The sequence below is a fragment of the Rattus norvegicus genome, chromosome 7 (assembly GCF_036323735.1).
Source record: "Rattus norvegicus strain BN/NHsdMcwi chromosome 7, GRCr8, whole genome shotgun sequence".
NCBI classification, from domain to species: Eukaryota; Metazoa; Chordata; class Mammalia; order Rodentia; family Muridae; genus Rattus; species Rattus norvegicus.
Window position 1 is genome coordinate 134,993,549 of NC_086025.1, and position 70,425 is coordinate 135,063,973.

Consider the following 70,425-nt stretch of genomic DNA (forward strand, 5'->3'; position numbering starts at 1 on the left):
CTCGCCCTCTCCCTCCTCTTCCTCTCTGACTTACATCCCACCCACCCCAGTCCCACGGCCTGATCTATTCTGCTGGCCGCGTTCAAGCCACTACTTTCTCTTCCTGCTGGACTCTTCCAGATGTCTCTGGCTGTTCTCTCTCTCTCTCTCTCTCTCTCTCTCTCTCTCTCTCTCTTTCATAGATACAATAAAAACCTTCCCCTCAGCCACACCCAGGTATGGTTGGGGTGTGTGTGTGTGTGTGTGTGTGTGTGTGTGTGTGTGTGTGTCAGGGTCCCACAAAGTAGATCGGGCTAAACTCAGACTTAAACTCAGACTCAAAGGCTGCTTTTGTCTCCCACGTGTTGGGATTAACTGAATACACCACCATGTCCCACTTCTTCTGACGACCCTTGCTTAATATGTATATTAAATGTGTATATTAAATGTGGCAAATTATTCTATTCCCATTGTCCCTGTCTGTCCTGCTAAAATCATTTCTAATTGTGAGTGAGCCATCTTATCTAGAGACCAAAAAGCAGGCCGTCCTGGGCCTCCACTCCCTTTTGCACTGGAAGAATAAAAGTCCCACATCGTCGGCAGAACTTTGTGACCCTGAAGACCCGTCTGATGTTGTTCAAGTGCAAATCAGGGGTATCCGTCCAGTTTCTTACCCCCAGACCCACTCCACACTTACCTCAGCCGCCTGGTTCCTGTTTGTATTTGGAAACTTGATCTTTTAAACCAAAATCTCCCTTCAAGGTATCCATGTTATTGCTAGTCAGGTTAACCCCAAAGGTAACCAATTGGACGTTAGAAATGAGAAAAGGGAGCTGCTCCCTACAGTGCAAGACAGTTCTCACAGTGTCCACCAGGAGGCGCCTGAAACCTGCATAAAGAGACCCATACAGCATACTCAAAGGTGTGAGTCTTACTCCACCGCTGCCTAAGGCAGATCCTGTGTTCAGTGGTCTCCACTAGGTGACAAAGGGCAGCTTTCTGGCAAAAGCTTTGGGCCTAGATCCAAGTCTGTTGTTCTGATCTAAACCCTAACACCAAATGCCTTGGCTTCACAAGTCACCTGTCTGCTTCTGGGACCCTAAACGGAAAACTGAGTTTGCCTCCCAGGGAACATATTCAGAGGATCAGATGAGGCCAAGCCCACCTGACCACTCTGGACTGGAAGCTAGTTCAGAAGGGATGAAGAAGGGTCTGAAGAGATTGCTCAGCGGTTAAGAGCACCCGCTATTATTCCAGGTTGGATTCCCAGCACCAACACGGCAGCTTCCTGCCGGCCATAACTCCATAACGCCCCCTTCTGGTCTCTTCGGGCACTACATTATTGGGGTGAGCAAACATGCACGCAGGCAAAACACCCACATACATAACGTTAATCGTTTTTAAAAAAGAGAGTCAAGAGAGTCAGTCTCTCTCTCTCTCTCTCTCTCTCTCTCTCTCTCTCTCTCTCTCCCTCCCTCCTCCCTCCCTCCTTCCCTTTCTCTCTCAAGTTCATTTTCAACAAAACGGGGAAATGATGAAGCCTCACCGAGAAGGATGCACGGACCAGAGAGGCGCCTTCTCTGCCCCTCTGTGTACTGGCTGCTCCTGTGGGAAGTGACATGTATCTCGGGTGTCAGTGACAGGGAAGAGAAGGCACGGAGACAGATTATCTTCTAAAGAGTGGTGTACTGACTGGTTTTGTGTCAACTTGACACAAACTAGAGTCATCGGAGAGGAAGGGCCCACTGAGGAAATGCCTCCATGTGATCCAGCTCTAAGTCATTTTCTCAATTAGTGATCAGTGGGGGAGGGTTCCACTCATGGTGGGTGGTGCCGTCCCTGGGCTGGTGGTCCTATGTTCTATAAGAAAGCAGTCTGAAGAAGTCGTGGGAAAAAGGCAGGAGGCAGCACCCCTCCATGGCTTCTACATCAGCTCCTGCCTCCAGGTTCCATCACAGCAGTAGAAACCCTAAGACAAGCAGAAATGTCATTTCCACTTCGTTTTCAAATCCCTCATGTCTTCAGGGTGCTGCAGCTCACCACTTCCGAGCCATGGCTCAGTTGTTGAAATGAAGACATGGGACGTAACATGGTCATATCACAGATCCCATAGGTGACAGAGCCCTGATGTCCACCCAGGTCTTTGATTCATTCCCAGGGTTCATTTCTCTGGTCTGACTTGAGCCATATGTCCCTATCTGGTAATGCCAAGATTGCTCTTCCTAAAACTGTGCCTGCTTCCCACCACGACGACAACAAACAAACAAAAACTGGAAAACCCTCCAGTGGAATCCTGTGTTCCCAAGATCAAGTTCGGCTTTCTCTGCTCCCAATTCTGAACCTCCATAAATCACCTACCAAAACATCTACAAAATAAGAAGACAAAGATGCCAGGTGTGGTGGCCCACACCTTTGGTCCCAGGGTTCAAGAGGCAGAGAGAATCTCTATGAGTTCCAGGCCCAGCCTGGTTTACATAGTGAGTTCTTAACAGCCAGCACTACAAAGAGAGACCTTGAACATCCCATCTTTCTGCCTCTGTCTCCCAAGCGCTGGGATCATGGTCATAAGCAGCAGCCTAGTCTCTGTGCTGCTGGGGGTTGAATCCGGGGTGTTGTGCATGGTGGGAAAACACTATCAACTGAGCCACATCCCCAACCCTACCATTTCTTAGGAGAAGGTATCGTGAGTAACCTTGCAGAAGCCTCCCAAGGTGACAGGATTACATACTCCATGTTTAGCAGCCTTATTGACAGCCTCCTAGGTGGGGCCTCCTCACCTTGAGACCCCAGTCACTCACTCAGAGAGGAAGAACCAAGGCAGCAGTGAGGACCAAGCAGAGGGAGCAGCCTTGCCCAGTGGAGCTTGAGTGTGCAAGCTAAGGCTAACACCAATTAGCCATCCGCAGAGGAGTGAATGAGCTACTGGAATGAACCACTGGCTAACCAGAGAGCTTCATGTGGAGGTTTGGCCTGCTGCTACGTATATGTAATACTAAACTCTGTATTCTCACATTTACCAGCTTTTGTTGAACAAACTCTGGTCCTTAATTTAAAATGATTGGTGGCCTGGGGAGACAGCTCAGTGGTTAAGAGCACTGACTGCTCTTCCAGAGGTCCTGAGTTCAAGTCCCAGCAACCACATGGTGGCTCACAACCATCTGTAATGGGATCTGATGCCCTCTTCTGGTGTGTCTGAAGACAGCTACGTTGTACTCGAATACATGAAATAAATAATTCTAAAATGAAAAGTAGATTAGGGGTTGCCCCCCCCCTGTAATTTCCAAAGCCAAACAAAATAACCATATCCTGAGTCTCATACATTCTTAAGCTAGAAAGGGGTAAGTTTGAATTGGCCCAGCTACAGCTTCATACAGAAATAACACCCTGTGGGTGGGCAGAGGCACACAAGGACTGGGACTTCATCTTGGGAATAGACACCAGTAATGGAGTAACTAAACCCCGATTTGGGTCTTGTGAAAGTCCGCTCTGACTTTTAGGACCATGACTCCCCAACGCTGACTGGATCCTAATGTCAGCCACAGCCTCCATAACAGTATGTACGTAGGTTGGCTCTCATCGGCAGCAGTAAATGATGCGGGGCAGGGGCAGCTGTCTGTGCCTTCTGGGAGAGGGAAATGTGTCCTGGTTGGACTCTGCTTCTGTAGTAATCACCATGACCAAAAGCAGCTTCGAGAAGGGGGGCAGGATTTAGGCTCTAGGTCGTCACCAAGCGAAGCCAAGACAGGGACTCAAGGCAGGAACTTGAAGCAGAAAAGCCAGAGGGGCACTGGTTGGCTCCCAAGGTCCCACTCAGGCTCTGTCATATAGCTCGGGCCTGCCAGCCCAGGGATAGCACTTGGCCACAGGCCAGTCTGATGGAGGAAGTTCCCCGGTTGATAGTCCCTCTCTCCAGGTGATGGTAAACTTGGGCAGGTTGACAACTGAAGTTAATATAACAGGGCGTGGGGGCTCTAAAACTTCTGCTCAATTTCACTGTCATCTCCAAACGCTCTATAAAGGAGGCCTATCTAGGGTTGAAGCATATGGAGGAAGTTCAGAGGGTGATCCCTGGCACCACAGAACAGGTGGCTCACACGCATCATCCCAACACTCAGGAGGTTGAGACGAGAGGATCAAGGGTTCAAGGCCATCCTTAACTACATATAGAGTTTGAGGCCAGTCTGGGCTACGTGAACCCTGACTCAGAAAGAAGAGGTAACGTGTATTAGTTTGCTTCTCTGTTGCCGTGATAAAAACTCTGACCAGGAGCCACTCAGGGAGGAAAAGCTTTATCTGGCTTACAGGTTACTTGTGGTTCATTATCGAGGGAAGCCGAGACAGGAACCTGGAGGCAGGAACTGAAGCAGAGATCGGGAAGGAGCAATGCTTACGGCTTGCTCAGCTGCCTTCCTAATACAAACCAGACCCGCTTGCTCAGGGGTGGCACTGCCCACAGTGGGTTGGGCCCTCCTCCTTCAGTTAACCATTGAGAAAAATATCCCCCAGACACGTGTCTGTGGCCAACAGAGGCAGTTCGTCAATTGAGGCTTTCTCTTCCCAGATGCCCTCCTACCAACCAAGAATAGCCACGCCCACTATGGCAAGTCTGATCTGGGCAGCAGAAAAACCTGGAGAGCTGGGTATTTCTCAGGAAACATCTGGATCTGGGGGCGTGGCTAACAGGCCGGACGCTCACTCAACACAAAGTACCTCAGTAAAAGAGCAGAGGCCAGGCACCGTGGTACGTGTCTAACCCCAGCAGAGCTCTGAGTTAGTGGTTAGCCTGGTCTACAGAGCGAGTGTCAGGACAGCAGGGACCACACAGAGAAAGAAAAAGAAGAGAGTGAAGGGCCCTGTGGTTAGCCAAGGCTGGCCCATCCCGGCCATGTCGTGTCAGAGGCCTTCTGCCCTGTGGCTGGCATTAGAGTCTCAAGAATGGAGCTGAAGAAGAACGAGTTTGGAAAATCGGGGTGATGGTAGGGGTGGGGACAAGGTCCTGGACTATGAGAAGTAAGGATGCAAGAGAAGCGAGCCGCTGTGCCGGCTCTGAGAGTCCGAAGAGAGCGCACCATGACTCTCAGGACCACCACTCTTGACCCTTCCCTCTTCCCTTCCACCCAACGCTACATGGAGTAGATGTCAAAGCAGGAGATCGACGACACGCTGTGCCCTGCCCTTTGCCACAAGTCAACATTGCTGAAGTGTGTATACGCGTGTAAACCCCAGGAACTGTTCACTCACAGAGATCACCCGGGACAACTCGCAAGAAACACAACCCCACTGCCCTTTGCAAGAGAAGCCAGGCACGGGGCAGGCCAGGACCTTCTTGGGCTCTTGAATTGTATTATATTGAATTATAATGAATTATATTGAATTGGGCTCATGGCCATCTGGCCCACTCAAACGCAGAAAGTAATTTAAATTTTCGAAATTTAAAATTAGCTTGTGTGTGATTAAAAATACAGTGTGGCCAAAAGGAAACTGGTGGCTCTGGGTCCTTCCTTGCCCTTCAGGATCATCGGTGGGCTGTAAGGGGGTGTTAGCTTTCAAACCCAGAACAAATGGATCGAGTGTCTATTTAACACAGCAAAGCATACCTAGGCTTCAGGTTCTCCTAGCGCCCCTGCATCCACTACAGGGCCCTCTGGCTGGTGTGCCCTCCCCTCTACCCTAAACTTCTCATGGACTGGGCTGTCCTTCCCTATTTCCCTATACAATCCAGCCATTTTGGTTACCTGTCTTTTTGCCTACTCTCTTGGCCAGTCTCTTGGCCCAGGCTACTCTTGGGTGGTAGCTGTTCCCCCCTTCTCCTTTCCCCCTCTGTCTCTTCGCACGGCTCAGGGTCATGCTCACTCTGAACTCTCTCATAGATGCTGCATAGATGCTGTGCTCTCCTTCTTACATAAACTCTCCTCCCCCGCCATACCTAGGAGCGGCCATGTTTGTTTCTTTCATCCATTCAGCATGAGCTGTGCAGGGGCAAAGCCACAGCTGCCCTTAGCCCTTGTAGAAACTGACTTCAGGCCCTACTGGGTACCAAATACTGAGAATCTGTCTCCCAAATCCAAATTTCAGGATCTGCACTGAACCTAACATGCCCTCCTGGAACTTGGTCTCCATTTTGCTTTGATTGTATTTAGTTTGTTTGGGTTTTTTTTCTTTTTGGTTTGGTTTGGAGTGGGGGTTTTTTGGGGGGGTGTTTGTGAGGGTTGTTTTTTGTTTTGTTTTGCTTTGCTTTTTGGTAGGTTTTGGGTTCGGTTTTTGATTTTTGTCTTGGGTTTGATTGTTTTGGGTGTTGATCTGAGACCAAGTCTAGCTATTCAGCCCAGACTGGCACTGAACTCACTTCCTCTTGCTCTCAAGAGCTGTAATTAGGAGCACAGGCCACACCAACTCCTTATACTGTGAGTCGTCGCTAGTCTATGTTTAATATCATGAAAATGCTATATAATGTTAGATGTTTTATTTAGGCCATAAGGACAAGGGAGGAAATCTGGATGTTTGAGATATGGGTGCAGTCCCTTCTCCCGGAATGTCTGCTACCGTGGTTGGCCGAATCTCCAGGTGGAGGGCCTCCAAGTATTCAAGGGCTAGGTATGTTTTGAAACTTTTATCTTCTATTCTTCCAAGTTTCCTCATGTAAATAAAATGTATGTTTCATTCATTTATTCATTCATCGAGACAGGGTCTCCTGTAGCCCAGGCTGGCCTCAAACTTGAACTTCTGATCCTCCTGCCTCTACCTCCTGAGTGCTGGGATAACAGGTCTGTCCCACCGTGCCTGGTGCATGTGGTATTGGGTGCAAAAGAAGGATCTGGAGAGATGGCTTAGCACTAAGCTGCTTTTCCAGAAGGCTCTGGTCCAATTCCCAGCACCTGCAAGGCAGCTTACAACTGTCTGTAACTTCTATCCCAACACCGTCTTCTGATCTTTATGGGCAACAGGGACCCAAATGTGTAGGCGTTTGCAGGCAGAACACCTGTGCCCGTAGAAGTAAATATTTTAAAAAGACTAAAAGTAAACACATAAATTCTGACGGGTACAGAAGGGTCCTCCTGAGCAATGGATGGCCTTACCCCATGGTGAATGTGCGTGAGATCAGACAGGGTTCTATCATGGAGGAGCCGTATTGCCTTCCCTTCAGCAAACATCCAGAGTGCGGAGATCATCTGGGAACTTTGATCGGAGGCTGCTCCCAACCCACCTATTGCCTGGCAACAGAACCTGATAAGACAGGTGGCTGGCTTCAAGGACTGGGTGTGGCAAAACTGAAAATATTGACTTGGGGCACTAGTGGGCAACAGGTCTCTCAGCTTGTTCTAATCACCCAGGGCAATCCTGATAACCATCCTCCTGTTTCCTGGGACTCACTCGGATGTGTTTGTAAATGGTAATAATACTGCATTTACCTCCAAGGGTGTTTAGCGTACACCTGTCATCCCATCTGAGGCACGTGAGTCTAGGCTACAGTAAGACCCTGCATTAAAAATAAGATAATAGTAATGATAATAATGATGATGATGATGATGATGATGATGATGATGATGATGATGATAATAATAATAATAATAATAATAATAATAATAATAAAGATGGTGGGAAGAACTCAGATGATAAGGACACCTGACGGCAAGCCTGCAGACCTGAATTCCACCCTCAGGACCCAAGGGGTGAAAGTGAGGACCACGCCTACAGGTTGTTCTCTAACCTCCACATTGACATTCATGCCTGTGCACAATGAATGAATGAATAATAAAGTGTAAATGTTTGAAAGCACAAAGGGTGTGCCTTTGCGTTCAGATTGACCAGTTATCAGACCGCTTTGCTGGAGCCAAGAAAATGATGGTTCACTGGTGGGTGGGGCCATTCCCCTGGCCAGGACCGACCAGCTATGCGTAGCTCTCGTGCTTACTGAACCCCAAATCTCAAGCCAGGATCCTAAAAATGGACTTGAGGTGTAACTGCGTCTCTTTGTGACCAATGTGGCCATGTTGAAAAGTTCTTTTCCTGTTTCTCACTATTATTGATTTGTTTGTTTTTTTAATTGGCTTATAAGTAAGGATAGGCAGTCAAACCCAACTAACTGGGGCTGATGCACAAGCTCTGATTAACACGATAATAACTGAAGTCTCTTATTTAAGATCCTTACTTAGGCTCCTTGGCCTTGACTGAGCATATTAGAAGGCTTGGAAGGACAATGACAGTCTAAAAGCCCAGATGCACGGATCCAGGTAGCTAGGAAGGTGGTAAGGCTGATGCCAGGGGACTGGGAGATTAGTGGGAGTTTCCTGTACCAGTTTGGCCCTACTTCCTGTCCAGTCTGGCCCTACTTCCTGTCCAGTCTGGCCCTACTTCCTGTCCAGTCTGGCCCTACTTCCTGTCCAGTCTGGCCCTACTTCCTGTCCAGTCTGGCCCTCCTTCCTGTCCAATCTGCCCTACTTCCTGTCCAATCTGGCCCTACTTCCTGTTCTCTCTGCACCAGTTTTCCATTGGTTTCAACAATTGGTTTCATCCCAAGGCCTGATACACACCTAGCCTGGGACATGGACCATGTAACTGTGAGAAACTCCACACTGATGGCAGTGGTGCCAGTAATGCCTCATCCAGTTGTCTCCTGCCCTTCTCTAAACCTTGGGACACTTGCTTGACAGATAGGCAAACCCATTCACATACTTCGGTGAACCTATACACACCCATAAGCACACAGTCCACCCTCCACATGCAAACACTGGCTCCACACACACCCTTTCTATCGAGATTACAAGGGGAAGGCAGGGGCACTAAGAGCAGTGTGGGTGGGTATGTTGGTGAAGAGCAGGGGCAAACCCACGTATCTGTGCCAAGTCCTATCGTGAACTATCGTGGCATCTAGAAATTGCAGGCCCAACACACACCATCACTAAAAATAGACTCTGTACATCTGGAGGGTTGGGAAACCAGACCTCCTAGGTCCCTGGTGAGGAAATAGAGAAGGCTGAAGGACACAAGGAATTCGTGTCTCTGGCCAAGGACAGGCGCAAGAACTGGGCGGTCCTTACTTCATGCCCCGCTCAGCCACTCTGATGCCTGAGCTCTGGGGAACAGCACAGCTGACTCTCTCAGATAGGACCACCCAAAACCTGATTCCTCAATGAATGTGCTGCAAACCTCGAGGGAACATGGATATCTGAGACCCTGCCGTAAACTGTAAGAGGCTATGCACTGGTAAAGAACCACACTCCGTGGACAGACCGGCTTCCAACAAGACATTCTCTTGGAACAGCCTGGAGGACAAGGACTTCCCTGCCCTGCACACCCAGCTTCTATATCCTCCTGCCCATCCCCTCCCACCTACATGAATACATACACAGAGCAAGGCTAGTTGATACAGCCAGCTGAGGCTTTATTTTGGAAAATACAATTGAGTTGGGCATTGGCATATCCCAGATAGGAAATTCCTCCCAAGGTTGGCCAGAGGTTTAGGGCTGGTACTCTGGCTGGTCCCTAGTTCCCTGCACTCTGCCATACAGCTGTCTCCCCTTGACCCCTAAGCAGCTGCAGGACCTCAGGCTGGCAATGACTTCAGTGGCCATTCACTTGGACATGATGTCAGAAGACTCAGACACCAGTTTCCCATCTCGGGTTTCAATCTTCTTCACGACCACAGCCTTGGTGCGGCTATAAGTGCTGGATCCCCCAACAGAACCGAAGCCGGGCTGGAAAGAGCTCATTCCATAGCTGAAGCCGGGGCTAGTGAGTCCCCCGTAGGATGAACTCAGTCCTCCTGGTCCGGGACAAAGGATACAGACAGCCGTGTGAGCACAGGCTTAGAGCCCCTTCTCCCTAGTCACCCACTGACAACCACAGATGGAGAGGTTGGGCTAGACCTGACCGATCCCTGCCTGGTCACTACTCGGCTATGTGGAGAAGCAGACCGAACATGGAAAAGGCTCCCCTTTAAGCCGCATGTCCCTGATTGGTACTCAAACGAGCCGGTCTCTCAAGCTAGATGGAGGGAGTTTTGAAGTTTGCAAAATGTGAAGACACAAAAAAGAATAACACACGTTAGGGACTTGGCACAGGTGCAGCACACAGCTAGCATGTGTGTGGGACTCCACTACTGGGCATTCTGTTTGGGTCCTTAGTCTGTCACCAATCATCCTGGAACTGTCACCTGCTCTTCAGCACAGCGTCTCTCAGAGCCCCGATCTCCTGGGCCCCCTACCCTCCATCCCCAAGGCCCAGGATACTCACCTGCGTAGCCACTGGTGGTCTTCGTGTGGATGCTCATGTTCTGCATCCCAGACTCCAGCCTGAAACCAGACACGTGGAGTGTCAGGGCCAGAGCAGAATCCAAGTCCCAGGAGGGCTCCCCTCCCCATTCCAGGTATTCTGAGACCTACAAACCCACCTGCTCTCCTCGCCCTCCAGCAGCTTGCGGTAGGTGGCGATCTCGATGTCAAGCGCCAGCTTCACGTTCATCAGCTCCTGGTACTCGCGCAGCTGCCGGGCCATGTCCTGCTTGGCCTTCTGCAGGGCATTCTTCAGATCCTCCAGCTTGGCATTGGCATCCTTCACGGCCAGTTCCCCACGCTGCTCTGCATCAGCAATGGCCGCCTCCAGGGTTGCCCTCTGTGGGGAAGGAGACATATGAGCACCCAGGTGGCATCTGGTGTATGTCCCTCCCTAAGACCCATCCACATTGAGCTTCTTTGTGTTGTCATTTGTTTTGAAGCCCAGGCTGGCCTTGAACTTACAGCAACCCTCCTTTTGCAGCCTACCAATCACCAGTGCCTAGCACCACACCCGGTTCTATGCTGTACTGAGCCCAGGACTTTGGGCTGCTAGGCAAGTCCTTGAGCAAACGGAGCTACATGCTCAGCCCCACCTTGAGCTTCTTTGAGGGTCTCTCCTCCCTTAGACCATCTCCATCCAGCCAAAAGGAAAGTTCTACAGGTGGCAGTGAGCTAGCACAGGAAGCAATGGGAGCCGCTGTCAACTATTTCCCCTCACACTTCCACCAGTGGCAGTGTAGGGGCTCTGCTTGAACCAGACCAGATCCCTGCCTCCTAGAGTTTCCACGAGGCAGCAAAACCCGCCATTGCCCTGCACGTGGTAGACTAAGGAGAGAAGGCCCGGGGGCCTGGACTCTAGCTAACACACAGAGCTCTTCTCCAGATGCTACCCACAAAGAATCTCAGCATCCTGTAGCTTCCCCACAGCAATGGAGACAGCTGACTAGGAAGCTGCCCCTGCCACTCTCAACCCTGATCACAGACTCCTTCCCCCTTTCCTCCCTGACCCCTCTTCCCAGACCCAGCCAAGCCCACCAGTACCTGGCCTTTGAGGGCGTCAATCTCCGCCTGCAGGCGGCTGATGTTACGGTTCATCTCAGAGATCTCCGTCTTCGAGCGACGTAGATCATCCCCGTGCTTCCCAGCCAGGGTCTGCAATTCCTCATACTGCAGGGGCAAGGGGGGAAGTGAGATTTTAGCTGAAATTTCACTCACCAAGCTCCTACATATGTGGGGAAACGTGTGCACACGCATGCTCACACACTCACACACACTCTCACACACATACACATGCACACACCAGTGAAGGCCCCTCTCCAGAACTCCAGGCTTCCATCGTGCCGAGCCAGTCCACAGCAGGCAGAGTGGAATTTGGTACTTTGTTCCCTCCTAACCATCCAGGGCACAGAACTGGCCAGGAAGGGAGGCTCAGGCTTGTGGCCCCGTTCTTTACCTTAATCTGGTACATGGTTTCGGCCTCAGCCCGGCTGCGGTTGGCGATCTCCTCATACTGGGCACGAACTTCAGCAATGATGCTGTCCATGTCCAGGGAGCGGCTGTTGTCCATGGACAGCACCACAGACGTGTCTGAGATCTGAGACTGCAGCTCACGGATCTCCTGTGGGGCAAGTGGGGAGGGGTGGTGGTAAGGCTCTGTCCCTGTTCACAGGACTCTTTGCAATGTGGCAAAGGAACAAGCGAGAGCCAGGGTGTGAAGACGTCAAATACACAGTGGAAGGGAGTCTCGGGGTTAGGGTCAAAACTCTGAGCCATGAAGGGAGGCATCAAGAGAAACCTGAGGTTAGTTAGGCAAACTGCCAAGGGGAAGGGGGTCTTCAAAACAGCTCAAAGAACAGGGGAGGGGCTTTGAGGACAGCATGAGCCTAAGTTAGGCTGTGAGAGGACCTGGGATAGGTCAGTTCACTCCTCAGCTCATTTGCCCATCTCAAGCAGGGGGCGGAGCCTCTACAACAATTTTAACAGCTGCAGCCTGTTGGCTGGGCGCCAGAGTGGGACGCTGGCGGGCTGGAGGGACGCTGGCAGCCCACTCCAGCCCCTGAGAATGAACATACCTCTTCATGGATCTGCCGGAGGAAGTTGATCTCGTCGGTCAGTCCTTCCAGGCGGGACTCAAGCTCCACCTTGTTCATGTAGGCTTCATCCACATCCTGAAGGTAGGGAGAGGAGCCCGAGTTCAGTGCTCAGGGGCTCCCAGCATCTACCCATGGTTGATACTTGGTGCTGATCCTACAACCCAGCCTCTTTCTCCCTGGATCCCAGCCACGCATTTTATTATTATTATTATTATTATTATTATTATTATTATTATTAATTGTCTTCATTGTTGTTATTTATTTACTTATTATTATTTATTTATTTCATGTACATTGGTATTCTGCCTGCATGTGTGTCTACGTGAGGGTCTCAGAGCCTCTGAACCTGGAGTTACAGACAGTTGTGAGCTGCCATGTGGCTGCTGGGAATCGAACCCGGATCCTCTGGAAGAGCATCCAGTGCTTTCAACTGCTGAGCCATCTCTCCAGCCAAGTACCGTTATCTCTGCTTCCTGCTCCCACCCACATCCCTCCCCCTTCAGAAAGCTAAGGCTAGACCGCTAACCTTGTCCAACTTGATATCTGGTATACTATCTAACTTCAGAAGTTAACTCTCTGTCCTGCCTACCTTTCTACTGTTATCTAGAAGGCATCGAATGGCAAAAGAATCTGTCTTGTTACTTAGAAAGCAATGAGCTCATCAGAAAATCCCAGAGAATTCCTAGTCTAAGCCCAAAGCCATGCCTCCTGCATCTACATATAGGTAAGATGACCTCGTCTTTCTTCTCTATTTTTTAAATTAATTTTCATCACGTTTAATTATGCGTGTGTGTATTTCTGCACGTGGCTATGCACACACAAGTTCAGGCGCCCTCCGAGGCCTGAAGCATCGGATTCCCTGGAGCTGCAGTTACAGGCAGTTATGAGCCATTTGATATGATACAGGCAATAGGAACTGAACTCCGTCCTCTGGAAGGAAGGCAAGTGCTCTTAAGCTCCGCCCCATCTCTGTAGCCCCGCCCCCCCCAGACCCTCACCTTCTTGATGAGGACAAACTCATTCTCCATCTCTGTACGCTTGTTGATCTCATCCTCATACCTGGTAAGGAAAGACCTGGAGTCAGTGGGCGAAGGTGAGGGCGAAGGCTGCCTTGGGTCTGCTGCCGCTGCCGGGGACAGAGCCCAAGGCTTTGCAAAAGCGCTAAATGTGTGCACCCCTATCCCACCTTGCTTTCTAAGGGGAGATGAATATCTTAGTTCAGAGATGTAGGGCGAGCAAGGCTGGTCCTTCTGCCCTCCATACCCACTCCCTAACCCCCACCCAACCTTACTTTCAGTCAATGGGGAGGCCTAGAGCAGGAAAGCACTCTCCAAATACACATCAGACTTGGGATGCTAAGAGAGGGGGCCTGGAGCTTGTCACCTCAGGGCACTCTCTGGGGAGCTTGCCAGATCACAGATGTTAGAGTAAATGTGAGGACTACTAGCGCTCGCTCGCTCGCTCTCTCTCTCTCTTCTCTCTCTCTCTGTCTCTCATCTAAGTGCAAAATAAATAATAAATAAATAAAATCTTACTATGTAGCTCTGGCTGGCCTAGAACTCACTGGGAAATTAGGCTGTGCTTGTGTAACCCCCCCCCCCCGTCCCCTGAGTGACTATTACAAATATGCACCACCAAACCCAGCTTAGGCACGCTATCTAACCCGGAAATGTGTTGCCCTGTGGTAGACCAGTCCTGAGACTGAAGCAAAACTGACCATAGGACCGCAGGACCAAACTGCCCATAAGCAGAGGGTCTCAAGAACATAAGGCCTCTGTCCCCAAAAAAGAGGGCTTTATTCAGGGAGGGGCTCACTTATTCTTGAAGTCCTCCACCAGGCCCTGCATGTTGCCAAGCTCCACCTCCAGCTTCAGCTTCTCCTGGCCCAGGGCTTCCAGCTGCCGACGGAGGTTGTTGATGTAACTCTCAAACATGTTGTCCATGTTGCTCCTGGATGTCTTCTGCTGTTGCAGCAAGCTCCATTTGGTCTCCAGCATCTTGTTCTGCTGCTCCAGGAAGCGTACCTGCGTGGGAAGAACACAGAAAAAAAAAAGAGTCCACGTCAGGTTAGGGTCAGGATCTGAAGGGAGACAATCACCATCTCTTCCCATGGTCACATATGACCTGGGGAAATAGCTCAGTGTCGAGCGGCATTGGGAGCCAGGTTCCTCCTGGGGACCGAACCCAGGGCCTTGCGCTCGCTAGGCAAGCGCTCTACCGCTGAGCTAAATCCCCAACCCCCCCGCTGAGCTAAATCCCCCAACCCCTCCAGCACTCGGGATGGGAGAGGCTAACGACAGCCGAGGGGCTTTCATTTGCATAGACAATACGTCACAGCCTCGTGTCCTAAAGGTCTGTTCGATTGAGAATGGTATCGACGATCGTTTGACGGGATCTTGAACAAAGGTCCTGGAAATTTAAGGGAACTTTCTCCTCCCTGCATCCAGGAATGCTTGCTAGGGCTCCTACAGCAACACTGCTGGTACCCTGAGCTGTGTAACTTGGTCTGGGTCTCCCAAACCCTTCAAATGCCTCCAGAAGCTCAGGCAGGGACTTTGAGGAGTCTCCACAGAGAGCCCACTTTTAGCAGACTGTGAGGCAAGAGAACAGGTACGTGTGTCTCCTAACATCCTTCCCACCCTGCTGGAGCAGCCTTGGAGACCCTCAGCCTTGGGTCTCCCGCCACCCTCTTGCCCACTATCCACAACCCTTCCCCCTTCACATCTTAGAGTATGCAATCCAAGACATGGCAAGGGGAACGTCTTTTGTAAGAATAATAGCCTGAATGCTATTTAAGCTGGAGAAACTAGAAAGAAGACATCCTGAGGGTACAATCAGATTACTTTCCCACAACCCACGATATAAAGCCTGTCTTCCCTGTAATTACTTAAAATAACCCAAGTAATTCTAGCATTTCATCCTAAAGGAATGCTGATTTCGGGCCAGGTGCTGCCAAAGCTCCTCCCACTTTGAGCTGAACAGGCCAGAGAAACCGATTTGAGGCCTGCCTTGTCCATTTTACAGATAAGGAAGTCAAACCTGACAAAGATGGGCCACCGGAAAAAACTGTGGGACCCTGTAACCACGAGGCACACGCCACATCTGTGCCAACTGCTCCCCATCGAGACTCAGTGTGACGCTAGAGGCCCCTGGAGCTAGCAAGCCCTAGTGAAGAAGAGGCAGACGCTCCCTGGACGTCCGATTCCACCGGCTCAGTCCCGTGTTTTCCCTCCTCCCGTTCCCACACCGCCTCTCAGGAGCTGGTCAGCAGAAAGGGCCAATCGTCCCGAGGCCACTGAGCCACAGGACTGCAAAACCTGGCCTAGCTTTCGACTTGCAAAGGAACCAGGCAGTTGGGGCGGAGCCAGGGTAGAAAGCTTGAAAGGGGTACAAGGGCCAAACTCGCAGAGGGGCGTGGGCAGGCCGACGCTATCTGGGGTCATAAACTCCGGTTTTAACAGGTCCTGAAACAGGAGCGGAGTGTCCAACGCCCGCAGACTTTGAATCCCGCACGGGCCTTCCCAAGGCGGAGCCCCGAGACTCCCCCTCCCCACCCCGCCCCCGCCGCTTCGCGGAGCTCCTCCTGGTGGAAGGGCAGACCCAAGACCTCCGCCCTGGCTCTGCAGCGGCCCCGCCCACACTGGAGCGGGCAGGGGCCGAGCAGTGACTCAGCCTGGAACCCCCACTCTCTGCTCTGGCCTTGGGCACCAAAGACTTCCATCTGAGCTCGTCGGGTTCAATCAAGACACCTGTAACCTTCTAAAACTCTCACACACCCTCCATTATTTAACAGGAAGATAGAAAAATGCACTGAGCCCCAAGAGGAAACCTTGGGGCAGTTCTGGGGGCCGGGGTTCGGGGTGGGAGCGTCCCTGCCACCAGAGAGCAAAGCGACAAGGAAGGGACCAGGCCTGCCAGTGGTTGGGGAGGTGTCCCAGGATTTAGTCACAAGCACTTCAGACCCTCTCGGCTCAAACTAAAGTGTGTGAGAGAAGTAGAAGAAAGTGTGGCCAGGGTGAGTGGGTCCCAACAGGAGCTTATGCGGGGCCAGAGATGTACCCATCTCTGTGACTGTAGAAGAAAGAGCGCGGGACGGCTAGTCGGGCAGAGAGGGCTCTCACCTTGTCAATGAAAGAGGCGAACTTGTTGTTCAGGGTCTTGATCTGCTCTTTCTCCTGAGTGCGCACAGCCTGGATGTTGGGGTCCACCTCCAGCTTCAAGGGGTTCAGCAGGCTCTGGTTCACCGTGACCGCCGTGATGCCCCCGACACCAGCCCCGCCAAAGCCGCCCAGGCTTCCGCGGAAGCTGCTGCTGCTGCTGCCCACCCGGGAAAAGCTGGAAGAGCTGATGCGGGCACCGGGTCCACTCGTGAACGAGCGGCTGCTGAAGGCCCGGGGACCGGAGGTGGACATCTTGTAGGATTTCTGAGTCACCCTGACGGACATGGTGAAGTCTGGAGTGAAGGCAGTGAGCTGAAGACGGAGGTTCGAGAGCGAGCGGAGCAGCTGCTTCTAGACGGTGGGACAGCGCCCAGCAAAGGCCCTTTATAAAAGAAGAGCCCAGCCCCAGGGGAGGGAAAAGGGCCTCTTACCTGAGTGGCTAGACACTAGAGGGCAGGGCCTAACCCAACATCTGCAACCTCCGGACAGGACTCAGGTGAGGGCAGCAGAGAGCTGCTCCCATCCGGGATCCCTCTCCAACCCCACCCTAAAAAATCAATCCGGGACAGAGCAGTTGAGCCCTGTGAAGGCAGGAAGAGAGCCTGGGATCTCTGAGCATAGAGACCTAAGCTGTTTTATCTCCTGTCCTCCTGTGAGAGCTACTCTGGGAGGTCTGGGCAGAAAGGGTCCCCAGGCATTTTAGTTTTAAACAAACAAACAAACAGATTCTCAAGTCAACCAGGTTACTTGAACTCGCTAGAAGTTAAAACTCACGGAAGGTTGGACGGACCCTTCCTCAGAGGTCACATAACAGATATGCTGTAGGTTCTCAACCAGTGGGTTGCAACACCTCCTTAGGGATAGAGCCACACCTTCCCAGAGGTGACATATCAAATACCCTATGGTTCCGAATCTGGGGTCACAACCCCTTTGTGGGATAAGTACCCTAGAGCCTAACCAAAGCCAGAACCCACCTTTACCACCCACCCCACCACATCTGGCTGGCCTCTCCTAATACCTCCAAGAGACCTCCTTTAGGTGGGGCTGGCCAGGCTGGCCAGCAGGGCCCTTCCATTCCCAAGCTCCTGTTTGCCTTGTCCATCCAGGTTACAGTTTACATCACCATCCCACGCCCCGCTATCTGTGAGGCACCCCGCACCCATAGCCTGGCAAAGTGGGGGGTAGATATTTGCAGAATGAATGAACACATGCTTCTAGCTCTGCTTGTCCAAGACAAATCAAACACAACTCTTTTTTTCTGGACACAACACAGTATTTTCCTCTCCTGCCAAGATCGGGAGAATCCTCCAGGCCAGACAGAGCACCAGAAGCATCGAGGAATAGTGAAAAATGAAAAACAGAGGCCAAGGCAGGAAAGGGAGACCCCAGAGAAGAGAGGCACAGGGGTTTCATTTCAATTGCTTCTTTGGAGACACCTTCCCAAGGCTCCCAGCGCAGTGAGTCATGGTGCCTTGGAACGGGATGGCCCTGCTGGTGATTCATTCTCCAGCCACCTGGACCCTCCTCCTCTGCCCCCGGCTCCCAACTGGCCCCATGTGTGATGGGGATGGCACCTTCTCCCTGCACCTGTCTCCCTGAACTCATTATTTCATTATCTGAGTGAGTCAGGAGAGCAAGCTGGGGCATGGCCTGCACCTGTGGGAGGCTGGAGACCAGGGAGCTGATCAAGGCCCTCCAGGCCTGGGCGGGGCAAGCTATGGCACGCTGTGGGTAGAAAGCAAGAGGTTTGGGTCCCCAAGGCAAAGATTCCACCTGCAATTAAATTACCCAATGGGCTGGGCTCTCTGGAAGGTACTGCGGGGTGTAATATGGGGACTGGGTGGATCTCAGTTAAGGAAACCAAAAGATGACAGATATCCAAATCCCCTGGGGGACAGGGAAGCTAGCAGACACCACCCCACAGCCAGGGAAAAGAGTATGCACCTACTAAGATCTATGGATCCCTCCCCATCTCCAGGAGAAACACCCAGGACTCAGAAGACCCAGAAGGGTCACTTACAGGCAAAGGGACAGCGATGACAGAGACTCAGGATGGGCACATATAGGTTCCTACCGAAAGGGACAGATATCCAGAAAAATCACCCCTAGAGAGACACACTAATTCCCTTCACAGAAGCACCTCTCTCTCTCTCTCTCTCTCTCTCTCTCTCTCTCTCTCTCTCTCTCTCTCTCTCTCTCCCTCTGAGGTCACTTCCAGAAAGATCAAGGCACACAGTGACCATATTCCTTCCTTGCCTGTCCTTTGCCAGGAGCCTAGACCTCAGTCCCAGTTCTTGGGCTTCCGGCATGTTAAGAAAAGGTAAATTCTATTTACACCAGGTCCTCTCACATCCCCTGAATCAACACTTCATTTTAAGGTGGAAATTGATTTGGGCGTGTGTTTACCACCCCCTGTCTAACACAGGCCCACACCCAGCAAGACTAGAGACCTTTTTTTCCAGCAAACCAAAGGGAGGGAACCATGGCTGGCACCAAGCCAGTGAGAAAAAGCGGAAGGAGAAAGGGAGGAGCTGGTCAGACAGGTATGGCAGCCCTGGGGAGGGACAGCCAACTCTCCCTTTCTCCCCTTCCCCCACACCATTTTTGTAGGGACCTGAAGGGAGAATTTCCAGCACCCTTCCTGAAGTCTTGGCTTCCTCCACCCTAGCCACCTGGTTCCTTGGTCCCAAGAATGTCTCTTAAGGTGTGGGTAAGGCGTCAGTAAAGGTGAGACCCCTGTGCTGTGTAGCCCAAAGCTCAACCCAGGGCCAGAGCATTTGCTCACCGTTTGTCAAACCTCTGTGACTGTCCAAAGACCCTCCAACCAACCCCTCCCAATATGGCCTCTGCTCAGCCAGAGAAGCCAGGGCTGCTCTGTCCAATGGCTTCTGCCTGGGACTTCCCCAGGGTAGAGGTAGAAGGGAAAGGCCCCAGGGACTAGGGACAAGTAGTCAGAAGAGAAGGAACCAAACTAGGGCAGCCACAGGTACAACTCCTTGTAAGGCTGTCTCTAGCCACTGCGGTCACAAAAGCCTGTTCAACAAAAGGGGCGTACACGCTTGTGACAAGGTGAGGGTGCCCTGCACAGACGACTCTGTGTTTCCTGGAGATCCAAGGGGGAAAGGAGGCCCCCCCATGTTAAGACCCAGCCCTCTCCTACCACTGCACACATAAACACAAGTAAATAAAAGTAATTTTTAAAATACGATCATTGGGAAAAAAAAGATTAGTGACTAAGAATGTAGTTCAATTGTTTGCCTAGCATGCCACAGAACCTGGGTTTGGTGCCAGTACCACATAAACTGGGTGTGGTGGTCCACGCCTATAATTCTGGCACTTTGGAGGTTGGGGCAGAAGGAGCAGGAGTTCAGGGTTCTCCTCAGCTACATTTTGAGTTTAAGGCCAACCTGAGAATAAGAGACCCTGTCCGGTGGGGGGTGTGGTACACCAGACCTTGGGCTAGGAACAGGAGGCAGAGTAAAGTCTGTCCCTGCAGGAGGGTGATGTCCTCAAAGTACCAAAAATCACTTTGAACAACGGAGCAATTTTAAATATTGAGAGCGGTGGCGGCGGAGTATAAACAGCTGAGGGTACCCGGCTGAACAGTTTAAATAAGAAGCCACAGGTGGTGTGGACAGCCATCTGGTAAGCCACAGAAAGAGTGATTAAGTTGATTGTTGGTTCTGTGCTGTGTGCCTCCAGGCGAAATTGTTCATCGTCTGTGTCTGACAAACATAGGCCACAAGTGATCCACCACAGAGCTCGTCCCCAGTCCTCTCTACATTCTCTTGTAACTTTTGCACGGTCTAGGTTGCCCATGCTGGCCGAGCTCGCTGTGTAGTCCATGTCACTTCAGCGTATCCCCTTCCTCAGCCTGCTTATTTCCTCAGACAGATTCGAGGGCCTGCAGGCGTGTACCACCAGGCTCCAGTGATTGATTTTTCTTCTTTCTTTTCTTCACCGTAAGTCATGGCTCTTGTCATTCAAACCTCAGGATGGGAATTGGACCGACAACCCCAAGGAGAAGCAAGTTTCCAAGTCAGGGAGCGTTCACTCTAGTACGTGGGGCACCAAAAGAGGCTTTATGAGTATTGCAAACGCCTTTACACTATTATAAATATCCCTCACTTCTCATAAGAGTGCTACAAAACTGGCAAGACGGCATAACTCGGCATTATATGCACACGCGCCCGAGCACGGACATGCTTCCCATAGGGTGATGAAGGACAATCTAAGTTATACAAGAGCTCAGCAGCCATGACACTGGCACCCAGCAGGGGTGACCAGCCATAGCTGACGGGAAGGACAAAGCGTCATTAGCCCCAAGAAAGCCGGATCAGTGGAATGAGGTGTCCAAACTCCTTCTTCACACTGCTGCCTGAAGCCCGCCTGGCCCACAGTGAAAACTTCCAAGTTTTCATTTAACCCTCCTCTCGGAACATTCTAGAACCCTCCTTTAAAGGGAATCTTTCTTCTTTTTAAGATTTATTTATTTATTTATTTATTTATTTATTTATTTATTTATTATATATAAGTACACTGTAGCTGTCTTCAGACACACCAGAAGAGGGCATCGGATCCCATGACAGATGGTTGTGAGCCACCATGTGGTTGCTGGGAATTGAACTCAGGACCTCTAGGAAGAACAGTCTGGACTCTTTTTTTTTTTTTTAAAGATTTATTTATTTTATGTATGTGAGTACACTGTTGCTGTCTTCAGACACACCAGAAGAGGGCATCGGATCCCATTACAGATGGTTGTGAGCCACCATGTGGTTGCTGGGAATTGAACTCAGGACCTCTGGAAGAGCAGTCGGTGCTCCCAACCACTGAGCCATCTCTCCAGCCCAAAGAAAGCATTTTTTATCTTTTTTTTTTTTTCGGGGCTGGGGACCGAACCCAGGACCTTGCGCTTCCTAGGCAAGCGCTCTACCACTGAGCCAAATCCCCAACCCCCCCAGTCTGGACTCTTAACCGCTGAGCCATCTCTCCAGCCTGGGAATCTTCGGAAGTTGAATATAACATCTTCCAGCCATCCCACCCCTCAAAGCCTTCGCTTCATGGGGGCTGGCTAAGAATCTCTGAATGCTTAGCTCTCCCACAACTTACCCAGGGTACCCCCAGCAGGACAAGGGAAGCTAACAAGTCAGGTGCAAATGCTTCTGTCTCTGGGTGTTTTAGGCTACCCGAGAAAGAGGCTCTTGGGCCCAGGGCTGTCCAGTTGATAGAGTGCCTGCCCAGCATGCACAGATATTTTATCCCCAGTACCACATAAACTAGCATAAAAACATGATGGTGCATACCTGTAACCCTGTGTCTCAGGAGGGAGCTACAAGAGGATCAGATGTTCATCTTCAGCAACATAGCAAGTTCTGGGTCAGCCTGGACTTTATTGGTCCAAGCCAGTGGCGTGTCCCCCCCAATGAAGAGAAGTGTCCTTTTCTGTTTTCCAGGTACACAGATCAGTGACATAGGAAGAAGCCTCAGAGACCAGCGCCCAGAAAAGATGACGGCAGGGTGGCCTCTGGGAGGTGTGTTAGCCTCCTTGTCTCAGCCCACCGTGGCCAGTCTTCCCCGACAGTCATGTTGAGCAAAATAGATGTTCGTGAATGGCAAGATAGAGAACAGAAGGGTTTAGGTAAGAAGGGCGAGAAGACAGGGGCTTTGGATGCACAGAGGGCTGGATGGCCTGGTCAGAGCCCTGGCCAGGAGGCTCCGGCTTAGGAAGCTCTCTCTGATTGAGGTAGTGAGGCATAGACAGCAAAGAAACAGCCACAGCCAGGGCTGCCTTGGAAATGGATCAGACCTGGAGGCCACAGACACCCCGATATCACAGGAGCTTTAGTAGCTCACCAGCCATAAAAGCAACCACAGCCTTGGAGAGAAAGGGCTGAGGGAGGTTCCTCAGAAGGGAGTGCCCCAAGGCCATCCCTGCCCATAATACCCATCTATTTGAGGGAGCAATGCCTCTGTTCTGGGGAAATCTTTTTGTGTTCCAACCGTCTACTTCCTCCTCTGCTACTCAGGGGTGTGTCTAAACCACCTCTGCTTCACCAACATCAACAAAAGTTTTATGAGTCTGGATAGCATTCGATTTTCTGAGGAATTTGGCTTTGGTCATTGGAGGCACTGAGGATTTTAGTTGGGTGGACCTAACAATAGGCTGCATTTTTAAAATTAGTAGTTTTCGTTGTGTGTGTGTGTGTGTGTGTGTGTGTGTGTGTGTGTGTGTGTAAGAGAGAGAGAATGTGTGTGTGAGGAGTGTGTGTAAATGTGTAAATGAGGGTATGTGCATGTGTATGTGTGTGAGTGTGTATGTTTTTGTGAGTGTGTGTGTCCCTGTGATTATGTGTGTGAGTGTGTATCCATGAGTGTGTGTGTATGAGTGTATGTGAGTGTGTGAGTATGTGTGAGTGTAAGAGTGTGTATGAGTGTATGTGAGTGTGTGTATTCGTGTGAGTGTGTATGTGTGAGTGCGTGTGTCAGTGTGTGTGTGCAAATGTGTGAATGTGTACATGAGTGTGTGTGAGTGTGTGTTGTGAGAGTGTGTGAATGTATATGTGTGTGTGAGAGAGTGAGTATATGAGTATGTGTGGGTGTGTGTCTGTGTGTGTCTGTGTGTGTGAGAGAGTGTGAGTGTGTGTGTGAGAGAGAGAGAGAGAGAGACAGACAGACAGACAGACAGACAGAGGACTGTGAGGTCAGACTGAGGATGCACGGCATGTGTGTGAACAGTTGGTCCTGTGTGTGATGGTCAGTCAGGGGAAACTATGGAGTCTCTTCTCTCTTTTCACTTTCTTGTGGATTCTGGAGATGAGACTGAGGTCACCAGGGTTGTGCAGCTCGTGGCTTTCCCAGTTGAGCCATCCAGCCGGCCAGTCAGGTGCTTTTGGAGGTTCCCATACATTTGAATGCAACGCTGGGCAGGACCTCAGGTTCTCTCCCAGAAGAGCACCTCACAGGTCCACTCTCATGTGACACAACCTCAACTTGTCCTCAGAGTCCCTCCTTTCCCCTCCCCATGCACACAGCACACACATACACACACACACACTCCCACACCTATACATGTGTTCTGTCTTCTCCCATTCGTGTGGCCCCGCAGACATTCCAAGGAGCACAGCCCCCTGGCATGCTCACATTCCCATGATGCATATGGGCATGAGTGTATGTGCCGTCCTTTCCTCCATCCCTGCCACAAAGCATCTCAGACTCATAAGCGCTGCCTTCGTACACCTGTCGCATGTGCATGCAGACACATGTGCGCAGCAGCACATTCCACACATGTCCAACACACAAACACAGACTATAGCTGTAGGCTCTTGACCACAAATGACTAATACCCGCTCAACCCAGCCTCAGCATAAAAAGTCATTTACTTGCTTTCCCAGTTGGGAAACTCGGATGTATTTGGCTTGTACTCCTCCTCCTCAGTAGGGCTCCGAACCAGGACAAGGATGGATATCACCAAGGGGCTGCTTATTTCCAGATGCGTCCAGCCGAAGTTCCAGGGGCCATGTCCCTTTGTCTGACAGATCCCATGCCTATCCTGAACCAAGCCTTTGGTCAGGAGTATAATAAAATGCTAGCATTTGAGCTAGAAAGATCCCAAGCCGATCCAGTGGGAAAGCAGGGAGGATCAGGCCCACCTAAACTAATACAAAATGAGAAAAGAGACCATTCACGGAAAAGAGAAGTGGGAGATGCTGTCTGGGCAAAAACAGCAGATGTTCATAAGAGGCACTAACCCAAATGTACACAAACACAGATGCGGAGCCCCAGGGAGCTACAGGCTCATGAAGAAAGATACACAGTGAGCCAGCCTCCGGTGCCTTGCCAACAAAATATTGGTGTCAGATAAATAAAGGATTAAGACATCCTTTATTAAGAAGTACGGCACAACTTCTGGGGAAAGGGGACCTTTGAGCAAGCTGAAGAAAGAAAGAGAGAGAGAGAGAAAGAAAGAAAGAAAGAAAGAAAGAAAGAAAGAAAGAAAGAAAGAGAAGGAGGAAGGAAAGGAAGGAGGAAGGAAGGAAGAGAAGGAGGAAGGAAAGGAAGGAGGAAGGAAGGGAAGACGGAAGGAAGGAGGGGGAAGGAAGGGAAGGAGGAAGGAAGGAAGGGAGGGAGGGAGGAAGGAAGGAAGGGAGTGAGGAAGGAAGGAAGGGAGGGAGGAAGGGAAGGAGGAAGGAAGAGAAGGAGGAAGAAAGGGAAGAAGGAAGGAGGAAGGAAGGAGGAAGGAAGGGAGGAAGGAAGGAGGGGAGGAAGGGAAGGAGGAAGGAAGGGAGGGAGGAAGGAAGGAAGGAAGGGAGTGAGGAAGGAAGGAAGGGAGGGAGGAAGGAAGGGAGGGAAGGAGGAAGGAAGGGAAGGAGGAAGGAAGAGAAGGAGGAAGGAAGGGGGGAAGGAAGGAGGAAGGAAAGAGGGAAGGAAGGGAAGGAGGAAGGAAAGGAGGAAGGAAGGAAAGAGGAAGGAAGAGAAGGAGGAAGGAAGGAGGAAGGAAAGAGGGAAGGAAGGGAAGGAGGAAGGAAAGGAGGAAGGAAGAAAGGAAGGAAGGAAAGAGGAAGGAGGGAGGGAGGGAGGGAAGGAGGGAGGGAGGGAGGCAGGCAGGCAGGCAGGCAGGCAGGCAGGCTAGGTAGGTTGGCTGAGTCAGACCCAGGCTGGGTTGGAACTTGCTATGTAGTCCAAACTGGCCTTCAACACATACATGGTGATGCTCCTGCCTTAGCTTCCTCTCCAAGAGCTGGGAATACAGGCGTGTACTACCACATGGAAACTGCAGAAAGAAGGCATAAAAGCTGGAGGGAAAGCTTGATGGTAGAGTACACTGTGAAGTCCTAGGTTCAATCCCAGCCCCATAAAAACGCAACAACCAAGGAACCAAACAACAACAGCAAACCAGAAGCATGTGGTGACATATGCCTTAAATCCCAGAACAGCAGCAGAGGCAGGCGGATCTCCGTGAGTTTGAAGCCACCTGTTATACACAGAGCACCCCAGGACAGCCAGGGCTATGTAGAGATGCTGTCTTCAAAAAATAAACGAACAAACAACAACAAAACAGAAACCCAAAAGTAGGGTGGATGGAATGATCTGGAAATGGAAAAGCCACTGGGCAAGCCCAAAATTCCTAGGGAAGTGTGGGGCAGCTGGGGTGGGACGGGGAGGAGAGTAGTGTCAAAGGCCAGAGTATACTCTGTAGTTAGCAAAGACCAATGATGGTGAGCTAGCTTCTCCCCTGATGATCATGCCACACTGAAAAACAGTGACGTTTTCTTCTGTGTTGTGGGGGGGGAAGGGGGGCAGGGAGGGGGCCAGGCATCAATCCCAGGACTTGAGGCTTGCTGAAGCTCTGCTCCACCGCTGAGCTCCCCTAGCTTTTCCGCCCTTACCAATGTTCACAACTGGCCTGAAGAAGTGGGACAGCACGTCTAGCATACACTGTGTGCCCAAGCTCGCACAGCTGAGACAGGGGAGTGACCGGTCAGACTCCTCACTTGGTGGTGGTGGGGGGGTCCCTGCTTTTTCTCAAAAGTTCTAGTGTCCCGCTGCAGCATAGGACAGGTGCATCAAGAAGTTTCCTGTGTGAGGCAAGCAGGTTATTTAACCTCTCGAGATCCCTTTTTGCCAACCAGAAATGTACGTGTGTCTGTCCACCCTTCAGAGAGAGGATAAGAACAACTGGGCTGGAGCTTCAATTCACATTAGCTTGACCATTACCGCCTCTGAATGAAACAGCCTCCTTAGGACGACAGCCTAGTATCATCTCTCTAGCACCTGCAGGGCAACAGGAGATGACTGAAGAGAGTTTGTTCAGGAGGAAGCTTGGGACCACCTAAAAGGAACTGGCAATGGGGGAGGGGGAGAGGGGGGCAGGGGCGATTCTACGGGGCTGTAACAAAGAGATAACAGGCAAAAGTCTGCCTCCATGCAAAGCAGATGCTTGCAAATCCAGTTCCTAGGGAGCAAGCCATGCAAATGGTTGCCCTGCCTGTGACCTAGTCGTTGCCATCGGTGAAGGCAGTTCTGAAGGTGGGCACGGAAGTGGCAATGGCGGCTCTCATTTGTTTGGCTCCTTTTAAGTGTCAAAGTGTCCTTTTTCTTGCATATGTCACTTATGACCCTAAAATAGCCGGTGGGAAAGGCAGCATTCCCACTTGCAAATATGGACAGTAAATTTCAAAATTCCTCCTGCCAGAGCAATACAGCCAGGGCTGGAGCCCAGGCCCAGGCCACTTCCAAAGCCTCTGTGTGCTCTCTATGTGGTTCCATTTAGGAAATTTGCCTAATTAAAAGAATCGATAGGATAGTCAAGCCGGGTAATGGTGGTGCACGCCTTTAATTCCAATACTCAGGAGGCAGAGACAGGCAAATCTCTGAGTCTGGGAGGAAGGAGCTACGGGACCAATAGTAGGGTTGGCAAGATGGCTCAGTGGGTAAAAATGCCTGCCAAGAGCCTGGTGACCTGAGGCAAATCCGCAGGCCCCGTGTGGTAGAAAAGGAGAACCCTGCAAGTCCCATAGTGCATGTGCCCCTCTCACATACGCACACAGCACACATAGAAATGAACGTAATTTAAAAAAATAGTAAAGCAATAGTAGAACAAAGCAGTGCTTGTCAGTAACACAAAGAAAATGCTCTCAAGGGGTTGGGGATGTAGCTCAATGGTAGAGTGCTTGCCTAGGAAGCGCAAGGCCCTGGGTTCGGTCCCCAGCTCCGGAAAAAAAAAAAAAACCAAAAAAAAAAAAAAAAGAAAAAAGAAAAAAGAAAATGCTCTCAAATCCAAAGTCACACAGTGTCACGCAGTCACTATTCTGCTCAGCCTCTAAACTCCTCCCACCGAGGGATTCCGGCAGGGGTAAGGGACCTCTGTCGAGTGCTGTGGAATGCTGCGTGGGACAGAAACCTTGACTACCTTGCAAACTGCATACACATCGCATTAGAAAACCGTCTCGCTGAACTTGATGGTTGAGTGGATGCAAAGGCTGACTTGGCCTCCTTTACCATGAGATAAAACCAGACAGACAGTCCTAGGAATGCAGCTCAGTGGTAGGGTTCTTTCTAGCATGAAGGTGGGTTTCATCCCTACCTGGGGAAGGGAGGGAAGAAGTAAGGAGAGTGGTAGGGAGACAGAGAGAGGGAGAGGGAGAGGGAGAGGGAGAGGGGGGGAGAGAGAGAGAGAGAGAGAGAGAGAGAGAGAGAGAGAGAGAGAGGCTTAGCTAAGACCTGACCTGCTCCTTACTCTCCTTTAACACCCCTGCCATCCATCCACATTCCCTGATCTCTATGGGCTGAGATGACTCCAAATCCTCACACAGCAACCCATTCATAGGTCTTGGAGAAAAATCTGTTGACTTGGACAGTGAGGTTGGACTGGCTTAGGGCCAGCCAGAGCCAGTTTAGCCTCTAGGACTTGTTAGGCACATTCCCACGGCAACACAAGTCACTATGCAGTTTCTGCATTCCTGACAGTACTTTGCCATCCAGTCCCCAAGGTATTACCCACCTAGCCTGCCCTGGTTTCCCAGGTGACAGCTAGGGGACACCAAGAGTTACTGGTGACAGAAAACCAGCTTCAAGAACCTAGAAAGCATAGGGACAGCCCCAGCAGGAGCGGGGAGGGGACTCTTCGCTTCCAGATCAGTGTTCCTCACTCCAAAGCCTCCAACTGCACCTCCCCTGATTTGCTAGACATCTCCTTAGACCCATAGGCCCATGGCACCCGTGCCCTCCATGTCCAGCCAGCCCTGACCCCACTATGGCCTGAGCCTGTCCCCTTTGACCAACAGCTTCTCATGAACAGTCTACCTCTATAGTTCTAAGACATTCCTCCCCACCCTCATCCACCCATTCCTCTAGCTTAGCCTCCAACATGTGCTCCCTCTGGTCCTCCAGCTTGGATCCTCTGCTGTGTAGCTTTGACTCCCACAGGACATCGCAGGGTTGGACCTGTGGTATGCGCAGATATGCCGTGGCCCAGGGTAGCAGTTCATACAGTACACGAGAAATAAGCCAAACCTGCACTTTGAGCAGAGGAACCCAAGCCTGCTGGTTAAAAATCTAGAAGCCAGTGAATGACAGAACGAGGCCCTGTCTCCTCTGAACCAGGTACTTCCCAGCACCATGCCTGCTTTATAACCTATTAAAACCTCTCAGCTAAAACCAGGAGTACTGTACAAACGCCCTGTTTTCACAGACGAGGATGTGGAAGAGCAGACACTGGGGACATTCCCTGAGGCCATAGAGCACACTGTACCTGGGCAGAACCACAGTGCTCTCGCTCTCTCTCTCTCTCTCTCTCTCTCTCTCTCTCTCTCTCTCTCTCTCTGACTCCAACATCACAGCCAGGTTCCCTCTTCTCTGGATCTGTCAGCACCCAGACTCTCGGACCAGTCAGCATCTCTGATAAGGGAGGTGGTCTCCAGAGACTGGGGTTGGGGGGACAGAAGAGCCCTAAACATAGACAAGCCATTCTTCCCACTCATCCCCAATTAGCTGCCCTCACTTCCTCTCATGGCTGCAATCCACCCACCCCACACTTCCAAAGAACACCAGGGTTTGTAGTTAAAATCCATTTCTTTTGGGGGGTTATGACTCAAATTAAACAAAATTCTGGTCAGGAAGATGACTCAGCAGGTAAAGGGATTGCTGCCAAGCCTGAGGACCTGATTTCAATCCCTGGAGCCCAAATAGTAGGGAAAAAAGTTGTCTCTTAAGTTGTCCTCATTCCTTCACCAGCACAGCATGGTGTCAGTGTGCACACATGCATTCATTAGTTAAACTACTTAATTAAAATATAATGCCAGGGTGGTGGGATATGCCTTTAATCCCAACATTACGGAGGCACAGGCCACCCTGGCATGGTATATATAGAATGTCAGGTTAGCCAGGGCTACAGAGTGAAACTCTAAAGAAAAAAGGACACACCTGGGGTTGTATTTTCTTTTAAACAAAATTCAGTAAATTTTTTTTTGTTTTGAGAATTGTCTTAATCTAGAACAATGTAAACTAATAAAAAATTCCATTTGGGAACGAAGTAAACTGTGTTCCTGTGCCAGTGAGTCTCTGAGCTGCTGAGTTATATTGAACGAGTTACTTCTTTCTGATCTACAGCAGACAGCGGGAGAAAGGCATCAGCTTTGGTCTGGGTCCGCTGCCTGTGCTCTCTCTTGCGTAAAAGAAAGTACACAATTGAAAGGTTTCCACAGCTGGGCAGTGGTGCTGCACACTTTAATCCCAGCATTCGGGAGGCAGAGGCAGGCAGAACTCTTAAGTTTGAGGCCAGCCTGGTCTACAGAGCGAGTTCTACACAAAGAAACCCTGTTTCAAGGAAGAATAAAAACAAAGAAACAAAGCGTTTTCTCTTTCTGGTCTCCCTCTCTCCCTCACCCAACAAGATCCAGGCTAGTCTGCTTCAAGAAACAAAGAAACAAACAAGGAGACAATGAATTCTCGTTCCATTTTCCTCACCCAACAAGATCCAGGCTAGTCTGCTTCAAGAAACAAAGAAACAAACAAGAAGACAATGAATTCTCGTTCCATTTCCTCACCTAACAAGATCCAGGCTAGTCTGCCTCAACTTACTTTCTCAGTACACTGACAGCCTGTGACCTCAAGAGAATCCTTTTTTCTACTAAGTGTCAAAAAGGAGCAAAAGGCTAGAATGAAGGAAGGCCTTTCTAACCAAGAATCAATCAATCAATCTCTCTCTCTCTCTCTCTCTCTCTCTCTCTCTCTCTCTCTCTTGTCTTGTCAGGATCAGGCCTGCTCAGCAGCCAAACACATAGTGAGCAAAACGAGCCTCCACAGGCTGGGGCCTAAAGATGCAGATATGACCTTCAGAAGCTGAGGTGCTTGATACACTTCTGAAAACAGCTGTCAGACAGTCTGGATTCCTGGGGAAGCCTGAGTGAGCCACCCTCCTATCTGGCCCGTGGAATGCAGCTGGGTGGCCTGTATGCAGGACCTTACCCAAGCCAGAGTCATAAACCTTATCTCCCAGGCTCTCCTGAGCTTCCAAGAGCTCAGGCTGAGTCAGGACCCAAGGCTGAGGCCTGAGGCACACCTGACTCACTCCCGGATGTGTGGTCATTCCGAAATGAAATGGGAGCAGAGGGGATCTGCCTCTCTGCACAGCTGAGGGAAGAGGTGGGCCAGGTGGTTGATTCTCATAAAGGCTAGGGGCCTAGGGTCTTACCAGTCAGCCCTAAGCCAAAATTCCTGTCCCGGGAAAGCAAAGCACAACACTGTCCCTCAATTCCCCCCTCTGTTCTGAGATCTCCGGTTGACAACCAGTTGTTAATGGGGCCCAACGTTTTCTCTTTCTGTGAGTTTTCAAAACCTAAGACTCAACCTAGGAGACCAGAGCAGGGTTGAGAAACAAAGGGACAGCCTGTTGCCAGGCCTGTGCCCCCTGTCACGCCTCCACCCTAAGCAGACCCGGGAAGGGACTGGAGAAAAAGAAGGCTCTGTTCTCTGGTTCCTGGTGTCCCTGAGAAATTCCCCAGCCCCCTGCCAAGCTCCCTCCCTCCTCGCAGGCAAGCGAGACCTGTCAGGGAGACGTGCAAATCGGCCCCTCTGCAGGTGGTATCGATGACATCACTGACCTCTGGCAACCACACTTTCCCTTGCCTGGTAAAGGAAATGTTCCCGTCTCCTCCCCCACTCATCCGATCAGAGTAGTCCTCTGCCAGCACACGGCAGGCCAATCTTCTACAAACACCGCTTTGATCCTGCCATTCCCAAGCCTAGCTTCCATCACCTTCTGAATAAAGGTCATAGCTCTCATCTGTCCCCTGAGGCTGAGACTTGCCCACCTGGCACTGGCTGCCACGCTGAGCCCGCCTCCCAGGGCTGTGCCCTCCCTCTCCTGTGCCTCTTGGCCACCTGCACCTGCTGCTGAAGCCTGACTCTCCCTGCCAGCCTCACACACCCAGCATTCAGCAAACATTTGCTGAATGAACACAATATGGCAGCCCTCCTCCCCACGGCATCCAGAAATAAGTCACCTGAGACCCTCCCAACGGGCCTCAGCCACATCCCTGGACTGGATTTCCCTCTCTGAGGGCATAGCCAAGCACCCTGATTGTAACTCCAGTCCACGTGTGGACTGTGGACATTTTTCTTCATTTGTCCCATCGGATCCTCACAATGACCTTGGGAGTTCAGTATTATTATTATTATCTTTATTTTCTTGTGAGGAATCCAGGACTTTGAGAGGCAAGTCGTGCCATGAAAAGCATGGTCAGGGTTTGAGCAGGGCCTGGGGTTCTACGCTTACATCTCTCACACTGCAAACCGGAGGACCTTCCTCAGGACACTGCCATGTTCTGCTCAGCAGAGCGTTTGTGGGAGCCAGTTCCACCCAGACGGGTCCTGTCCTCCGCTTTCCTCCTCACCTTCTTGCCCTCAATCTGGATCCAAGAATGTGGGGAATCGTGAGGAAATAATCAATGCTATACTGAGGACGGCACCTAAGTCCCTGGGTAGCAGGGCAAAAACCAACCATCCCCCCAACACACACACACACCCCACACACTACCTGTGCTAATGCCTCCCCCTCAAGTGAGTCCCAGCCCTTCCCAACTCTAGGAGGACATAGGTAGGGTGAGGGGCAGCAGGGCAAGACCAAAAAAGGTAAGGGTCTGAAATACAATCAATGATTCACCCTCCTTTGGCCTCCCCTGAAGGTTTAGGGGCTGGACGCTTGAAATTCCAGCCTATCCCCGAGGAGACACTTAGGTGTCAGTTACCTGGACAGCATGAGGACGACTCTGTTTATCAAAACTAAAGGTTGCCATGGCAACTAGGGCAAGAGCAGTGAGGGCTGGGAGCAAAGGTCTTGAACAAGGGGTGGGGCCATTACCCAGCCCCAAGGCTCTGCTGCCAGCCTGCCACATGTGTGCCACCGAGGCCCGCTCTAACCCAGCACCCCCTTGTGGCCAAGTGGAGGGCAGCCCAGAAGTGAGGAGGGGCCACATATTTTATAGAAACATTGTATCCCTTCTCAAGCCTTGTCCTGTGCTTTCTCAATTGAGACCAGAGACAGATGCTGCCTGCCTATGATAAGAGGCCTTCCGGACTTCTGTGTCAGAGGGAAGAAGGAATGAGGAACTGCCCTAACGGCAGAGTAGGGAGCCTGCTGGCTAAAGAAGAGGGAGCTTCTTGGCTGGTAGGAAGGACCAGAATCTAAACTGCTTTTTCCTGTTACCAAATCATGAGCTTTTTTGTCCAATTGGGTCCCCCATGACTGCCACCATCAAGTCTTTTTCTAAAATTTTATTTTTTATTTTAAATGCGTGAGTGTTTGACCTGCATTGTGCATGTGCAGCAGGCCTGGTGTCACTGAGGTCCACAAGAAGGTGTCAGATCTCCTGGAACTAGAATTGATGGTTATGAGCCACTACGTGGAAGCCAGGAACTGAACCTGGGTCCTCTGGAATGACCGCCAGTGCTCTTAACCTCGGAGCCATCTCTCCAGCCCCAACCGTCATTCTGTTGTTTCATTTTGTTTTTGAGACAGGGTTTCTCTGTGTCATCCTGGCTGTCATGGAACTTGCTTTCTAGACCAGGCTGGCCTCAAACTCAGAAATTCTCCTGCATCTGCCTCCTGAGTGCTAAGATTAAAGGCATGTGCCACCACCGCCTGGATCCAACTGTCATTTTTTTTTTAAGATTTATTTATTTAATGTATATGAGTACACTGTAGCTGTCTCCAGACATACCAGAGGAGGGCATCAGATTCTATTACAGATGATCGTGAGCCACCATGTGGTTGCTGGGTGATGTGCCCTTTGGAACTCTGACACGCAGTGCTAACAGCTAGTGACACAGGAAGCTCCCCCACGGAGGCTATTTGAATCTGCCTCCATCTCTTTTCTTCTGGTTAATTTCCTGGGTGGCCAACATCTCGGAACATTCATGGCAGCTGCTCATCTATGTCTCAGTGGTCACCTGATATCTCACCTCAAATCTGCAGGTATTGTGGTGGGTAGTTTTGTCTACCTGACAAAAACTCAAATATATCCAGGAAGAAAAAAAAATCTTTTTTTTTTTTTTGGAGCTGGGGACCGAACCCAGGGCCTTGTGCTTGCTAGGCAGGCGCTCTACCACTGAGCCAAATCCCCAACTCCGAAGAAAAAAATCTTAATGGAGAAAATGTCGCTATAAGATTGGCCTGTAGGCAAGTCTGTAGGGTATTTTCATGAGCAATGATTGATGTGGAAAAGTCCCACCCACTGTGGTTGGTGCCATCCCAGGGTTGGTGGCCCTAGATCATTCAAGAGAGCAGGCTGAGCAAGCCATGAGGAGCAATCGAGTAAAGACCATTCATTCCTCCATGGCTTCTGCTTCAGTTCCTGCCTCCAGGTTCCTGCTTTGAGTTTCTGCTCCGACTTCCTTTGATGATGGACTGTAATGTGGGAGTTTAAGATAAAAGAAATTCCTTCTGTACACATGGAGGGACTCATGGCTCCAGGCACATAGGTAACAGAGGATGGCATTGTGTGGCACCATATGGGGAGAAGTCCTTGGCCCTGTGAAGGCTCATTTCCCCGGTGTAGGGGAATGCCAGGGTGTTGAGGTGGAGTGGGTGGGTAGGAGTGGGAGCGTCTTCATAGAAGCAGGAGGAGGGGAGGGGATTGGGAGAGTGGGAGAAAGGGGATAACATTTGAAATATAAATACATAAAATATCTAATAAAAAAGATGATGATGAAGAATAAAAGAAAGAAAGAAAGAAAGAAAGAAAGGAAGGAAGGAAGGAAGAAAGGAAGGAAGGAAGAAGGAAAGAAAGAAAGAAAGAAAGAAAGAAAGAAAGAAAGAGAGAAATCCCTTCCTTCACAAGTTGCTTTTGGTCCTGCTGTTTCATCATAGCAACAGAAACCCTAACTAAACAGGTTCCAAACTGAACAGCTAAGTAACGCTAGCTGAGGGCCACCTCCATTAATCCCTGCCTGGCAGGCAGCATCTCCCGCCTCCAAAGCCAGAAGCCTGGCATTGCCTGAAGCTCAGACACAAGAGCCTGCCACACTGAACTAGTTGAGACTAAGCCATGTGATTTCTGTGAAGTGCTGCGCCTGATGGCACACCACACATGCTCACCATGGGCTGCTGTTGCTTGAAGAGGTATATATTGCTTGGGTGGTTGTAGAAGTGGAGGGAGGAGGATTAGAAGTTCAAGATCATCCTTAGCTCCCCAGCAAATCCAAGGCCAGCCTTGTCTCAAAAACCAAAGCAACAACAAGACATTAGGAACATCTCATTAAAAGAAGCTGTTAAGAGACAGTTGGGCCGGGCTAGCAAGACAGACCAATGGCAATGGTGCTTGCCTCCAGCCTGATGTCTGGTTTAATCCCCCATGACCCACATGGTGAAGGGAGAGAACTGACTCTTGAAAGCTGTCCTCGGACTCCATAGGTGCTCTGTAGAATGTGCCCAGCAACACACGAAAACACATGCACATACACAGACATGCATGTACACACAGACAGACACACACACACACAAATGTACACCCAGAGACACACAGACACACACACAAATATACACCCAGAGACACACAGACACACACACACACAAATGTACACACACAGACACACACACATGAATACACACACAGATACACGTACACACAGAGACACACATGTGCACACATGAGGGACAGAGACAGAGCAAGCGAGAAAAAGAGAGAGGGGGGCGGGACGTGAAGAAAGAAGCCAGGCATAGTGCTGCACACTTTTTTTTTTTCCGGAGCTGAGGACTGAATCCAGGGCCTTGCGCTTGCTAGGCAAGCACTCTACCACTGAGCTAAATCCCCAACCCCTGTGTTGCACTTTTAATCCCAACGGGAAGCACAGACAGGGAACTTTGAGTTCCACGACAGCTCGGGCTACATAGTCAGACCCTATCTTGAGAACAAAACAAAACAAACAAGGAAGAAAGAAAGAGAAAAAGAAAAAGACATTGTAAATCATAATATATATTGAAGATGAGGGGGAGGAGGAGGAGGAAGAGGAGGAGGAAGAGAAGGACGAGGGGGAGGAGGAGGAAGAGAAGGAAGAGGGGGAAGAGGAGGAAGAGAAGGAAGAGGGGGAAGAGGAGGAAGAGAAGGAAGAGGGGGAGGAGGAGGAAGAGAAGGAAGAGGGGGAAGAGGAGGAGGAAGAGGAGGATGAGGGGGAGGAGGAAGAGGAAGAGAAGGAAGAGGGGGAAGAGGAGGAAGAGAAGGATGAGGGGGAGGAGGAAGAGGAGGAGGAAGAGAAGGATGAGGGGGAGGAGGAAGAGGAGGCGGAAGAGAAGGATGAGGGGGAGGAGGAGGAGGAAGAGGAGGAGGAAGAGAAGGATGAGGGGGAGGAGGAGGAGAAGGAGGAAGAGGAGGAAGAGGAGGAGGAAGAGAAGGACGAGGGGGAGGAGGAGGAAGAGAAGGAAGAGGGGGAGGAGGAGGAAGAGAAGGAAGAGGGGGAAGAGGAGGAAGAGAAGGAAGAGGGGGAAGAGGAGGAAGAGAAGGAAGAGGGGGAGGAGGAGGAAGAGAAGGAAGAGGGGGAAGAGGAGGAGGAAGAGAAGGATGAGGGGGAAGAGGAGGAAGAGAAGGACGAGGGGGAGGAGAAAGAGGAGGAGGAGGAGGAGAAAGAGGAGGAGGAAGAGGAGGAGGAAGAGAAGGATGAGGGGGAGGAGGAGGAGGGAGAGGAGGAGGAGGAGGAGAAGTAGATTGGAAGATGGCTCATGAGCAGTGTTTAAGCCAAGCCTGATGAATGCACACCGGTGGTCCCAGCACTTGGAGGCTGAAAGGGGACAGCCTGGGCTACATAACAGTGTCCCTTCTATGAGCTTCATTCATCTTTGTTTAGACCCAGATTCCTCCGGAAATCCACCTCCCCCATTTCCCCTCCAACTTTCCATACCGGAGCTGCTTTTTGTGGTTGTTTTGACTTGATGTTGTTTTTTTTTTCAATGATCTACTTATTCGTATATTTTTATGTGTGTTAGTGTTTCACCTGCATGTATGTTTCCATGAAGATGTCAGATCCCCTGCAACGGGAGCCACAGACAGTTGTGAGCTGCTAAGTGGGTGCTGGGAATTGAACCTGGGTCCCCTGAAAGAGCGGTTACTACTCTCACCCACTGAGCCATCTCTCTAGCTCCTTCACTTGGTTCTGTTTTGTTTTTCAACAGTCTCCTGTAATCTAGGCTAGTCTCAAACTTGCTATGTAGCTGAGGCTGGCCTTGGACTCGTGAACCCACCCCAGTGCTAAAATTATAAAAATGAGTCACCATGCTCAGCCTTCTCTTGCTTTTCCTTTTATTTTACTTATTTGTTTGTTTGTTTTTGTGTTTAATCAGATTCTCACTGAGTAGGCCTGGCTGTCCTAGAACTCACTCTGTAGACCAGGCTGGCCTTGAACACACAGAAAATTCACCTGCCTCTACCTCCTGAGTGCTGGTATGAGAGACAAGCACCACTGTGCCTGGTTCCTTCCCTTGTTTTTCACACAACTGATGTCACTTTCATGTCAACCTCAGACATCTAGAACTCCACTCTCTTCACCAGCTTCTCACTAAGGCCTTCTGGTTGCCTTTCATGCACCTCTCTCACTCTTCCCTCTGGAGGAGAGGCAGGAACATGGCAGGTTACCTATGAGTCCCAGCTCTGCCACCTGCTAGTGCAGTCGCTGCTCACATTTCGGTTTGAATGTCACTTCCTCAAGACTCTTCTCTGGACTCAGTGATTGCTGCTATCAACTTCTACTGCCTTTGGTCTTCTCACCATGGAATTGTAAAGAATCAGTCTTCTGCCTTCTTTAATGGCCAAGCTGCTGGCATTCCCTCTAGGCTCTGCCCCCACAGTTACCTGGCAATAGCCAGGGAGGCTGACTAATTATAAAAGGGGCTGCTTGCTCCCCACCCCCGCCACTCTCTTGTTCTCCTGCTTTCTTACCCTCTTCCCCCTCTGTCCCTTCTCTCCCCATTCCCTTCCCCTCCTCTCTCTTCACTTGTTCATGACTGGCCTCTACTCTTCTCCCTCCCTCTCCCCTCCCCCTCCCACTCCCCCTCCCTCTCCTTCCCCCTCTCTTCCTCTCTCTCTCTGTCTCTCTCTGTCTCTTTCTCCCTTTCTCTGTCTCTATACCCCTTCAACTCCCCTCCCCAATGCCCTGAATAAGCTCTATTCTATACTATTTCATCGAGTAGCTGGTACCTCATGGGGAAGGGATACCTCAGCAGGGGCCCACACCCCCTTCCCCGCTTTTTTTTCTTCTTCTTTTTTTTTTTTTGGAGCTGGGGACCGAACCCAGGGCCTTGTGCTTGCTAGGCAAGTGCTCTACCACTGAGCTAAATCCCCAACCTGGCTTTTTCTTTTTTTATAAAACACATGAGCAGGCTTGCTGTGTATTGCCATGCTCTCTAGGGAAACCTCCCACCCACTCACCCTGCCACCACTGAGGGGACGGTGCCCTTCGCCCTGCCACCTCCAAGGAGACGGTGCCCTCCCTGTGTCCTTCTCAACAGTCTGGGGGTTTGTTCCATTGTGATTCCAGGGATAGAACCCAAGGCCTTGTGCAAGTTGAGGCTCAGCAGCGAGCGCCTCAACTGGCTGAGCCTTCTCACTGGACAGCCTCGCTCACTTTTTTTCCTTCCCTTCACACTCAAGTCCTACCTAAATCCCCTCAGCCAGTGATTCCGGAGAGGACCCTGCATGGTGTTGTGGAAGGTTTCAGGACACCCCACCCCCACCCCCTACCAAAGACACAAAGGGTAGGCACTGCCTTTTTCCAAGTTTGCATCCTGCTTCTCTAACCTCCAGCCTTTGTTTTCCAGGTACTTAAAAGGTGATCTCTCTAGGCACTCACTGCCTGCCAAGTCGAAAGGCAGGAAGAGAAAAGGTATCGATCACCCGGAGTTTGGCTGCGTGGTTTTCAGAACACATTCTTGGCCACACTACTGCTCTGTTTCACCCTCTTTCCTGTAGACTCATTCTTTGCACCACACCCCTTAGCCCTGCATGGCTACCGCTGAAGAAACTAAAGCTAATGCTGTTTGCTTAAGATCATGTCGTTTGCTTGGTTCATGTTTCTAATCCTGGCACACTCGGGAGGCAGGGGCAGGTGTATCTCCGTGAGTTCAAGGCCAGCCTGGTCTACATAGTGAGGATGGCCAGAGCTGCACAGAGAGAGAGAGAGCCTGTCTAAAAAACAAAAGAGGGTCCATGAATGTTCTCCTCTGGGCAGACTCTAAGGTATTGGGGCTGCACCTGAAGACAGAACAGGAAGGGAAGGAAGAAGAGATCAGGTAAAGCCACCCTAAGGAAGGAGGCTGGAGTGGAGAGCAGGAGGCATGGAGTTTCTAAGGTACCAGCTTCAGCACCTGGAGAACCCTGGCAGGCACGAGTGTTCCTGAGTGGGAGTTTAGAGTTTTCCTCTTCTGTTAGTGCTGGGAAAGGGCCGTCTGATAGGAACAACTGAGGGAATAATCCTGAAAGCATCCTTGCACCCCACCCTCCCACTCTGAGGGAGTATGTCCTGCAGCCCTAGGACTTCCAATGGGAGGAGACCTCCACAGACTCCCTCCTCAGCAGCATCTGAAGCTGCACATGCCCCTCCCCTTCCCTCCAAGTTCTCCTCTATCTTCCCAACTCTCTAGAGCCTACTTCAAGTTACAGACCAGTCATCCAGGTAACTGTGACTGGCTTCAAATCCCCTACTTGAAGGTCTGATTCTCCTGCCTCTGCCTCCCAAGTGCTGGGATTGAAAATGTGCCCCACCTGCTCAGCTCACCCTTTCCAATAACTGTGTAAACCCAAACCATTTACTGAGCTGCCCCTCCAAGCCCATTCCCCACCAAACTCATTTTACCCAGAGTTCCACCGCAGAGTCTCGGAGCCCTGTCAACCCCCACGGAGGGAGTCTGCGTCTCCCGACTCTCACCTCATCCCCCATTTTCTCCAACCCTGAGTCACATAGTCCTTCAAGGAGAGGCTCAGGCTGTAACCCCAGCTCTCCGGAGGATCATACATTCAGAGACAGCCTGGGCAACATTTCAAAACTGTCTCGAAAAGGTTAAATAATCACAGGGTACACCCCTGCCATTCCTCGCACTCCTGAAGGATGGGGAGACTGATCCCTGGAGTTCCAGGGCCAACCTGGACCACACAGTGTGCTCCAAGAAAGACGGTGGAACAGGTACAGACCCTCCACACAGACCTGGAACGACTTTCTGAATACTTCCCACCCCCACCTCCTCGGAGCGGGAGGGGGACGGGTGGGGGGCAGGGAAATAGCCAGACTGATAACAATCTCGAGGCCAACGGACTCCAGACCCTCACAATCCCCTCTAATCCTCTAATCTCTCACTATCTACTTTTGTGCATAGCTTGGATGTAGCCCCTAGTAGGAGAATGAGGGGGGGGGGGAGCACGGGAGGAGGGAGAGCAGCCGCAGCCCATTCCACAGTCACCGCCGAGCTTTCTCCTAGTTAAACCTGCAGTGCAGGTTCCCTCCCCTTCCGTGGGTCAAGGGAATGAAGGGCCCTTCGGGAGGGGACCACCTTCTCCCCCAACCCCGACATTCGCCCAGTCCATCCCTCACCCCACCGTTCAACCTTCTCTTTTCAAGTCTTTGTTCTGAGGGCTCCTGAGCTGACCGCTCGCTCCTCCCTCTCTCTGGCCTGGCTTCACTGCTTGCTCCATTCCTGTCTCCACCTGGCCACCCACAGCCCGGAGGCCCAGCCCAGGGGATTTTGGATCGAAACTATTCCCTCCCTCACGCTACTCTTCCCAACCCTGTTAGAAACTGCCAGGCCGAGCTTTAAGGCCTGATTCCAGAGAAATCTGGAACTGCTGGGAAAAAGGGTAAGCTGGTACTGGACTCCGGAGGTCGGTATTTGCCCAGATGCCGCAAGAGGTCAGGAATGCGACCATCTACGTTAACTGCTAGATAAGGAGATATTGCAGCTCTCCTGCCCTACAGCAAACCTCTCCGCCATAGAAGGGCCAGCGCTTCAGGGGTGGGGCAAGATCCAAGCCGGATCTACCCAGAGGCCTAGGGAAGAATTCTAGGGTCTTCTAGTCATTGCTGAAAGAACTCAAAGTCCACCGTGGTCAGACGTGACTAGAAGCCTCCTCCCCATGTCCTCCTGATGGAGGAGGCCTCATTCGGCAACAGTAATTCCTATTCTTCAGGAATGAGTGCTGTACTAACATCCCCGCGCACCGCCTTCCAGAGGACTAGACACGTGGGTTTTTTTTTTCTCCTACCCATAGAAGTGAAAAACAAAATGGAAGTTCAGTTTAGTGACTTTCTGAGGTCACCCAACCAGCAAAGTACCCAAGATGGATAATGTAAAACTTAAAATTAAAAAAATAATAAAAAATAATATTAAAAAAAGTGTCCGCAGAACATTTAATTGGTACACTTCATTGCACAGTTCTATAAAATAGAGCAATTGTGGGATTGTGGGGGGGTGGGGTTTGTAAAATTGACAGCCTTTGAACTGGTCAGGATCTCCTGACACCCCCCCTCCCTAGGAACTTTCATGCAAAGCCAGTGGGCTTTTGTATGTTTGTTACTTTGCATTCCATTTGCCTGGCTGTCTCTGGCAACACCCAACCTCCCCAGCCAAGTCCCACGGAGTCTCTGAGGTTTTCCCGTCCGTCCGGAAGGAAGCAGGCTTCAAACCATTCATTCACACCCAGCACGCATCAGCCCCGTCTTCCTCTCTTGCCTGATCTACTGACCTGGGCTCTTCCTAAGGCCCCTTTTCTCTCCTGGTTTTACTCTTCTATGTGCATGTACACAGAGTCGTTTCAGCTGGCCGCTCGATAAGGATCAATAAGTCCAATCCAGAGCAAAGAGCATGGCCACAGGTATCACAAACACTGAGTCCTGCCTGAAAAACGGGCTCCTCCTGCTGACCAACTCCAACCTCGGGGGGGTTTCTCCCTCTTCATTCAGCAGGAGTGGTCGTCCAGCTGGGGGGGGCGGGGGGAGTGGGGTGTCTCTTTTCCCCAGGGGATAAGCCAGAAAGACAGAGAGCATTATAAAAACTGGCCAGGAAGGAAAGAAGACTCAGGGAGCAGAAAAAGGAGGCAGATTCAAGGGAGCAACAGAAATCCGGATGGAGGGGCAGGCAATATGGTTCAAACTTAGTAGGGCGTTTCTGATATCTGGTCTAGCGACTCAGACCCCAACCTGTCCAGACACAATGGATAGGAGGGACAGTGATTTCTCACCCTTGCTGTTCTCATGGCTACTAGAAGGTATCTAGCAAATACTGGTTAAATCTATGTGCTCTTGGGCTGACCAAGTTCTCAGCTATGAGGCCTTGGGTTTGATCTTCAGCACCCTGTAGGCTGAAAGTGATGGATGTCTCATGCCTGGGACCCCAGCACTTCAAAAGTGGGACGGAATGACCAGGAGTTGATCCCCATCCTCTGCCACATGGAAAGTTCAAGGCCAGCCTGAGCTACTTGAGACCCTGTCTCAAAAAGAGAAGGGTGAGGGAAGAAAGAAAATGGTAGGTGTCCGGATATGGGATGCCTCTTCTGCATAATCACAAAGGTCCCGCTAAAGCCTCCTGGGAGTGAGTTGAGTGAGGACCTGTGTCCCCACGCGTTTGAAAATATGTATTTCCATGGTTCCCTATGGAGCCACAGCAGTGTCTTGGGACTGGAGCGAGGTGGTTGGGGGGAGGACCAAGAGACCTGCGCTCAGGTTCGTGTTTCTCTTCCTCTTCTTGAGCTCCCAATTTTCTTTCCCCAGAATTCCTGGGGTTCCACGATTGCCCCCAGACTTAAGCAAGGAACACACCACAAAATCTTCACCCTAATGGATCCCTCTTCTATCTATGTAAAAAAGATATTAAAAAACGCCATTTCCTGCCCTGAAAACAGACACTCAAGGGCTAACACTACCTGCTATCCTTTGTGCACCCATTAGTCACCCCCTCCCTGTGTCGGTGACGGTGGCAGGTATGTGCAGAAGCCAAGAAGGGCTGCGACCCGGTAGGTCACAGGAATCCCGTTCTTGGCGCCCGCGGCTCCGGTGGCGGGGGCGGGGCCTGTTGGGGAGGTCCCACCTCCTCCCTTGCCGATATAACAACAGGTCGAGGACTGCCACCCACCGCAGCGGAACTCCAATCCTGGTCTCTCGCTTCGTTCTCCTCTCCAGACAAGATGAGCTTCACCACCCGCTCCACCACCTTCTCCACCAACTACCGGTCCCTGGGCTCTGTGCGGACTCCCAGCCAGCGGGTCCGGCCTGCCAGCAGCGCAGCCAGCGTCTATGCAGGTGCTGGGGGCTCAGGGTCCCGGATATCCGTGTCCCGCTCTGTCTGGGGTGGCTCCGTGGGGTCCGCAGGCCTGGCGGGAATGGGTGGGGTCCAGACTGAGAAGGAGACCATGCAAGACCTGAACGACCGCCTGGCCAGCTACCTAGACAAGGTGAAGAACCTGGAAACCGAGAACAGGAGACTAGAGAGCAAAATCCGGGAATATCTGGAGAAAAGGGGTCCCCAGGGCGTCAGAGACTGGGGCCACTACTTCAAGACCATCGAAGATCTGAGGGCTCAGGTAAGGGGCCTGAAGGGGGAAGGGAGCAGTAGCTCCCGATTGTTCTGTCCGTCCAATGCTCCCACACCCCCAAACTTGAATAGGGTGTGGGCGATTGACTCCCTCCACTCATTCCCCATTCACCACACACCCCTACTACATGGGACCGAGTTAGGAATACTCTGGATTCCCCACCCACAACCTGTGGGAATTCCAAGCGTAGTGGCTCCACAAGGGAGCCGGCTTCCCCAAAGCAGTGTAGTGGGAAGGGAACAGGATCAAAAGCATCGCAAAAAAAAAAAAAAGGTCATAAAACGAACCCAGACACTCACTTCTTTTTCAGTGGGGACAGTTAGAGGGTTAAGCGGATGTAGCTAAGGCTGAGTCATCTAGGAGTAAACAGGAGCCTACCTGTAGGAGGGGCCAGCGGGGCGGTAGGGGGGGCGTCCCAGGACAGGGGTTTAGCAGGTGCACCTGGAGAAGATGCCAGGAAAAGAAGATCAGAGAAGTCTTGTTGGAAGCTGCTCTTTTGTAAGCAATCCAGATAGTACAGGCTCCAGGCAGAGGGGCAAGGAGTTCAGGAAGGGAGAGGGAAGATAGAAGCACTGGCCCTCTGGCTGTTCCTGGGAGTGGGATAGATTCATCTGAAACATAAGACCTGTTTTCCCACCCTCCGCTCCTACACACACACACCCTCATTTGACCCGGAACTCCCAGAGCGACTCTCTCCACTGTAATCCACCCAGATCTTTGCGAATTCTGTGGACAATGCCCGCATCGTCCTGCAGATCGACAATGCCCGTCTTGCCGCTGATGACTTTAGAGTCAAGTAAGGCTGGGGCTGGGGCTGGGGCTGGGGCTGGGGCTGGGGCTAAGAATGGCCTACTCCTGGAACTGTGTTAGAGTGGGGTTCCTTCCTTTCGGAGGCTTATCCGGGTTAGGGTCCATTGACTACTACTGAGTTAGCTATTCACCTGGGCACCCCAGTTTAAGCACACAGTCCACAGCCAAGAGTAGAGCTGAGGGAATGATACCTGACTCCATGACCGGTTTATGGTGGGCACGAGGCTACTCTATGAAGGTGGCACTGGTTGAGAAGGTTCTAGACCAGGTGGGGCCCGCTGATCACCTCCACCCCCTCAGGTATGAGACGGAACTGGCCATGCGCCAGTCTGTGGAGAGTGACATTCATGGACTCCGCAAGGTGGTGGATGACACCAACATCACGAGGTTGCAGCTGGAGACAGAAATCGAAGCGCTCAAGGAGGAGCTGCTGTTCATGAAGAAGAATCATGAGGAGGTAAGTGGGGGGCCACCGACCAGGCCTGGGAGTTAAGGGCGAAGGCTACGTGGCCCACGCTGCCCCCAAAGCAGCCTTACACGGAAACAGCAGCCTAGGCGGTTTTGATTCAGAGCAGAGCCATTGGCTCATATATGTTCTATGGCTCACCCAAGTTGTGCTGTTAGGTCAGGGTAGGTTAGGGCCTGGCTTGTGAAGCCCTACCGCTTGGAAAGCTGAGGCAGGAGAATTAAGTTCAACACACAGCCTGTCTTACTAGATAGAGTAAAACAGAGATTGTGTGAGTAAGACCCTGAATTGGAGACAAAGGTGGGGACTGCCAGCCTCAGGAACTGGCGTTGATGGCGGAGCTGCGGGCCTTCTGGAAGAAGCTTAAGGTAAGACATGTGAAAGGAAGAAGCAGCTAAAATGAGGAGAGGAGATCGCCTGTAAGGGGCTGGTTAAGGCTGCATTCTTGCCTAGCTGGAGCAGAAGCCCAGATCTAGGCCCGCCAAGAGTTTCTTTCCTGTTCTCTTCTGCCTCCGCACTCAACATCACCTTCTAGAAAACACCATCAATAATGAAAGGCTGACCTTAAGTGCCCATCCCACCTTGTGTCTGCCTTCTTTAGGAAGTCCAAGGCCTGGAAGCTCAGATTGCCAGTTCTGGGTTGACTGTGGAAGTGGATGCTCCCAAATCTCAGGACCTCAGCAAGATCATGGCGGACATCCGTGCCCAGTATGAACAGCTGGCTCAGAAGAACCGTGAGGAACTGGACAAGTACTGGTCTCAGCAGGTACAAACTAGGAAGGCTGTCTGCCCCTGTGTGAGAGGGAGGTGCCAAGGACGGCAGGTCCTGACTGACCCTCCTCATCCTTCAGATTGAAGAGAGTACCACGGTAGTCACCACCAAGTCTGCCGAAATCAGGGACGCTGAGACCACACTCTTGGAGCTGAGACGCACCCTCCAGACCTTGGAGATTGACCTGGACTCGATGAAAAACCAGGTGAGTGCCCTCCAGTTGCCTGCTGCAGTTCTGCTGGGCCCAAACCTATGATACTTGGCCTCAGCCCCAACTGTCTCATCTCTAAGCCTCCTCCACACCCCTAACCCAATCAAGAGATTCCCTAAGATGAGTCACTTCGATTTGATTTTCCTATTACTCCCACACTGTAGCCTAGCATTTGATAGACAAGAGGCATGAAGACCCTTTCAGAGAATGAAGGGTTGAGCAGGCTAGGACTAGGGACTCACCCTCCTATCTCTGTGTGCAGAACATCAACTTGGAGAACAACCTCGGGGAAGTGGAGGCCAGATACAGGGTGCAGATGGAGCAACTCAATGGGGTCCTTCTGCATCTGGAATCAGAGCTGGCACAAACTCGGGCAGAAGGACAGCGCCAGACCCAGGAATACGAAGCCCTGTTGAACATCAAGGTCAAGCTTGAGGCGGAGATTGCCACCTACCGCCGCTTGCTGGAGGATGGGGACGATTTCAGGTGAGTGGCACCCTGTTAATCATACAAGCAAGGGGCTTTTCTCCACTCTTGAAGCTTTGGGAAGTCCCGAGCTCTGTTTGTTGGTAACCACTAACCAGTGGCCTCAAGTGAGTGAGTTACAGGTTCCCTCCCATGAGAAAAGAATGATTAAGTATTGCCCCTGGCTGTCTTTGGGATGGCACTGAGTTTTCTAGAAGAAATGGCTGAGAAGAATTTGGAAGTAAAGAAGGATCAGGGAACCCTTCTTCCACATTCTCTGTCTCCCCTCTCCTCTGGGCTGTTTATAACTAAGGTCATCTGTTACAGTCTCAACGACGCCCTGGACTCCAGCAACTCCATGCAAACTGTCCAGAGGACAACTACCCGTAAGGTCGTGGATGGCAAAGTGGTGTCCGAGACCAATGATACCAGAGTTCTGAGGCACTAAGGCTCAGAAGAAGGGAACCCCTTGGGGACTGAGGGACCAATAAAAGTTTAGAATCCACTGGATATCACTTTGTGTCTTCCTTGGCAGTCTTCCTGCTTGTGCACATGCACCTTAGGCAGAAGTCTCTTGACCTAGGGTTTCACACAGATTGGCCTTTGGGAGAGGAAAAGCCTGGGCTCTTGAAACATCTAAAAGAAGACAAAGTAGGAGATATGACCTCTCCGAGGTAGAGGTGAAAGTGTAATAAAACTGGAGCCACCCATTCAAGAGACCTGGTGAAGAAGCCAGGCATGATGGTGTGCACACGTGATTTAGGTTGAGGCTGGAGGAACTTGAGTTCAAGGCCAGCCTGGGCTATATAGCAAATTCCAGGGCAGCCTGCATCACATGCCAGTGTCCCGCTAAAACAAGAGCTGGGTGTGGTTGTGCGTATCTAAAATACCAGAGCTTAGTAGCGGCAAGAGGATCAGGAATTCAAGGTTATCATCTGCTACATAGCAAACTTGAAGTCAGCCTAAGCTAGATGAGAACTTGTCTCAAAAGGGAGCCTAGGAAGGGACTCAGAGAAGCCAGACATGTTGGCAAGACCTATAATCCCAGCACCTAGGAAACAGAAGCAGGAACATAATGAGTTAAAAGCCAGGCTAGGCCTAAAGCACCCTCTCTGAAAAGAAGGGGAAAAAAGCATATAAGTCTCCAGCAGAGTCCAGAGAAAACTCTACTTTTTCCTTTGCCTAAATCCCAAAGCTTCCCACCCAAAGATTCCCAAACCCCATCCCACACTCATTACCCAGAAACCTGTGCTCCCCTGGGCCCTGCTCTGGCACTCAGTGGAGACAACACTTTTCTGAGAGCTGGAGGTGTGGCCAGAAGTGAGGAGACATGAGTACAGAACATGAGAAAGCAATATACGTGGTAGAGCCCAGGGCAGGCACCAGGGTGGGCACCATGCAGGGAAAAATAGGAGCCCCATGGCACCATTCTGGGCTTTGTATTAGAGCTGTAGGACCAAGCAATGGAAACAACACATGTCTAAAATAGCAACCTGGTGAGGCACGGTGGTATGCAATAGTGCTTTCAGAAGGATCTCTGTGAGTTTGAGACCAGCCTGGTCTACATAGCCAGTTCATGATTGTCAATGCTACATAGAGAGATCCTGTCTCTACCACTACTTCTAATAAATAATGATTTAAAAATAAAAATAACAATCTGTTTCAATTGGGAGGATGATGTATCTTTCTTAGTTTAAAGAATTATACAAGTTAACATATTGTCCAAAAGGAAAGAGGGAAATAAAATTGAAAACATATCTCGGCTCCCCCAAAGTACTTTACCCCAGTTGAACATTTCTTCAGGACAAGCATATACAAATATTTTATTTTGCTTTTATAGATGCAGGGTTATCCTATAAATTCTGCACCTTAATTGCTTCAATTCCACATCCTTCTCTTAACAATGTATCTTGGAATAGGGCGTGTGGTGGCTCAAGTCTGTAATCCCAGTCCTCTGGAGGCTAAAGTGAGAGGATTACCCTGAGTTCGGGGCCAATATGGTTACAAAGTAAAGCCTTGTCTCACTCCTTTGAACAGCTGCATATAGCTATAGCATGGATACAAAGTTACTTAACCCAAATGCTCTAGTTCCTAGAGAAGTCTTGGTCTCCAGCAGTCTTGATTTAGCAAAAGGCTGCAGCTAAGGCCCATGTGTACTTTTGCACTCCCTAACCTTGTCTGCGGAGTAAGTTAGTAGAAACGGCACCATATAAACAGACATAGAAAGGACTTACGTTGGACCAGGCCCTCTGCTAACCTTCACTGTATACACTGAATAAAATGCCTGCTAGCTTTCTCTCAGAAAACTCAAAGCTTAAGACCAAAGACAAGGAGGTTTCTATGCCCTGAACCAACCACTCTGCTTGGTGCTTGGGAAGACAGACAGGGAGACAGACAGATAGACAGACAGACAGACAGACAGACAGACAGACAGACAAGAATCCTTATGGCCATGGAAATTACATTATGGTGATGGGAAGGAATAAAAGCCTCTAAAGATGATAAGAAGGGGTTGGGGATTTAGCTAAGTGGTAGAGCACTTACCTAGCAAGCGCAAGGCCCTGGGTTTGGTCCCCAGCTCTGAAAGAAAGAAAAGGAAAAAAAAAAAGATAAGAAAACGGATTGCGCAGCATGTCACCAGGGTAGGGTGGGGGTTAGTGGTACAGGCTGAGGAGAGGCAGGCAAGGAGTCTTGGAAGTGGAGTGTCAGGAGAGAGGGAGAGAAATAATCTCAATTCAGTCAGGAAAGTGTTTGCCTGAGAAGAGCAGTCTGTTTAGGGTTTCCAGAGTGGGAAAGTAAAGGTCACTTCACTTGAGGCCTTTGCTTCCTGAGACCCAGAGGACAGCACTAGATCGGCACGCAGCGCAGCTATACACCATGCAGGCCCAGAGAGTCAGGGGGAGGATGTTCAGTGGGCAGATCAGGGCCACTCTGCCCTTTCTGAGCAAGGTCCGAGTTACACAAGAAGTGAACTGGAGGTTTCTGTGGGAAGGGCCCCTAACATCTGACTTTCAGAGAAAACATTCTGCTGGAGAGCAAGGAGAGCTGATTCATACTGTTCACACCCACCTCCCCTGAATGAATACAGCAATCAACTGTATTCATTCCATGGATCCCATTGATCCATTTCCTCAAGCCACTACTTTATCTACCCACCCTAGCGGGTGTCTGCAGGAGACAGACCGGAGGGGAGAGATGGCCGGGCTATACTTCCTGAGATTTGTATGGGAAGGATGATTGAGATGGTTTCCTTGTCCCCGTCACTGTCTTCCAAATATGCAAGTATGGCATTGAATGTGTTTTCTCAAAGCGGGATGCCAAACCTGCCCAAAGCCAAAACAGAAAGTCCCTGGCAGGGCCCGAGTGGCGGCTGCAGCTGAATCAAGCTGAATCAAGCTGACCCAGGAAACCGGAGCTGAGGCACCTGACTGATTATCCCTTCCCGTGTAGATGGGGCTTTGCAGTTCCCAGGGCTCTTACCCAGTTGATCCTCATTGCAATCCTATGAGGTATTCGAGCCAGCAGCTATTACTGGCTCTGGGTCAGAGTTGGACACTGAGGTCCACAGACACCACGTGACCTGTCTGAATCTGCAGAGATAGGAACTTGAAGCAGGAGTGAGTTCACATCTCTGGGTTCTTTCTAGAGTGTGTCTAACTTGATTTTGGTTCTGTTTTGATTTGTTGGTTGGCTGGGTTTTGCTGTTGTGTGAGTGGAGTGTCTGTCTGTCTGTCTCTGTCTCTGTCTCTGTCTCTGTCTCTCTCTCTGTGTGTGTGTGTGTGTGTGTGTGTGTGTGTGTTCTCTTTATGTAGCCCTACCTGGCCTTAGATTTGCTGTGGCCCTCCAGTTTCTGCTTCCTCACTGCTAAGATTGTGTGCTACAACACTTGGTTGGTATACTTTGACTTCACGGCTAGCTGGCCAGGCTCATTCAGGAAGCCTTACACAGATGTGACTGACGCTTGAGTCCTCAAATTCAGAGATTCTAACTCAGTCGTTCAAGGGTGAGGCTCCAGGGCTCAGGGGAAATATTTGAAAATCTCCCTTGGTGACACTAACTGGCAGGCCATGTTGTCCCTAGAGTCTGCACCACGGTATTCTTTCCTGCTGCAGGTCAAGCTGTGTCTATTCTGATTGAGCATCATCCTGCAGTAGAAGCCCAAATTTTCCTCATTCCCCAGCAGGGAAAGGCAACTGCCTGCAGGGCAGCCCATGTGGTCCCTACACTGAAAGGGAAGATGATCCATCCCAAGATGATAATGTGGAGTCCCCTGTCCCGAGCTGTAGGTGTTCCATTCCATCCAGCCCAGATAATAAACTAGTCAACAGTACTGACAACCACAAGCAGTGTGTATCACATGACGCCCCTTGGGCAAAACAAAAAAATTTAGCTAGATAATTCCTATGGTTACGTAAAGGTCTCCTGGAGGATTCACAAGAAGCTGGAATTAATGGTTGCATCTGAGGGAAAAATTTGGTGTGGGGAGTAACCAAAGCTGGAGACTTGTGTCCAAATCTGTGTCTGTCAACATCTTCCAAATCGGCTAAAACAAACACATTTTATTTTAAAGGTAGAGGGTTAACTGGGCTATAGTGGCTCATGCTTTTAATCCCAGCACTTGGGAGGCAGGGGCAGGCAGATCTCTGAGTTTGAGGCCAGCCTGGTCTACAGAAAGACTTCCAGTACAGCCGGTACACAGAGAAAAAAAAAAAAAAGCAAACAAGAAAGAAAATTTAAAAAGGAAGGAAGGAAGGAAAGAAGGAAAGAAGGAAGGAAGGAAAGAAGGAAAGAAGAAAGGAAGGAAGGAAGGAAAGAAGGAAGGAAGGAAGGAAAGGAGGAAGGAAAGAATGGAGGAAGGAAAGAAGGAAGGAAGGAAGGAAAGAAGGAAGAAAGGAAGGAAGAAAGAAAGGAAGGAAGGAAGGAAGGAAGGAAGGAAAGAAGAAAGGAAGGAAGGAAGGAAGGAAGGAAAGAAGAAAGGAAGGAAGGGAGAAAGGAAGGAAGGAAAGGAGGGAAGAAGGAAGGAAGGAAGGAAGGAAGGAAGGAAGGAAGGAAGAAAGGAAGGAAGGAAGGTATCAAGCTGAGTATAGTGGGGTTTGCCTTTAATCCCAGTGCTGCAGAGGCAGAGATTTCTGTGAGCTCTAGGCCAGCCTGGTCTACGTAGTGAGACTGTGTCTCAAAACAAACAACAGACAAAAAAGTTCTGCTGGGGATTGAACCTAGAGCCTCCTGCACGATAAGCAAACGCTATAGCACTGAGATATACCACCAATTCTTTTTGTTTGTTTGATTGGTTTTGTTTCCAATGTTGGTTTGAGACAGGGTCTTGCTAAGTCACCCAGGCTAGCTTTTGAACTTACCCTGTAACCCAAGCAATCCTTGAACTCATGACCCTCCTGCCTGAGCCTCCCAAAGAGCTCTGTAGGCCAGCCTTTCTCCAGTCTGTAGTTACAGGCACCCATAGTATGCCAGGAAAACAAACGATGCCGCCATCTTGGTTTCCGTTCTGCCCCTCCACTTGGTATGTCACACAACTTCCATTCACCAAGAACAGCTCTGTGCACCAGGGATACAGGGCTGAAAAAAATATAAATACATTGTATATATGTATAGCTATCCTGGGGCTTGCGTGCCAGCAGATAGAGAGGAACAATACAAGGTAAATAAAATAAATTGTATAGCATGTTAGAAAGTTAAGTACTATGGAGAAAAGCAGATCAAGAGTGGGGAGTCAGGAACCCTGGATGATATGAATCCCCTGCCACTGTGGTAAATACTTGCCTGGTGTAGTGGTGCCACATCTGGAATGCCAGCAATCAGGAAGCAGAACCGGGAGGATGACCACCAAGTCTGAGACCAACCGGAACCACACAGCAAGTCCTAGGCCTGTCAGAGTTACATAGCAAGGACTGTCTCATAAACAGAAAAATATAAGCCACAACAAACAAACCTTCCCATAAGAGTGGTGTTTTGTGTCTCATCACAAGGCCCATCAGTTAGTCTCCAGAGCTCTGAGTTGAGGCGAGAGGGCCTTATTTCTTGCCTGTCTACTGGTTTACCTGAATTCTTGGCTCAAGGTTCCACCTCCCACCACAGAATAATAACAGAATAGCATGGTTTCAGGGGTTTTATGGTGCTGGGATCTGAACCAAGGGCCTTGCCCATACTTGGTAAATGAATGCTTGACCTCTGATCTGTACCCTCATCCCCTCAAATCACAATATATTTCGATCAGAGTCTCTCTCTCTCTCTCTCTCTCTCTCTCTCTCTCTCTCTCTCTCTCTCTCTCTCTGTCTATCTCTCTGTCTATCTGTGTGTGTGTGTCTCTGTATCTCTCACATACACACACACACACACACACACACACACACACACACACACACACACACATTCCTCATTCACACAACTCTTTCCCTGGGTTCTCTTCTTTCTCTAGCCCACAATTCATCTTTTCCTGACTCTACCCTCCTGTTTCCCTCCTTCCTCTCTACAAGATTTTTGGTCGTTTGTTTTTTGTTTTTGTTATTGTTGGTTTTTTTTTTGGTACTTATGTGTATGAAGGAAAGAAAGACAAGGTCTCATAGTCTCTTATAATCCAGGCTGGCCTCAAACTCACCATATTGGACTTGATGAGCCTGATCCCTCCCTAGTGTGGGATGACTGGCGTGCACCACCCTTGCACAGAACTCTTGCAGACTTTAGGCTATGTTCCTCTTCCTCTGGTTGCTTGTGTTCACAAGTATGAGTGTATACAGCACTTGGGATTGAATCCAGGCCTTTGGGCATAATAGACAGGTACCTATCAGCTAAGATACAACAACAGCAAAAATGAGGTGTGAGGGAGGGGGAAGTAGAATAAAGCTGCCTTATCTCTCTGAGCCTCAGAGTTTTCAACTGTAAAATGGGTTTTATATTGTAACACTGCCCAGGTCACAGGGTTGTTAGAATTAACTGACATATTTGACACAGAGAGAACACGCTAATTGTTGGTTGTTGTATGCAATTTTGTGATTACTATGCGTATTGTGATATTGTTACAATTCATCTAGGATGATTAGGGATGTAACCTTTTGATTACCTCTGGTCCATCTAGACAATCTAGAATTTCTCTGAAGGGATGATTTAAGACAAGGTCTCATGCAGCCCAAGATGGCTTCAAACTCCAAACTTGCTCCAGTATATAATGGAGGCTGACCTTGAACTCCTGATCCTGCTGACTCCACCTCCCAAGTGCTAGGATTATGGGCATGCACCAAACCCACCCAGAATAATCTTTCCATCTCAAGAGGCCTGCTTTACACGGCACAGTTTCTTTTGCCAGGTCAGGTAACACGTTCACAGGCCCCAGGGATTAGGGCTTTGAGATCTTGGAGGAGGGGACCATTAGGCAGGGTAGACTGGGTAGAAGGTGACATTTGAGTCAAGGTTGGGGGAGGTAGGAGCGTAAACCTGGCACAGCAGTAAGGAAGGACATGATCCTGGGTGTGAGCTAGTAACCTCATCCTCACCCCTTCCTGTTAGATTCGCCACACTCCTTCTTCCTTGGGACCCTCAGGACATGATAAAGAAAGGGTAGACTGTCAGCCTGACTTACCCAAAGCTTTCCTCTCTACCTCTCTGTGCTCTACACTGGCCAAGGGACAGCACTGAAGTCTAGCAACTTCCTCTGTGTTTATCTTTTCAGCCTCTGTGACTGAGGAACCTTCTCCTGTGAGTACCAGAACCCCCACCTCTGCCTGCCTGCCTGCCTGTCTGCCTGCTTTGCTAGTCCTCTGAGCCCTGGCCACAGGCTATCTCAGTCTTTCTTCTCCTTGGACCATCAGTTTATGTCCAGACCTACTTACCTACTTATTATTATTATTATTATTATTATTATTATTGTTGTTGTTGTTGTTGTTGTTGTTGTTGTTATTTAGTTTGTTAATTGTTATTTAGTTGTGTGTGCCTGCGTGTGTATGTGTGTGTGTGTGTGTGTGTGTGTGTGTGTGTGTGTGTGTGTGTGTGTATACAGAGGCCAGAGGAGGGCCCTGGCTCCCCAGGAGCTGTATTCAAACTCTTACCTTATGAAAGAGCAGTGGATGTTCTTTTTTTTTTTAAGATTTACTTATTTATTATATATAAGTACACTGTAGCTGTCTTCAGACACACCAGAAGAGGGCATCAGATCCCATTACAGATGGTTGTGGGCCACCATGTGGTTGCTGGGATTTGAACTCAGGACCTCTGGAAGAGTAGTCAGTGTTCTTAACCACTGAGCCATCCCTTTATCTCTGTTCCTTGAGCTTCTGATTTGTATTTTTCAGCTGCTCTGGTTTTAATCTGCAATGTGACATGCTTGGCTATTTATGTCACCTCTCCCACGAGGTTACAAACACCTTGAAGATAAACAGTATGTTATTCATGCCGTCACCATCCTGGAAAGGCTTTAATAGTGGCCATAACCAGAGTAATCACACAATTGTAGTCACAATAACCAAGTGTTCAGTGAGCACTTTCTGTGTCAGCTACTGAGCCAAGCGCTTGACGTGGACTGTGTCAACTCACTCAGCCCTGTAAACCAGGCAGCATGAAGGATTAGAGACAAAAAGTATTTTTCTTAAAAAAAAATATATATTATATATATAAATATATATATTATTTATTTATCTTTTTGAGAAAAGAACCGCAGCCCCACAGTACAACCTGCAAGAGAGACAGAGAGACATTGCCTTAACGAGGTAGAACTGACTCCCGAAACCTGTCCTGGCTGTCCTGGAACTTGTTCTGTAAACCAAGCTGCCCTTGAACTTGGAGACCCACATGCCTCTGCCTCGCAATGTTGGGATTAAAGACACCACCACCTGGCTTAAATGAATGAACGAATAAAAATTATAGGTGCTGGAGAGATGGTTTAGTAGTTAAGAGCATTTTCTGATCTTGCAGAAGACCTGGACTCGGTTCCCAGCACCCATGTCGAAGCTTACAAGAGTCTAACTCCAGGGAATTCCATGCTCTTTTCCAGTCTTCACAGGCACCAGGCATGCAATGGTACACAGGCAGGCAAAATACTCATGCATGTAAATAAATGTAACAAACCTGCAGCACTGCGTCTGCGTACGATGGTGTGAGAGCGTGAGTGAGTGAGTGTCCCAGCATGCTGTGCAGGTCAGAGGGCAACTTTCAGGAACCAGGCCTCCCCTACCTTCTTAAGGCAACCTCTCTCTCTGGTTCTGATGATGTGCGGCCAGTCCTGTTCTCCACCCTGCCTGAAAGCTCCCAAGTCTCTTTGCTCTGCCTTCTGTTTCCTCTCAGGGATGTGAGAATCACCCCCACACCTGTCCTACATGTGGGTGTTGTGTAGGATCACCCCACACCTGTCCTACATGTAGGTGTTGTGTAGGATCACCCCACACCTGTCCTACATGTGAGTGTCATGTGGAATCACCCCACACCTGTCCTACATGCGGGTGTCGTGTAGGATCACTCCACACCTGTCCTACATGTGGGTGTTGTGTAGAATCACCCCACACCTGTCCTACATGTGAGTGTCGTGTGGAATCACCCCACATCTGTCCTACATGTGGGTGTTGTGTAGGATCACCCCACACCTGTCCTACATGTGAGTGTCGTGTGGAATCACCCCACACCTGTCCTACATGCGGGTGTCGTGTAGGATCACCCCACACCTGTCCTACATGTGAGTGTCATGTGGAATCACCCCACACCTGTCCTACATGTGGGTGTCGTGTAGGATCACCCCACACCTGTCCTACATGTGGGTGTCGTGTGGAATCACCCCACATCTGTCCTACATGTGGGTGTCGTGTGGAATCACCCCACACCTGTCCTACATGTGGGTGTCGTGTGAAATCACCCCACACCTGTCCTACATGTGGGTGTCGTGTGGAATCACCCCACACCTGTCCTACATGTGGGTGTCGTGTGGAATCACCCCACACCTGTCCTTGCATGTGGGTGTCGTGTGAAATCACCCCACACCTGTCCTACATGTGGGTGTCGTGTAGGATCACCCCACACCTGTCCTACATGTGGGTGTCATGTGGAATCACCCCACACCTGTCCTACATGTGGGTGTCGTGTAGGATCACCCCACATCTGTCCTACATGTGGGTGTCGTGTAGGATCACCCCACACCTGTCCTACATGTGGGTGTCATGTGGAATCACCCCACACCTGTCCTACATGTGGGTGTCGTGTGAAATCACCCCACATCTGTCCTACATGTGAGTGTCGTGTGGAATCACCCCCACATCTGTCCTACATGTGGGTGTCGTGTGGAATCACCCCACACCTGTCCTACATGTGGGTGTCGTGTAGGATCACTCCACACCTGTCCTACATGTGGGTGTCGTGTGAAATCACCCCACACCTGTCCTACATGTGGGTGTCGTGTGGAATCACCCCACACCTGTCCTACATGTGGGTGTCGTGTAGGATCACCCCACACCTGTCCTTACGTGTGGGTGTCGTGTGGAATCACCCCACATCTGTCCTACATGTGGGTGTCGTGTGGAATCACCCCACATCTGTCCTACATGTGGGTGTCGTGTAGGATCACCCCACACCTGTCCTTTCGTGTCAGTACCAGGGGTCAGACTCAGGTCATCAGGCTCCCTCGGCAAACACTTTTTACCCATTGAGCCATCATACTGTCCCCACAACCACCACCACCACCACCACCACCACCACCACCACCACCACCGTACTTTCTTTCCTTTCTTTTATTTGAAATAGAGTTTTGCTGTGTAGACTCAGCTGGCCTTGAATTTGCAGTGATTCTCCTGCCTCCGCTCCCTGAGTGCTCGGACTAACAACTTCCTTCCTTCCTTCCTTCCTTCCTTCTTTCTGACTTTCTTTTGATGTTTTTTGTTTTGTTATGTTAAGACAAGGTCTTACTATGTAGTTCTGGCTGCTCTGCTCTCGAACTTGCTGTGTAAAGAAAGATCGTCTTCCTGAGTTCTGTGATTAAAGGGTATGCACCACCACACCGAGCTTTTTTTCTTTTTTTAATATAAAATATCACTGTATAGCCCAGGCTATTCTCAAACTTAAGAATCCTTCTGCCTTAGCCTCACAAGTTCTGAGATTCCTGGTATATTCCCCAACACTTGGCTAAAATACCTGGGTTTTTTTTTTTTTTTTTTTTTTTTTTTTTAAGTATCATTGGTGGTGGTGGTGGTGGTGGTGTGTGTGTCCAAGGAGGTCAGAGGAATGTCAGATCCTTGTCATGGAGTTATAGGCACTTGTGAACTGCGGGATGTGGAGGTTGGGAATTAAACTTGGGCCGTCTGCAAGAACAATACACACTCCTCCATTCCTCCACCCTCTACATAGCTTCCCCAAAATCTCACAGCTAAGGATGCACAAAGTCAGAATTCCAACCCAGGCTGTCTGGTGGCAAAATCAAAGGAGCTAAATGGGACGGGTTGGCCTGCAAATCTGACCCTTTCCACTTGAGACCAAAGGCAAAAGGTACATTCCGTAGACATCTCTGCTGCTAGTATGTGATCAGATACAGAGAATCTTATCTGCACGGCGAAAACGGGGCGGAGGCCATCTCCTGCCAAGCTGGTCAGGGGCTCTCAGGTGTATCTGAAGCCATGTTCAGCAGCCAGCCCTTCCCTCTGTGATGATGGAGAGGCAGAGGCAATTAAGGGAGAGGGCAGGAGTTCCAGACCCATGGATGACAGCAGCAGTAATTCAAGGTTTCCAAATGGTCCCCAACTGGGATGGCGCATGCGTATTGCAACTAGAATCAATCATGCGTTCTTTGAGAAAGTGACCCAGCTTGACTGGGCCTGAAAATCGCCACTTAGTAACTGGCCAAATTGGTATCTCTGTTTACTTCAGTTGGCTCCCTCAGAGGGAACTGGCCTTTGAGAGAGACTCCGGGAGATTCTGTGTTTGTTGACACAGACTGCTTATGGTGGGAAAAGGAAACCGAATGCTCTAGAGTGGTCTGGATGCTCACGCTGTGCTGGCTAGTTCACAGAGCGAACTCCGGGGAAGCCGACAGTTCTAACTGCTTGGCCAATAAGAACCAGGCTTCTCCTCCTAAGTAGATAGGTCAACTCCTGAGGCTACCCGCTAATGTGGCTAAAGCGGGACCTGTGGGCTGATAAAAATTAGGTCTGGATCTTAGAGAAATCCTGGAGGAAATGAACTGAGGTTTGTTTATTATTTATATCCTAAGAATAAGGTTTTGGGATGGACTCTTGGAAGCTCTATGACCAGAACCTTTTAAATCTCACGGGCTGGCAATTTTCCATCAAAGAGTATGGTTAGAGGTTCTGCGGCAGCTTTGCCTGAGGAGGCTAATGTGCGTGGATTCCCTCAGAAGTATGGCGACAGTGCCAGGCAGGAGAGCTAAGCCCAAAGAAGACTCATGAGTACAGAGAAGCACAAGAATTTTGGAGTGTATACAGCACAAACTTAGAGACTATGTGGAGCTGGATCCTAAAAGTGCTCAACTGGAGAGGAAGAGTCAGGGTTTCAGATGGAGCTGTAGGTAGGTATAGCATTCAGAGAGTCCAAGCATCACGCACTAACTCTAGCAGTTGGGGGTCACGTTCCTCTCCTTCATAGTGAAGCAGAAAGTCATTTCATAATATGGAGAGCGGAGTCCAAAAACCTGGGGGGGAAGAGCGTTGGAGAAGACGAAAGGTGTTCCAGTTCACCCACCCACCCACCAATCATTTCCCTCAAGGGGACCTGAAAGATGTTCTCTTCGCTGAGACACTGATAAACATACCAGTGAATGAAGCATTTGCCTGTTTGTTTTTTGAGATGAGCTCTTACTCTCTAGCCCAGGCTAGCCTCAAACTTACAGCAAATTCCGGGCCACAGATATGCCTCAGCTGTTAAGAGCACTTGCTGCTCTTCCAGAAGACTCCAGGTTGATTCCCAGAACCCACATGGCGACTCACCACTGTCTATAATACCGTTCCTGGGCTTCCGACCCCCTCACGTGAACAGAAAGACGTGCAGGCAAAACAAAGGGCATGTAAAAATAAATCTTTTTTTTTTTTTTTTAGGAACTCTGAATGCCTCACCATCCTGTGACTATGATGGTATCATGCTAATAAGATTCCTTGGCTCGATGGGTAATACGCCAGACTTATGCCCTACATAACCCCCCCCGTGGAAAACTCAAAGTCTAGTAACGGTTCTGGAGTTCAGACATGGAGAATGCCAGACAGCTTCTGAAGACTGTGGACTTCCCTGCCGCTAAGAAAGAAACTTAAGATAACAAAACACCTGCCCTACCCAGTTGCTGAGTAACCAAAAGTCCTCAGAGCTCTGATGTGTGAGGCTGCAGCTAGTCCAGCCCACAGTGTAACAGTTAGTAGGTCCCATAAACCTTCCTTTCAACAAACGGCTCCTGGCCTCCTAAGCTCCTGAGAACAATCACCATCAAGTGAGAGAGTCCAAAGTGCCCAGAATGAACTAGACACGATCTAAAGCCTTAGCGTCAGGCATGTGACTCAGTTTCTCATCTGAAGAGCAGAGACTCGTGTGGCTTCTTACTTCCTGTTTCATGACCACCTTCTGGTTCTCATGCTCAGAAGGAAGGGTAGATCTATATGGATTCCTGGGTAGTGGCTAATATTTTGGCCAGATGTTTGAGGACTTGGAAGACTGGGGGATGGGTAACCAAGAGTTCTCACAAATGGAGTCATGGACTGAAGGAAGCCAAACATGTAAGACTCTTCTCACATGTTGTGAATGCTCACCAAGATGGGGCGCGGGGGTCCCTGGGAGACAGAATTTAAGAACCTGTGCATCGGATGCTGCTCTGGTCTTGCTACTGGTAAGGTTCATTTCTCAGCCACCTCTGACTCTGCTCCCATGGTATGTACACAGTAGCCGTGGTAACAAGGACAGAGACGCTTACGTCTTTCTATCATGAGAGACAGAGTGGTTTGTCCTCACTGACGGAGATGCGGACAAGGTTTGGTATGTCCTTAGATGGTGAACGCAGCTTTTGCCGTCACAGCACCTCAGATAGCATTGCTACCGGGCAGTCTCAGGGGAATCCAGATGGAAAGGCATCCAGGTCCATCACCTTAATTGCGGTCTGGTGAGTCACAGGGTCAGATGTCAGGCCTGCAGGACCGAGAAGAGGTGAAAATGCGCTTTGCTTTAAGGTGGAGATGAGCTGTCACAATGGTAGCAGGAAATGAAGGCCACTCGGCTCCAGTTTATGCAAATACTGTGCTTGGGGCTAAAGGGACAGAGGTACAACGGAGACTGAGAACTGTGGATAAGGTGGTGGGCTGTGCAACAGACAAGACTGAAGTAGGATGGGGAACATAGCTGGTTTGATCCCCAACATAGCATAAACCTGTGGTACCCATTGGGAATACTAGCACCCAGAAGGTGAGGCATCAGAAGTTCAAAGTCATCCTTGTCTACATAGTGAGTTCGAGGCCATCCCGGACTGTAGGAGACTTTCTCTAAAGAAACAAGCAAAATCACAAAGTGGGCATGATGATACACACTTGTGATTCTAGTACCTAGAAGGCAAAAGTGGGAGGAGGACTAGCTGGTTCCAGGCCTACATAGTGAGTTCTAGGCCAGCCTGGTCTACATAGTGAGTTCCAGGCCAGCCTGGTCTACGTAGTGAAACCCTGTCTCAAAAAACAAACAAACAAACAAACAAACAAAAACCAAAAATAAATAAATAAATAAGTAAACTCCCATTCATGGCTGTATTTGCCAAAGAAAATTTTATGCGACCAGGCTTCAGAGGTGTATTAGATGGATCTATAAATCAAATATTTACTAATCACTAATCATAAACTTATTTCTAAACACTTCTTTGACAGGTGTATAAAAAGCAAAAGCGAATTTGCATGGTAGCTTGATGAATGAACTTATTTATTTTACTTTTTTTCCCTAAGGCATGGCCACATCTGGCTTGCTGTGAGCATAATCGATAAACCCCCACTGAAGGTTTAGCAGGGAAGGAAGCAAAGCATTTCAGTGGCCTCCTGAGTTGATGCGTTGCGATTCCGTAATCATCCGTGCTGACGGCATTTCACACAAACACACAATACAGCCACAGACACAAGGGGCCATTTTTATGAGTCGTGAAGATATTGTCCTAATCCTGAATCAAAATTTATTTAAAGTAAAACTCAGGTCAGTAGCTCAAATAGCAATGCAAAAAAATTTTTTTTAGATTTAGTTGTTTGTGTGTGTGTATATGTGTGTGTGTGTGGTGTGTGTGTGTGTGGTGTGTGTGTGTGTGTGATGTGTGTGTATGTGTGTGTGGTGTGTGTGTATGTGTGTGGTGTGTGTGTGTGTGGTGTGTGTGGTGTGTGTGTATGTGTGTGTGGTATGTGTGTGTGTGGTGTGTGTGTGTGTGTGTGTGTGTGTGTGTGTGTTTTGCTTGGATGTATGTATGTGCACCATGTGCCTGCCTGTTGCCTGTGGAGGTCAGAAGAGGGTGTTAGCTACCCTGGAACTAGAGATCCTCATGATTGTGAGCCACTTTATGGGTCCTGGGAATTGAACCCAGGTCTAACCACTGATCCATCTCTCCAGCCTCAAACAATGCATTCTTTTAAAAATCGGACTTGTTTTTAACCACTGAGCCATCTCTTCAGCCCCTCAAATAACAATTTTAAGACTCATAATTTCTGTTCAGTCTCAAACCTGGGACAAACTGTAACTGAGGTATGGATACAACGAAGCGGATGCTGCCTGATAGCCTCTCTCAGCAGTCCCAGGATGACTTACGGAGACATCCTGGCTGACATACCCCTGACTCCTCCATTGTTTCCTACCTCAAACCATACCTAGGAGCGTGTCTTTGTCAGGGTTTCTATTCCTGCACAAACATCATGACCAAGAAGCAAGTTGGGGAGGAAAGGGTTTATTCAGCTTACACTTCCACATGGCTGTTCATCACCAAAGCAAGTCAGGACTGGAACTCACACAGGGCAGGAAGCAGGAGCTGATGCAGAGGCCATGGAGGGATGTTACTCACTGGCTTGCTTCCCCGGGCTTGCTCAGCTTTCTCTCTTTAATAGAACCCAAGACCACCAGCCGAGGGATGGCATCACCCATAATGGGTTTGTCCCTCCCAACTGGTCACTAATTGAGAAAATGCCTTACAGCTGGGTCTCACGGAGGCATTTCCTCAAGGGAAGCTCCTTTCTCTGTGATAACTCCAGCTTGGGTCAAGTTGACACACAAAACCAGCCAGTACACCTTGTAATGGCAGAACTAGTCTGATGCACTGTGGGTGAGGGACAGGCATTTTGGCTTACTGATAGCTCCATCAATAAGATGAGAAATCTTTGCAATGTTTTGGTATCTTCAATCTGGAGAAGAAGGGGTGATGTAAACAACTACCAGAGTTCTCGATCTCTAACATGAAAAGTTTTCCCCATTGCTGTGCACAGATCAGATTGTTTCTGCCAGCTTCTGCCACCCACCAATATTGACTCCAAATTCTAGGGTCTGCATCTTCAGCTTCATCCTAAGTATTCATCTCTCCCTCTCTACTTTGTAGGTGTCTGTCTGGCTCCTGCAGCCTGCTATGCCCCCTGGGCACTCTCTGGCCTGCTACACCGGTTTGTGTAACCTTCTACACCCACGTGGGCACATCATTCTACTAAAGACATTTACTGTCGCCTTTTCCCAAAACCATCTCTGCTTCCTCCCCGCTGCCATGCACAGCAACCTTTACTCTACCCTCCCCCTAGGAGCTGCAGACGGCCAGCTCTGGATCCATCCGCACTCCACAGAAAGCAAGGTGTGGTGGTCTATGGCTGTACCTCCCGCACTCTTGAAGCAGAGGCAAGAAGATCAGAGGTTGAAGGACAGTCTTACGAAGTGAGGAGCTTGAAGCCAGCCTGGATATGTGAGACCCTGTTTCCAAGCAAACAACAAGAAAACCAATCTCCAAACTTGAAATGCGTGACCCGATTATATACCGTCTCTAGAACATTCGTCCGAGCACTTGGGAGACCAAAGCAAGGCAAGTGTCGAGTTCAAGATCTACCTGGGCAACAAAGCAAGTCTGTGTCTCAAGCAAACAAAAGTAAATAACTAAGGTGAAAACCAAAAAAAAAGGGGGGGGGAGGTTTCAACGAAACATCCAAAAAACAGAAAACTAGATGTTTTTGTTGTTGTTTTCTATGATTCGGTACTGAACACAGGGGCTTGGGAATGGGAAGCAAGCATTCTACCGTGGAGTCACATCCCAAGCCTTAAAGATGCACTTATTTTGAAAAGACCAATAAAATTGAAAATAGCAAAGTTAAAAAGAGAGGAGGAGACAAGCTATCAAAACCAGCAAGTAAAATAGGACTTTTGCTTTTTGTTTCTCTGAGACAGGGTCTCAGGTAGCCCAGGCTGGCCCACAACTCACTATGTAGCCTCATCACGTCTACCTTAAACTCGTGATCTCTCGGAGCCTCTATCGCCAAAGTACTAGGACTATAGGCATGTGCCTGCCTTGCGCACGGCCTAAAGACGCAGATAAGATTACTCTAAGTCTTGGAAGTATAAATGAGGCTGTTATGGAAGGTGGGAAGAATCAATGAAATAATCTGCAGGTGTGAAGTCATTCTTTTAAATATTTCTTTTTTTTTAAAGATTTATTTATCATATATAAGTACACTGTAGCTGTCTTCAGACACACCAGAAGAGGGCATCAGATCCCCTTACAGATGGTTGTGAGCCACCATGTGGTTGCTGGGATTTGAACTCAGGACCTCTGGAGGAGCAGTCAGTGCTCTTAACCACTGAGCCATCTCTCCAGCCTGTGAAGTCACTCTTAAGTGCAGTAACTGTATGTCGGCCTGGCAGAGGAATGAGAGATGACAGACACCTCCACCAGGGGAGCACCATGAACAAGCCAGGAAACACACACACAGATGCCCAACGTACTTTCGTTTAGAGAGAACGTCTCATCCTGCTGCCCAGCCTGGCCTCAAACATGCCCTCCTCCTGGCCAGGCCTCTCCATTGCTGGACTGGACTACACATTGGCCTTTGTTCAACTGTTTTATTCTATATAAGTACACTGTAGCTGTCTTCAGACACACCAAAAGAGGGCATCAGATCCCATCACAGATGATTGTGAGCCACCACGTGGTTGCCGGGAATTGAACTCAGGACCTCTGGAAAGGCAGTCGGTGCTTTTAACCACTGAGGCATTTCTCCAGTCCCTATAAAATAAAATAAAAAAAAATTTATTAAAGAAATGTCAAAGGGGTTGGGGATTTAGCTCAGTGGTAGAGCGCTTGCCTAGGGGGGGTTTGGTCCCCAGCTCCAAAAAAAGGGGGGGGCTGCTTGCCCACTCCTCATAAATGTCAAATTCTGGAGAAAATGTGGAAAACCAACTCTCTTCCATAGTCCACAGGTCAGAGTGTGAAGTGGTGCAGCCACTGTGGAAAATGGTTTGGCAGTTCCTTTAAAATCAAATATACAACACAACAATTGTACTTCTGGGCGTTCACCCTAGAAAAATAGAAACTTATACTCACAAAAAAAAAAAAAAACATTGTACAAGAATAACAGCTTTATTCTAACCGTGCAAAAACTGGAGCTAGTCCAGATGTCCTTCAGTGGGTAAATGGTTAAATAAATGGGGAGGGGGGAAGAGTCCATTCCATCCATCCTGTGATACTCAACAATGAGAAGAAATGAATTATTGATAGGCTGGAGAGATGGCTCAGTGGTTAAGAGCACTGACTGCCCTTCCAGAGGCCCTGAGTTCAAATCCCAGCAACCACATGGTGGCTCACAACCATCTGTAATGGGATTTGATGCCCTTTTCTGGTGGGTCTGAAGACAGTCACAGTGTACTCATATATAATAAATAAATAAATCGTTTTAAAAAATGAATTCTTGATTTCCAAGAGCCTGGAGAGATCTCCAGAGAATTAGCTGACTGAAAATAGCCAACTTCCAAAGTCTGCACACCACCTAATTCCATTTAGGCGGCATTCTTGAAATGGAAAAAGTCTGGTGAATGCCAGGAAACAGGGTCAAAGAGAGGTGCGTGCTGTCATACAGGAACAGGTAAGGTCCTGTGGTCATGGGAACACTGGGGTTTTCTTTTTCTTTTTGAGACAGGGTCTCACTATGTAGCCTTGGCACCGATGTGTAGACCAGGCTAGCCTTGACCTCATAGAGTTCTGCCCGTCTCTGACTCCTAAGCACTGAGTTTATAAGCTGGTACCACCGCACCTGGCCTGGATGCTAAGGTCCGCATCTCAGCCAATACCTTGTGCTACTGTGCTATAATTTCCCCAGATGTAACCATCGGATCCAGAACTGTAGAGATAGAAGCAGAGAACCAGGAGTTCAAGGCCAAACTTAGCTTATGTAGTGAGTTCAGGCTCTTCTTGGGCTAGTGTGAAACCTATTCAAAAATAAAATAAAGGTTGGAGGAAATGGGGTAAAAAGTACATGCATCCTGTCTTATTCCCACAATGCACAGCTCTCTTTACAATGGTGTCAAACTAGAGTTTTAATTTTGAAAGTATGTAAACAGAACTGGAGAGATGGCAAGTTAAGAGCATTTGCTGCTGCTCTCCCAGAGGACCTGAGTTAGATTTCAGGTTAGAGCACCCACCTCAGGTGGCTCACAGATGCCTCTAACCCCAGCTCCAGAGCATCTGAAGTCCCCTTTAACCTCCATGGACACACACACACACACACACACACACACACACACACACAGAAGTGTTACACACATATACACACAAGATGGCTCAACAAACAAAGGTGACTAGTTCCGAATCTAACTACCTAAGTTCCATCCTGGGGCCCACTTAGTGAATGGATTCCCAACTGCTCAAATTGTCCTTTGAGCTCCATACACTCACCAAGGCCTGTGTACACAGAAACACATGCACCAAGTCATATGTATATAGATACACACACACACATACACACACACACACACACACACACAAAATACATAATACAGTTTAAAATGTTTAATAATAAAAGTAAACATAAAACTATATAAAGAGTTTGTATTTGTCACATACCCACCAGCTTTCGAGGCTCGAACGTACATACTTTGCCAAACTGTAACAGAATTTGTGTTTGAGACAGGCTAGCTTGTTGCCTAGGCTAGCCTTGAACTGGTTGTGTAGCCAATGAGGTCCCAGAACCTATCCTCCTGGTTCCCATGCTGGGGGTGGATTTTCATGCAGGTACAACAAGATTGATTTTCTAAAAATAACCCTTACTTGAGCACACACTTCAAATGATTTTATTCTTCTTTTGGTAATTATGATGGGGAAGAGCTCCCGGGATCTTTTCTTGGGAAATTGGAGTGGGGTTGTTGGAGCACAGGACGTTCTCTCGAGTCCAAGAGCTATCCCAAAATCAGAAGAGTCTTCCGGCTGGGGGCTGCCGGGAAGCAAAGAAAAGGAGGCGCAGAAGGGACACCTGGAGCCTGGGGGTGGGAGTGGGGGGGTGTCGGGAGCACGGGGCGTCCGGACACCGTGGCGAGGAAAAGTGAGAGCAGGCAGAAACGCGGCTTCCCAACGCGCTTTGGGTCGGGACTGAGATGGTGTAGAGCCAAGGCTGCTCCTTAAGCGGGTGCGCCCTTCCAGCCCCGCAGCCTCACTCCAGCAGAAATAAACTCACTTTGGGTTCAAAACCTTGTCTTACCCTTTCATCTTGGCAGTAGCCGGTTTCTCTTCCAGTTCCTCCTCGCCGCTCCACTGTGCCTAACCTAAAGTGAGGCTAGTGAGAAGTTCCATCTAATTAGGCTATTGGTGTCCTGTCCTGAGACAGCTGAGTGGCCAGGTGTCCTCTGGGAACATAGGGAAATAAGAGAAGAGAGGGTATCAGGACCCAGATGTGGCAGAGTCGGCGTTCTTACAGGCGTTCAGCTACTCGCAAATGAGCTCAAGTCCATGGCTGAGCGACCTTAAGCAAGGTCCTAGGCCTCTCTGTAGCATAGTACCCATGGTCCTACTTTTTACCTGTTATTTTATTACTATTATCACTATTGGTGTGGGCGTGTGAGTGTGTGTTATGGGGAGGAGCACACGCATGTTTGTGTGAGTCCGTGCGTGTGCGTGTGCTTGTGCGTGTGCGTGCATGCACGTGCGTGTGTGTGCGTGTGTGTGTGTGTGTGTGTGTGTGTGTGTGTGTGTGTGTGTGCCAGAGGACGTCTTGCTGCAGTGGTTCTCTCCTTCCACCTCTAAGTGGGTTCGTTGGATAGAACTCTGGTCACCAGGCTTGCGTTTCTCTTCTGCCTTCTGTAGTCTTAAAATAGGACTAGAGAGAGTTCATTCTTCTCGGGTCGGTGGAGAGGATTAAACGCATTCATATATATAATCATCTGAATTCCTGTCTCAGTTCTTTCCACAACTTCTGCTGCCATAAGTCAGTCTCTCCCTGGAACTGTTTTTCAGAAATAAGGCTGGGGCCATACCTCAGTAGTCAAGTGCTTTCCTACTATGTGCTATACCTGATACAGAAGTAGAGGTGCTTGAGATGTTTCTCTCCTGACAGGTAAGAAGACACAGGCTGGCCTACTCTGACTGTTTTAAGGGGCATCGTGAGGACCACCTGGAATAAGGTGTGTTGGAACCGGCTGTGAAGTTCTACAGTTCCACACGCTCTGCAATCCTGGGATCTCAGTAGAACCGGGTTTCTATCTTCCCTGGATGTGATTCCATCAAGCCCAGTGTCTGCCATATAGTAAACTGCGGAAAATATGTTCTAAATTAACGGACCAATGGTTCGAGTTTGGCCTCTCCAAGTATAATCCTCTTAATGGCCTATCCTGACATCTGTATTCAGGATGAAATTCATTTCAGCCAAGCCCCTGCTGGACACTGAGCTTTCTCTCCTACTGGGCTGTAGTAAGCATCCACCTGGGTTCCTGTTAGAGCCAAGGCCAGTTCTCCATCCCTTTCCTTCATGAGGGATTTCAGAGCCACGCCTAAATCATGTGGAAGAAGGCCCAACCATGTGCAAGGATTTCGCTCCACTTCTGGCCTGGACCCACCTATGCAGGGAGAAGTTCCTTCCAAGCCTGAGTAAGCCCCAAGAGCACCCCGTCTCCTGGGGACATTCAGGTCTCAAGGAAATGGTTCCTCCTAAAGACCTGGTCAGGGTGTGTTCCAGTAGCTGGTACCTAGGAGGAGGGCCTTCGGGTGAACCACAGGAGACTGCATCCATCACAATACTCTAGGCCTAAAGTACAGAATGTCCGGGCCAACAGATACCTGGATCAGAGGGACCCCTGACAGACTGACAGCCTTCTCCACACGTCCCACTTTCTGAAGATATGATGATCTCCTAGGCCCTTTCCCTACATACGTCTGCAGCTGAGGCCTGCTCTGTGTTTCCTGCTAAGATAATGATTTACACACTCCAGGCCATATTAAAGGGCTGGGAGGCCAGGTAGGTGAGAGAGGAGAAAGGTAGCGATGTAGAAGCCACCAAGTATGGAGGGTAAACTAACAGCCCCCGTGGTACAACCAAAGTCACACACACAGACACACACAGACACACACACACAGACACACAGACCACACACATAGACACACACACACACAGACACACACACAGACACACACACACACACACACACACACACACACACACACTCATTTCTTTCCCAACAGCCTACACTATTCTTCCCAACTTAACTCCTCCTGAATGTTACTGCTCCTATCCCAGAAAGCAGTGCCCTGCCCAGTCCCACTTAGGTGTTTGTAAAACAATGTTTTGGTGTTGGGGGTTCCCCTTTATCTTTTTTGTTTCTTTTAAGATTTATTTATTGCATGTATATGAGTACAGTATTGCTATCTTCAGACACAGCAGAAGAGGGCATTGGGTCCCATCACAGATGGTTGTGAGCCATCATGTGGTTGCTGGGAATTGAACCCAGGTCCTCTGGAAGAACAGTCAGTGCTCTTAACCACTGAGCCATCTCTCCAGCCCTATTTTTTTTTTTTTTAGGCAGAATTTTTTCCAACCGATGAACACACCGGAGAAGCAGGCTGTATAAATAAGTTTTTCTGAGCCAGCAAGATGGCTCCATAGGTTAAAGCACAGGCCATAATATTTTTTCCAGGGTTTAGCTGGTAAAGCTTAGATGGTAGCTTCATGCTACACAAGCATGAATACCTGAGGTGGATACCAGAACCTGTTGAAAAGCCAGCCAGCCATGGTGGCACCCACTTGTAATCCCAGCATTTTGAACAGAGCCAAGTAAATCTCAGGAGCTGCCTGACCAGCCAACCTAATCAGTCAGCCCCAGACCCCGTCTCAGGACACAAAACAACAAACAAACAAACAAACGGAAAACCCCCAAAACACGTGAATGGGCTGGAGAGATGGCGCTGGGGTTTTGAGCACCTCTAGCTTTTGCAAGAGGAAGATCCAGGTCTTAATCCCAGCGCCAACATGACTCATGGCCTTCTATAACTCCACTTCCAGGGGATCTGACACCGTCTTTGACCTCCATGTGGTGCACATACATACATGCAGGCACATACATACATACATGCACATACATACATACTTACATACAAAATACATCTTTAAAAAGTGGGGAAGGGAGCTGCAGAGATGGCTCAGTGGTTAAGAGCACTGACTGCTCTCCCAGAGAGGTCCTGAGTTCAATTCGCAGCAACCACATGGTGGCCCACAACCATCTGTAATGGGATCTGAGGCCCTCTTCCACTGTGTCTGAAGACAGCTACAGTGTGCTTATATATAATAGATAAAAAAATCTTAAAAGAAAAAAAAAGAACACCCACTGCTCTTTCACAAGATGAGAGTTTAAATCCAGCGACTAGATTCAAGCTGTAAGTGTCAAGCGACTTACAGCTCCTGGGAATCAGGGCCCTCCTCTGGCTTCTGTATACACACACACACACACACACACACACACACACACACACAACACTGAATAACAATTAATAATAAAAATAAAAATAAAAATAATAATAATAATAATAATAACAATAAGAAGAAGAAGAAGAAGAAGAAGAAGAAGAAGAAGAAGAAGAAGAAGAAGAAGAAGAAGAAGAAGAAGAAGAAGAAGAAGAAGATAGACCTGAACATAAACTGTGGCCAGGGCTCAGAGGACTAGCAAAGCAGGCAGACAGGCAGGCAGGCAGGCAGGCAGAGGTGGGGGTTCTGGTACTCACAGGAGAAGGTTCCTCAGTCACAGAGGCTGAAAAGATAAACACAGAGGAAGTTGCTAGACTTCAGTGCTGTCCCTTGGCCAGTGTAGAGCACCAGAGAGGTAGAGAGGAAAGCTTTGGGTAAGTCAGGCTGACAGTCTACTCTTTCTTTATCATGTCCTGAGGGTCCCAAGGAAGAAGGAGTGTGGCGAATCTAACAGGAAGGGGTGAGGATGAGGTTACTAGCTCACACCCAGGATCATGTCCTTCCTTACTGCTGTGCCAGGTCTACGCTCCTACCTCCCCCAACCTTGACTCAAATGTCACCTTCTACCCAGTCTACCCTGCCTAATGGTCCCCTCCTCCAAGATCTCAAAGCCCTAATCCCTGGGGCCTGTGAACGTGTTACCTGACCTGGCAAAAGAAACTGTGCCATGTAAAGCAGGCCTCTTGAGATGGAAAGATTATTCTGGGTGGGTTTGGTGCATGCCCATAATCCTAGCACTT

General features: G+C 49.6%; 2 protein-coding genes and 1 long non-coding RNA gene across 4 annotated transcripts; 2 read left to right on the forward strand and 1 right to left on the reverse strand.

The window, feature by feature from the left end:
* Nucleotides 1–9,337: 9,337 nt before the first annotated feature.
* Nucleotides 9,338–16,791, reverse strand: Krt8 (keratin 8). 2 transcript variants are annotated; one of them, NM_199370.1, is given in 9 exon segments: nucleotides 9,338–9,742; nucleotides 10,213–10,271; nucleotides 10,370–10,590; nucleotides 11,295–11,420; nucleotides 11,707–11,871; nucleotides 12,326–12,421; nucleotides 13,345–13,405; nucleotides 14,162–14,370; nucleotides 16,468–16,791. In NM_199370.1, coding segments are annotated over 9 exon segments (1,452 nt in total). In that variant the 3' UTR covers nucleotides 9,338–9,551.
* A 15,587-nt stretch (nucleotides 16,792–32,378) lies between these two features.
* On the forward strand, nucleotides 32,379–38,535 carry LOC134479612 (uncharacterized). Its single transcript, XR_010053155.1, has 2 exons — nucleotides 32,379–33,478; nucleotides 38,309–38,535. It is a non-coding gene; the product is annotated as an uncharacterized LOC134479612 (long non-coding RNA).
* A 4,084-nt stretch (nucleotides 38,536–42,619) lies between these two features.
* Krt18 (keratin 18) lies at nucleotides 42,620–46,296 on the forward strand. The gene is made up of 7 exons (NM_053976.1): nucleotides 42,620–43,055; nucleotides 43,781–43,863; nucleotides 44,178–44,334; nucleotides 44,945–45,109; nucleotides 45,195–45,320; nucleotides 45,589–45,812; nucleotides 46,119–46,296. The coding sequence occupies exons 1-7, from the start codon at nucleotides 42,660–42,662 to the stop codon at nucleotides 46,237–46,239; spliced, it is 1,272 nt and encodes a 423-aa protein (NP_446428.1). The 5' UTR covers nucleotides 42,620–42,659; the 3' UTR covers nucleotides 46,240–46,296.
* Nucleotides 46,297–70,425: the final 24,129 nt, after the last annotated feature.

What these genes read in the sequence shown, in the direction of transcription:
- Krt8 (XM_039078493.2), bottom strand. Translation starts at nt 15,448, where the DNA reads ATGTGGCGTGTGCCTCGTGGTTACAGGGTCCCACAGTTTTTTCCGGTG. An exon ending in TCCGGCAGATCCATGAAGAG is followed by an intron (nt 11,872 to 12,325) that starts GTATGTTCATTC and finishes CTTGCCCCACAG; the next exon opens with GAGATCCGTGAGCTGCAGTC. An exon ending in CTGGAGGGCGAGGAGAGCAG is followed by an intron (nt 10,272 to 10,369) that starts GTGGGTTTGTAG and finishes GTCTGGTTTCAG; the next exon opens with GCTGGAGTCTGGGATGCAGA.
- Krt18 (NM_053976.1), top strand. Translation starts at nt 42,660, where the DNA reads ATGAGCTTCACCACCCGCTCCACCACCTTCTCCACCAACTACCGGTCC. An exon ending in GCTGATGACTTTAGAGTCAA is followed by an intron (nt 43,864 to 44,177) that starts GTAAGGCTGGGG and finishes CCACCCCCTCAG; the next exon opens with GTATGAGACGGAACTGGCCA. An exon ending in TGAAGAAGAATCATGAGGAG is followed by an intron (nt 44,335 to 44,944) that starts GTAAGTGGGGGG and finishes TGCCTTCTTTAG; the next exon opens with GAAGTCCAAGGCCTGGAAGC.